Genomic DNA, 50913 nt, shown 5'->3' with positions numbered 1-50913 from the left:
GTACCTTTTGTGCACCAGTTTAGGGAAGATCAGAACAATGCTTCTGGCATTGCAGTCAGAGCTAATGTTAACCTTCAGGGGCCTGGAACACATGGTCCTGAGCAAGGTCATTTCAGGGCATGAGCAGGTGGAGGGCCAAAAACGTAGTCAGAGTTGTCAGCAGTCCTACACCACATTCTTTACATTGGATTAATACCCTTCAGAGTATTAAACAATGGCTGTGCACTGGACACTTGGGGGGCTCAGTGGTTGAGTGTCTGCCTTTGGCTCAGGGCGTGATCCCAGGGTCCCAGGATCGAGTCCCACATCGGGCTTCCTCCATGGAGCCCGCTTCTCCCTCTGCCTGTATCTCTGCCTCTCTCTCTCTCTCTCTCTCTCTCTCTGTGTATCTCATGAATAAATAAATAAAATCTTTTTTTAAAAATGGCTATGCAATTGGAATAGAGGAGCAAATGTCCCATTTTCCAAACTACATCCATACATTGAAATTTTATCATCCCCAAGCCTCCAAATAACCACTGAACATGTCTAAAATTTACAGTCACTGTGATCTTTCTTAAAATTGACATTGAGAGGCCAGCCTGGGTGGCTCAGCAGTTTAGCGGCACCTTGAGTCCAGGGCGTGATCCTGGAGACCCGGGATCAAGTCCCACGTCGGGCTCCCTGCATGGAGGCTGCTTCTCCCTCTGCCTGTGTCTCTGCCTCTCTCTCTATCTCTGTGTCTCATAAATGAATAAAATCTTAAAAAAAAAAAAAGATTGACATTGTGAGAATAATTTAACACATTTGTAATTGCAAAGTCACAGTGTCTTGCTATAGACATTTTGAAGAAAAGAGGAAAGAAACCAGTCTTCTCTAGCTCCTCAGTAATATGGCTATTATAATTTTGCTATATTCTTGTTCACTTTTTCAACTGTGAACAAGCGTTGTACATTTCATTTAACACTAACACTGTTATATGCATTTTCCTATGCTGTTATTTGGCTTTGTTTTTAGTGATTGCATAATATAATTACACTGTTTACCAAACCATTCCTCCAGCGTTGACATTTAAACTGCTTCCAGTTTTTCATTGTCTGGAAACCAGTGAACATCTTTAAGCATATGATTTTATGATAAATCATCAGATATGGCATTTTGGGGTCAAAAGGCTCTGACGTTTTTATGGCTCTCAGCACATATACTGCCCAAGCATTTCCTAAGAGGATTATATTAATTTACAGTGTCATCAGCTATGTAAAAATAATTCACCATCTACACACCTGAATTCATTGTTATAAATATGATTTTGGCATAATTTCCCTGCCATGGATAAGAAAATCACTAATTAACACATTCTTTCTTCTGCATAAGTATATTCATTTACCTAAAATACATAATGGAATTTTGATATATTTTTAAGTGACACCATGACCTCTTTTCCATAGCCTTTTTCCTGACAGTTTTTTTATTTTCAGTTTCTACAATTACAAAAACTGCTGATTCATTAATTTTTAATACTGAGATATCATTCTGACTTTATTTATTTATTTTTTCATTCTGACTTTAGGTCATCATTATTTGAGATAGAATGTATCATAAATGTTGCACAGTTAATGTTTATAGAAAGGACAATAATTTTGCAAACTTGTACTTATTAACTTAAAAATATTTCTTCTACTGGAAAGACAGTGTCCCTCTGATGGTAAAACTCTCAACTGAAAGAACTGTACTATCATTGCCAATTTCATTATGTAGTTTAACCTAAAAATGCTTAAATATAACACAGATAAATAAAATTTCATAGAAATCCAACAACTCCTTTTGTTCTAGATATTCTATTTCCTTTTATCCCTGTCTCATTTGTTGAAACTACTAGCATGATCTATGAATTTGTTAAAAGGTACAATTACCTCCAGACAATCACTCTTTAAAAACATGTCTCTGGGATGCCTGGGTAGCTCAGTCAGTTAAGCAATTGACTCTTGATTTTGGTTGAGGTCATGATCTCAGGGTCATATGATCAAGCCCCATGTTGGGCTCCATGCTCACCAGAGAGTCTGCTCGAGATTCTCTCTCTCTCCCTCTCCCTCTCTCACTCTCTCTCAAAATAAATAAATAAGTTTAAAAAAAAGAAAGAAAACATATATCTCCCAAAGATCCTATGTCAGAACATAATTAGTAATTTTGGGAAAATAGTGTAGATAGACTATGTTATTTATAAACATAATTCTCTTTCTTGCCTGCTTTTTTTCTTTTGCCAATTAAAAATACTTTCACAACAGCAAGTTTTATCTATCCAGAGCTTTACAGTTTTCAGAACATTTTCACATGTATTATTTCCATTTCATCTTTACCACAACTCTATCAAGTATGTATGTGGATAGACTTTATCACTCCCATGGTTTGTATATGGGAAAACAAAGTTTCAGAACCATGAAGGTTCAGGTATCATTTGCCCAAAGATAAACATCTCATATACCTTACCACGGGAAATTATGGGGCTTCCTCCAGGGGTGCCTACATTTGCTGATAATTTCAGGAGTAACATACCACTTTGATATTAAAAGAAATTCTATATAGACTTCACATTTTATGGGGAAAAAATGCATCAATGTGATTTTTTAAGGAAAACCATGAGAGTTTGACTAACTTTAGAAAGTGATAGACCACTCTGGAGATACCACCACCATTTCTTTACCTTAGAGCTGTGCAGGGGAAAACTCTTGAGAAATCCAGCTGAGACCATAGACATGAAACAGAGGTGAACTGTCCCACTGATATCTGCCCAAATTCCTGAACTGTTGAACTAAAAGCAAGTAAAATGGATATTGTTTTGTACTATAAACATTAGGATAATTTGTTACATGGCAAAAGATAACTGGTATAATCCCCTTTGTATATTTACAGTCATGATACTTGTGTCTCTTTTTTTTTTTTTTGGATCAATCTTATAAGCATTTTATCTATTTTAGTTTTTATAAAGAATTAAGTTTTAATGGTGTTGATTTTTTTTAAGAGTCTTGATTTTCTTATTATATCTTTGCTTTCTATTTTATTGCTTTCTTTTCTTCGTTCATTATTTCTATTTTCTTCTTAACTTTGTTTTTTTAGTGATCTCTACACCCAATGTAGGCCTTGAACTCACAACCCTGAGATCAAGAGTTGCATGCTCTTCAGACTGAGCTAGCTAGGTGCCCCTTTTTCTTTCTATTTTCTTTGGCTTTATTGTTTTCTTTCTAATATCTTAAGAGGAACACATAATAATTTTTGAGATTATTTTCTTTTCTAACTTAAGTATTTAAGGCTCAAAATTTCCCTCAAATAATCCATTTTGCTTTCTCCCATAAGTTTTTATTGCATTTTTTAAATTGCATTTTTTGAATTACCATTTAGTTTTAGGCATTTCAAAATTTCCCTCATAAGTTCTTCTTTCTTTATTTTATTTTTTTATAATAAATTTATTTTTTATTGGTGTTCAATTTACCAACATACAGAATAACACCCAGTGCTCATCCCGTCAAGTGCCCCCCTCAGTGCCCGTCACCCATTCACCCCCACCCCCCGCCCTCCTCCCCTTCCACCACCCCTAGTTCGTTTCCCAGAGTTAGGAGTCTTTATGTTCTGTCTCCCTTTCTGATATTTCCCACACATTTCTTCCTCATAAGTTCTTCTTAAACCAACAGTTTTTAACAGGAATTTCTTTTGTTTTAAATATTTTATTTATTTATTTATAGAGACACAGAGAGAAACAGAGGCAGAGACACAGGCGGAGGGAGAAGCAGGCCCTATGCAGGAAGCCCGATGTGGGACTTGATCCCAGGACTCCAGGATCACACCCTGGGCTGAAGGCAGGCGCTAAACCGCTGAGCCACCCAGGGACCCCTCTTAACAGGGGTTTCTTAATTTATCTTAATTTATCTTATTTCTTTTTTATTAATTTTTTTTTTAAACTTTTTTTTTTATTTATTTATGATAGTCACACAGGGAGAGAGAGAGAGAGGCAGAGACATAGGCAGAGGGAGAAGCAGGCTCCGTGCACCGGGAGCCTGACGTGGGATTCGATCCTGGGTCTCCAGGATCACGCCCTGGGCCAAAGGCAGGCGCCAAACCGCTGCGCCACCCAGGGATCCCTATCTTATTTCTTAATTTATCTTTTTTCTTAATTTATCTTTTTTCCTCTTAATGTCTAACTTTATTGGATATCTATTCATTGAAGTTTGTTCAAGTTTTTTTCATGGTCTACTATGTGATCATTTGTAGCTATTCCATGTGTGGTTGAGAAAGATGTATTCTCTCATTGTTCTTCATTTGGTTAAGTTTGTGAATTGTTTTGATCAGGACTTCTATATATCCTTGTTAATATTTTGTCTGTTTGGCCTATCATTAATGAGAGAGGTGTGTTGAATCACTCAATCATAAGGTGGATTTATCAGTTTTTTTTCTGTAGTTCTATAAATTTTTGCTTCATCCATTGTGAGTCTATTTTATCAGGTGCATACCTGTTTTAAATTACTCCATCTAGGGCAGCCCTGGTGGCCCAGTGGTTTAGTGCCGCCTTCAGCCTGGGGTGTGATCCTGGAGACCCAGGATTGAGATCCATGTAGAGTTCCCTGCACAGAGCCTGCTTCTCCCTTTGCTTCTGCCTGTGTCTGTGCCTCTCTGTGTGTCTCTCATGCATCAATAAATAAAAATCTTTTTTAAAAAAAATTACTCCATCTTGGTAAATAGAACCTTCATCATGGCACTGTGACCCTTTCCATCCCTAACAATGTATCAGCTTTATTTTTGGTTAGAATTTGTCTGACATAATATATACCATTCCTTTATTTTTAACTCTCTATCTGTGTGCTTTGGGCACATGTCTTATGAATGGTACATATCTGGACCTTTAAAATCCAATATATCTTCTGCCTAGTGAGTTTATTCCATTTATCCTTATTGTATTTATTGATGTATTTATAAATTTTTCTATCATCTTAATCTGTAATTTCAATTTATCTCGTATTTTATTTCCTACTTTAAAAAAAGTACTATAGGGCAGCCTGGGTGTTTCAGCAATTTAGTGCTGCCTTCGGCTCAGGGCGTGATCCTGGAGACCCAGAATCGAGTCCCACATCGGGCTCCCTGCATGGAGCCTGCTTCTCCCTTTGCCTGTGTCTCTGCCTCTCTCTCTCTCTCTCTCTCTCTCATGAATAAATAAATAAAAATAAAAATACTATAAAAGCCCTTTATTAGATGAGAATTTTATAGAGATTAGATGAGAACCTAGAAACTTTCATGCTAGGTTATTGTAAATATATGTTCTCTTTCTTTTGGTTTTAGCAGTTTTTAAACAGGAACAAATACTACTAATGTATTTGTTCATTTTCAAAAATCTATTTTTATATTTCTTTCTGTATCTCCTGGAGATCTTAGTTACTGCTATATAGGAGCAGGCACAGTTTGTCCCAAGAGAATGGTAGCAAAGAAATGAAAACCAAACTTCTAAAATTTCCTGTTTTAATCTCCACTGCCTCCTGCCTCAAGCTATATCCATTTTCCCATAAACACCAGTTCCGAACAGCCACATTGCCCCTTTTTCCTTGGTATTTGGTGTTCACTAGATAACTTGGCATTCTCCTCCCCACCCCCCTGACTCCCCAGTAGCTCCTTTGAAGTTGATCTTAGAAGAGGGAGCCAACAATTTTACATTGTCAGCATTTTGGTAGGAAACAGAATTGGAACTAATTTTTCTATTTAATCTTCCCAATATTCCTAAGAGGTAAATAAGGAAATGGAGAGACAGAGAAATTGCCCAATGTGAAACTGCAATAAAAAAAAAAAAAGATTTATTTACTTGAGAAACAGAGAGAATGTGTGCCTGCATGTGTGAACAAGTTGTGGGGGTGGGGGGGAGGGACATAGGGAGGAGAGAGAGTCTTAAGTAGACTCTGTGCTGAGCCTAGAGCTTGACACAGGGCTTGATCTCAAATCCCCAATATCACAACCTAAGCTGAAACCAAGTCAGATGCTTAACCAACTGCACCACCCAGGTGCCCCTAAAGCTGAAATTAAAAACCCTATCTGTTTGACTCCAAAGCCCATGTGCTTTTCCATTCTCAAATCAACATTGAAACAAGCTGTATTTTCAGCCAGGAAGATGAAAATACCTAGGTTTGAGTTCTGGCCTTGCTACTTAATTAGCTGTGGAATCTAATGCAAATCATTAATCTTCAAAGTCCTTTCCATTCACTAAAAATTTATTTCTTACATCCTCTACCTGTGTTTCAGTAATTCTCAGTGAAGATTTAATTCATTCCAGTATGATTTCTGCTACCACTGTTCAACTGAAATTATTCTCACCAAAGTTGCCAATTTCATCCTTGTTGCTAAATGGATTGAACATGCAATGTTGTGTCCTTCCCATATGCTATGCTTTGTTTTATATTTCTTAATGCATTAAAATACTATAGTTTTGGGCAGCCCTGGTGGCTTAGCGGTTTGGCGCCGTCTTTGGCTGGGGCCTGATCCTGGGGACCTGGGATCAGGTCCCATGTCGGGTTCCTTGCGTGGAGCCTGCTTCTCCTTCTGCCTGTGTCTCTGCCTCTCTCTCCTTCTGTGTCTCTCACGAATAAAGAAATAAAATCTTTAAAAAAAAATACTATAGTTTTAGTTAACTCAGAAAATCACCTGAAAGTTTGCAGAGAGAACTTTTCTCACAAACGGCCATACTTACAGATTTCATTTATATGTGGTGTTGGACCAGTGAGACAAGTGAGAAAAGATTGGAGAAATCACACACAAATTAATTTGAGACGGATCACATAAGATCCTAAACATAAGAGCTAATGTTGAATTAGCTTACATTTCTTGAAGAAAACATGGGAGAATAACTTCCTGACCCTGTGGTAGGCAAGAATTTCTTAAAGAAACAAAACACTAAAGATAGAAGAAAAAATTGATAAATTAGACTCCATCAAACTTATAACTTTCTACTCACCAATGATGCTATAAATGAAAGGAAAAGGCAACCACCAGAGCCAAGTTTTCTTAAAAAAAAAAAAAAAGATTTTTATTTACTTATTTGAGAAAGAAAAGAGAAAGAGCACAAGCAAAGGTAGGGACAGAGGGAGAAGCAGACTCCCCGACTGAGCAGGGAACCCAACACAGGGCTTGATCTGATTTCAGGACCCTGAGATCATGACCTAAGCTGAAGGCAGACAACCGACTGAGCCACCCAGGTGCCCCAGAGCCCAGTTTTCTGTTCTTGGTATGAGAGGTTACACATAAGCAAAGAGAGGAAGATAGGATGATCTCTGTGATAGTGAATTACAATTGGAGACATCAGCATGAACTCATGATTAATTTAATATAGGTATAGGTGGTTACGTATAGAAATATTTATAGATATGTATATGTATAACTTAGTACAGAAACAGATATATTTCTTCACTCTGTCAGCTGAAAGACTCTCCAGTAGCAAGGAACACACCTCGTATCCAGATCTTGGTTTCTAGCACCATTCTCCAAAAAAAAAGGAACCAGGGCTCCTTGGAGAAATGGCTGGTCCTAATAGTGGGGCAGTGAAAAAACAAGGTAAGCCCAGAGCATTTTGTAGTGACAGAAAGTAAGGAAGTACTAAAATAAATAAACAAAAACAAGCAAAAAAATAAATAAAAGATCCCTCAATCATGAAGGTATGTTAAAGTGACAGAGAAACAAACTGAAAAAGCTACCAATGGCCAAAGTTGAAACAATGTGACCAACAAAATAAAATAGTATTAGAGTATGACCCAAAGTATAAAATAAATACCCATGGGGTGCCTGGGTGGCAGAGTCAGTTAAGCATTTGACTCTTGGTTTCAGCTAAGGTCATGATCTCAGGGTCGTGAGATCCAGCCCTATGTTGGGCTCTGTGCTGGGCCTGGAGCCTGCTTTAAGATTCTCTCTCCCTCTCCCTTTGCCCCTCCCACTCGTGCTCTCTCTCTCTCAAATTAATAAGTATATATCTAAAGTAAATATCCATGAGTCCTCATATAAATGAAAAATAAATGATAGAGAAGAGACAAATCTCCCATGCACACGATTCCAAATAACTTATGTTCATAGTGTTTGTCTTTAAGAAGATAGAACACAACTTCCCACTTTTTTTAAACATTGATTTTATTTATTTTTTTATTTTTTTATTTTTTTAATATTTTTTATTTTTTTAAAGAATTTATTTATTAATGAGAGACACAGAGAGAGGCAGAGAGAGAAGCAGGCTCCACGCAGGAAGCCCAATGCGGGACTCGATCCCGGGTCTCCAGGATCACGCCCTGGGCTAAAGGCAGGCACTAAACCACTGAGCCACCCAGGCACCCAAACTTCCCACTTCTTAATTGTAGGCTGTCCATAATTATTTCCTTCCAAAGGGAATAGTCTGGAAAGGGGGAAAATTAGTAATTTTATAGCAGAGAATCCTGACAAACACTACCTCAACCAAATAGTCAAACTTAACATTAACAGTGAAAAGTCATGTTGGTATTATGTACCCTTGATGTGATATAATAGAATGACTCTTCACCTCTATGGTCTTCCTCCCCAAAACCCATAACCCCAGTATAATTATGGGGAAAATATCAGACAAATTCCAATTGAGGGACATTCTACAAAATATATCTGAGGAGTACTCCTCAAAATTGTCAAATTTACAAAAACAAGGAAAGATCTGAGAAACTGTACCGGGGCCATGTAATGGATGTGGGGCTTATGGGAACTCAACTATTTTCATAATTTTTCTGTTAATCTTAAATCACCCTAAAAGTTTATGATTTTTAAAAAGTCAACCAGCCTGGAAAAATATATTCAAAATACATATATATGACAAAGTACCTGTATCCAGAAGAGATAGAACTAATACAAATGAATTCTTTTTTTTTTACAAATGAATTCTTAAAAGACAACCAAATTTAAAAAGATAGCCTCCAATTTTAAAAACAGCAAAAGACTTGAGACATTTCACAAGATGTAAAAATAGTTGATAAGTACATGAAAAGATGCTCATCATCACTAGACATTGGGGAACTACAAATTTAAAATTCAGTACCATTTCACACCCACTAGAGGTGTTTCAAGATTTCTTTTCCTTTAGTGCTCATGGTTCTTTGTTACTTCCAAGAATGAAGCGATAGACCAAATGAAGAATGGTGGGTTGCAAAGCAAAGTTTACTGAATGATAATACAAAGCTCCCCAAGAGGGAGTTAGCCTGAGAGGGTTGCCGCTGGGAGTTTCTAAGTCTAGAGGTTTTTATGAGAATGTTGGTGGGCTGTTTTAATCCGATTAACTCTCCATGCACCTGTCACCCAATCAGGTTTCTGTCCATGTGCTCATCTACCTATTAGGTAATTGTTCACGTGGGAAAGGGTGGAGGGCTCCTTCCAGGGAGATGTAAAATCTTTTTAAGGGTAGTTTCCTCTTGGAGGGGGTGCTTTGTTCCTGCTTGCCTTTTTTCCACTATCCTCCATTAGAGGGGTTCAAATTACAGCGATGACTCCAAATGTTAGCAAGCATGTGGAACAACTGGGACTTTTTATACATTACTAGTGGGAGTGTAAAATGGTCCAACCATTTTGGAAAACTGCTTGTCAATTTCTTATAAAATTAAGCTTACTGGGGTGCCTGGGGGCTGTCATTAAGCAACTGCCTTCAGCTAAGGTCATGATCCAGAGTCCTGGGATCCAGCCCTGCAACCGCCTCCTTGCTGACTGGGGAGCCTGCCTCTCCCCCTCCACCGCTTGTGCTGTTTCTGTCTCTCTCAAAACAAATAAAATCTTAAAAAAAAAAAAAATTAAGCTTACCTACAACGACCCAAAAATTCCATACCTATATTTCCCCCAAGAGAAATAAAACATGCCCACATAAAGACTTGTACAAGAATGTTTATAGCAACTTTTTAAATAATAACTAAAAACTGGAACAATCTAAATGTCCATCAGGTGGTGAATGGATAAGCAAAGTACAGTTGATCCTTGAACTACCAGGGGGTTAGGGGTACCAACTCCCTAACAGCAGAAAATACAACTTTTGACTCTCAAATCTTTACTAATTGCCTATTGTTGATAGGAAGCCTTACCAATAACAAGAACAGCTGATTAACATATTTCGGTAGATATTGCATATTGCATTCTTACAAGAAAGTAAGCTTGAGAAAATGTTATTACAAAAATCATAAAGAGATAATACATTTAACTGTACTGTATTAAAAAAAAAAACCTACATATTATCAGACCCACACAGTTCAAACCCAGTTGTTAAAGGCTGTTATTTACAAGGGAATTCTTCTTGATAATAAAAACAACTAACCGTTGATTCACACAATAGGGATGAATCGTGAAAATAGGAGAGAAAGAAGGCCGATGTGAAAAGAATACCTACCATCTTTGTTTTCATGATGATAGAAATCAGAGTGGCTGTCTAAGCCGTGGAAGATTGGAAAGGGGCCTGAGGGAACTCTTGGGTCCTGGTTACACATCTGTTTACATTTAGCAAAACTCATCACATCCATACTAAAAAACAAAAAAAAAAAAAAAAAAAAGTTTTTCACTATATTTAAATTTTACTTCAACTAAAAAAAAAAAAAAAAAAAAAAAAAACGGAGGGGAAACAAAAACTGGGGGGAGCTGGAGTGCCTCAGTCGTTAAGCACCCAGTTCTTGATCTCACTGAGTTAAAGCCCCAAGGTGGGCAACCCCCTGGGCGTGGAGGCTACTTCAAAACAAAACTAAACAAAAACTGGCACCCTTGAAAAGTTGACACTAAACAATGTAAGAAATTTGATGTGTTTAGTCCTTCCTTTGAAACACTGAGGCAAACAGTCCAATAAACTCTCTGATTTTTGTGAGTAAACAGAGACATCAATAAGCTCTGCAAACTCCCAGCTCCCTCTCCTCCAAATCCAGGGTCCTGAGAGCAGCGGTAACGCATCAGGCACGGCGCGGACTCCTACGCAGTTACGCAGGCCCATCACGCACGCCCACTCCGAGGAACAGCCATTGCTCCGCCCCTCGTCAATTGCAGACCCGCCCATTCATTCCACTCACACCCGTCCTGGGAACCGTCCGCTCACCTTTCAATCAATTCAAATATCGCAAGGAACAAACCAATCGCAAGCCTCCTCTACGGGAAGAGGCGGGCATTTCCCCGGAAATGCTGGTTAAAGCCCCTCCAATCAGAGACTTTGTGCGGGATGTTTGAATTTTGCGGCGCTCTGGCTTGTAGGTGTGCCTGCTCCTGCGGCGGCAGCGGGCCTTCAGACCCAGAGGGTTTCTTTATTTTTAGTTCCGTTGAGGTTTGACTCCAAAAGCTGCCTCAGGTAGGTGGGTCCTGGGGAGCTGGCCCGCTTCTTTGTAGAAGGTCTGGAAGGGTCGGAGGAGGGGGCGGTGGGCTGGACGCAGCTCCGGGGAGTCTCCTCTAGGACCGGGCTACCTGTCCTTCCCGTGGTTGGTGACGCAGCCCTCCACAGGAGCAAATGTTTGTGGCCGCGACCTGTGTAGTGGTCAGCATTTCGCCACCGGGGCGTAATTAATCTTTGGGGCGGGACAGTATTTAGTAGGTACTGCGAAGTATTGTTGCTCCCGACATTAAATTCCAGCAGCTCTTCTCAGATCCCGTGACAACTGAAAAAAACACCCCAGTTGAGAACTCGGCAAGCAAGACTAAGGCATTTCTATAGATTTTCAAGCTGGGAGAAAGTCCAGTAAGCCAAAGAACAGTTTAGATGCATGCGAAAAGCCATGCTGCCTGGCTTGGGATGCCAGTTTCGCCACCTTTTAGCTGTGCTAACGGGAGCAGTTAACTTACCGCATCTGTATAGGGGTGGTAATACTATCTTTTAGGGTTTAGGTGATTATTAAATATTCCTTTATTGTTAGTTCTCTTTCTCCCTCTCCTTTTCTCTGCTGTATGTCATGTGTATGCTGTATTTTAAAAGAACTAATACGTTTTATTTTTCTTTAATATTTAGCAAATTAATAGATGGAGGGGCACCTGGGTGGCTCAGTGGCTCCGGTTGTGATCTCGGGGTTCTGGGATAGAGACCCGCATCCGGCTCCGTAAGGGGAGCCCGTTTCTCCCTCTGCCTATATCTGCGTCTCTCTGTGTGTCTCTCATAAATAAATAAAATCGTAAAAAACAACAACAACAACAAAAACAAACCTGGGCGGGAGGTGACAAATCAAGTAGTAGGGTAGTAGTAGTACTACAAATCAAGTAGTAGTACTACAAATCAAGTAGTATTTGTCAACTTGACAAATCAAGTTTTTTCTTGATGAAAAGCACAGTCCTTGGGTGTCTGCTGGCTCAATCCATAGAATTTGGGACCCTTAATTTCCTGGTGGCTAAGTGGAGGCACAGGTGTAGATTTTACTTAAAAACAAAACAAAACACAGTCCTTTGTCACTTCCCCTGGCCTCTTGAAGGAGAATCTTATAGACATCCAGAGCATATGGATTCTCATTTTTTAGACTGTTGATTGCTTTAAGTCATCTAATATTTTAATTCATTGCATTTCTTGTGCAGATTTTCCTTTTATCTGGAGTTGTCTAGCAGACTTTCTTAGTTATTCCTGTTGAAGAGTGTAGTGTATTTATAATTTTTTAAGCTTCCTAATGCCTCTTGTTTATATTCTGGACCATAGTTTCCTGGGCTTCACTTCATCTGTCAAGCAGGTTCCTATTTAGAACTCCAAAATGTGGGATCCCTGGGTGGCGCAGCGGTTTGGCGCCTGCCTTTGGCCCAGGGCAGGATCCTGGAGACCGGGGATCGAATCCCACATCGGGCTCCCGGTGCATGGAGCCTGCTTCTCCCTCTGCCTGTGTCTCTGCCTCTCTCCCTCTCTCTTGGTGACTATCATAAATAAATAAAAATTAAAAAAAAAAAAAACTCCAAAATGTGTTTTATCTTTTGATAATCTCCTTCTCTCTCTTCAGTGTCACATACTTATTCCTTTTTAAATTTTATTTTAATGTTTTTGTTTTCAAAGTCTCTAGGTTAGGACAGGAGTTGAATTGAAATCTTATTTATTTTTTTGAAATCTTAATTTTTTAAATAATAAAAATCCATGGAAGTTGGTCTCTCTTTTCTCTGACAGGATGTCTTCACATTTTGTCAGTCGGCACAGAAAGGACTTAAGTGTCAACATGATTAGAACTAAAATTGCTCATAGGAAATCTCTATCTCAAAAAGAAAGCAGATATAAGGAATATGAACGAAATAGACACTTTGGTTTGAAAGATGTCAACATTCCAACCTTGGAAAGTAAAATTCTTCTTGAATTAGATGAGACATCTCAAAATCTTGTTCCAGAAAAGGCCAAAGTCAAGCCAAGTAAGTAAAGATCTATTGTGACTTTAAATGCTTTGAAGAGTGAATAAAATTTGGTTTAGTACCTGAGGTTAAAAAAACCCTGAACAGAAGCATGGAGTTTTGAAACATCATTCCAGGTAATTTGGTATTTTCTACACAACTAAATACTGTTTGTTTAAGGTAAAGGCTGTGCAAGTTCCTGGCTAAGCTAAAGCCATTCATCTATGGAGTATTATAACACTGTATTACCTATATTGCCTAATAGGAATCCTAAAGTTCTTACTCTTGGAGCTTAGTAAGGTAACTCTTGACAAGAGAAATTGATAGGGGACATTAAAAATAGAACTCATTGAAAAATCCATGAAATAAGGATGTCTTATCAATGGGAATATTTCTCAGAAGAGCAAAGAATTTGCCCAAAAGAATTTGGAGTCATTAGGAAGGAAAAAAACAATTAAAGGACAAAGGAATGATCTCAGGAAAAGATAAAAATAATGAAAGTAGAGTGTCTTAGAAGGCAAGGGATGCTACAGACCAAGAGGAAGAGAACTGGGAAATGGCTTTCACATTTTGTCAGGAGTCATTGAACTCCTTTTTAGTTGCATTTATACAGCAGGCACTAGGAGCTGGATTGCAGTGAAATAAAGCAAGGATAGATGCTGAGTAAATGACAGATAGTCTTTTTAGAAGTTTTCTAGAGAATGAAATGGGATGCTAAGTTGTTTAACTGTTCACTGCTTCATTTTTATGATTTCCAGGACCACTGTAATATGTGGCACTTAGAAGACACTCTACATATTCAAGTTTAATAGATTCTGTAAAAGAGTGTTGGGCTAAAAGATTTCTTCTGGATTTATCATGTTTGATTCTAAAGGAAAGTGAGAGAAAAGAATTGGATACAAGTGTTGCAGGGTTTTGTTTTTGTTTTTGAGATGAAGTGATCCATCCATGTTTGAGGGTCAGAGGAAATGGACTGGTAGTCAAAAAGGGAGAAAGTAAAAAACAACATCTCTTAGTTGTTGGGAGGAAATGAAAACGGGGTCATAGACTGGTAGAGGATGGCTTCCCAGACATTTTTTTGTCTGGGAAGCAGTGATGTTCTGACTTCAAGTCCTCTCCTGCCTCTACTCTTGCCCATTCAAATGCTCCATTCCTTGACCAAAATCTCAAATCAAAGTCTAACCTCATCAGTACTATTAAATATCTGATTTATTTTCCATTTGCAAAGGACTAGGGGTGGGAGTGAGCCTGGCATGTTCCAGAGAAAGCAAGTAGGCAAGCATGGCTAGAGAAGAATGAATAAGGGGTATCTCCCATCCCTGTGGAGCCCTGAAGGTACATGATACTCTCAGGTATTCTGGCTTTTACTGAGTGAAATGAGAAGCCAATAAGGGATTAGTGGGTATTTATGTAAATCTGATTTTTGTTTTTAGAAGCATTACTTTGGCTGCTGTGTTAAGAATAGATTGCAGGGTGGCAAGCATGGCCTCAGGAAAACCAAATAGGAGACTATTGCAATAATTTAGTTGGTAGTTGATGGCTGATCAAAGTGGTAGCATTAAAGATAAGTGGTTACATTCTGGATATACTTAAATAATTGAACCAATAGGGTTTTCTAATGGATTGGATGTGGGGTTGATAAAGAAGAGTCAGGATGATTCCAAGGTTTTTGGCTTAAGCACCTGAAAGTAGGGAGTGGCCATTTACTAAAAAAAGACCCAGGGAGGAACAGTTTGGGGGGCATGATAAGATTAAGAGTTCAGTTTGGGACATGTTCGATTTGAGAAACCTATAAGACATGTAAGTAGAGATGATGATAAGGTAGTTGGATATAAAAGATGAGTTCAGGCTAGAAGTCTGAGCTGAGAGATAAATTTAGGAATTGTCAGCTAATAGATGGTGTTGGAAGATATTAGACTAGATGTGATTATCCAGAGTTTTGGTGTGGAACAAGGAGAGAAGAGGGGTAAGCACTCCAAGATTTAGAGGGTGAAGACCTGAGGAGAAACTAGCAAAGAACTAAGGAGCAGTACAAACTAAACCAGGAGGACAACAAGAAGATTGTGGTATTCTGGAAACCAAGTGAAGCAAGCATATCAAGGAGGAGAGACTAACTGTATCAATGCTGCTTGTTAAGTCAAGCAATAGTAGAAGTGAGAATTTGAACTTTACCACTGTGAAGGTCATTAATCTTGATGGGTAGTTTTGATGGAGTGAAAGCCAAATTGGAAATGGGTTCAGAGAATGGCAGCACCACTCAGGAGATAGTCTTGCCCCAAAAGTTGAACTTGAGTCTAATCAAAACCTTAGATATACTTTCCAGTTTATAGAAAACATGAAGGCTAGAAGAATGAGTTAAAAAACAACAAAACAAAAAAAACAAACAAGAAAGCAGACAAATACAGTGCAGAGCATTCTGTAGGACAACTAACTAGCTTTTTTTTTTTTTTTTTTTTTTTTTAATAGGACCATGGCACGAGAAGTAGGGTGCCAATTGTGTCACCAATGAATATAAGTGTGACAATGTTGATGTTTCTGGAAGGGCCTGGTTGGTCAGAGGTCTCTCTTTGGCTGGTTGTGTTTGGTCATGAGCAAATCTCTCTGTTTGCTCCAGTGTGGTGTGTAAATGTTATTTTTTATGTGTGTCATGACACAAGAAAGATTGAAATACTGGCATGGATGTGATCACCGGAGGATAAAAAGCCTAAGAAATGAGAAGCCAGAGCATTAGAGGGGTCATCAAGATTTGTACAATGATAGTGTTGGAGACAGTGACAGTGAGCTAGGAGCTAAAGCCTTAAAAGAACAAGAGGAAACCTGGAGGGCCTATAGATGACAAACTGGGGTACTGGATAATGTGACCCAATGACATGAAATGTAAAGGTGGGATCTTTTAGTGAAAGGAGGAAATCACTGGGAAGCAGCAATGAGGACATCTCCCCCTTTTGGATCCAGTGATAGCGCCAGTGTGGGAGAAAAAAACCAATCATGTGAGAGGACAGCTGGGGAAACTGTCTTCAGGGAGAGCCAGGTTTCAGTTAGATCAAGAGATGAAGGGAACATTTAGAGAAAAAAACAGAGGTTTTGTCGGTTAACCATTGCAGCATCTGTGCTTTTGCTTGTTCTGTTCTCTGGCTTATTTTTTAAAAAAAAAACAACTTTATTGAGGTGTAATTTACATGGCATAAAAAAATCTACCCATTTTAAGTGAATGCATACTTTTTTAGTAAATTTACTTAGTTGGGGCATCATCTTCCTAAATTATTTTTGACCCTTACCCAGTGGGCCAACATAGATTCATTCTTTGGAACCTTTTTCACGTATTCTCTTTTCTGAGAAGCCTTTCCTGATCTTCCCAGACAGAGGTTTATTCTGATTCTCTATTGTGTGCATTCTCCAATTTGTTTCATGCTAAACCAGACTGAAAGTGTTCTTTTCTCCAGGATGCTGTGAGCCCTTCAAGGGCAGAAATTCTCATACTTATTCATACTGCCTAAGCATGTCTTGCACATAGACCCTTATATTTCCCAAACCAGGTAAAACAAAGTATGTAGATGGAAACCTAAGTCGAACTAAAGAAACTGATAAGTAGCCCAAATATGGATGGGGATATTCGTTAACCTAAAACTTGGTGACTTAACACAATAAACATTTATTATTTCGCACAACTGTTGTGGGTCAGAAGTTTGGGTTCAGCTTAAGTGGGTGGTTCTGGAGTTTGCAGCCAGGATGTCTTCCAGGGACACATCTGCAGGCTTGAGTGAGACTGATGATCTGCTTCCAAGATGACTCACTGACATGACTGGCAAGCTGATGCTGGCTTTTGGCAGGAGGCCTTAGAATTTATCATGTAAACACCTCCATAGGGCCACTAGAGTCCCCTTGAGATTCTACAAGGCCACTGGCTTCCTCCAGAGCAAGTGATCCAAGAGGGACAAGGCAAACTCTTTCGTGTCTTTAATGACCAAGTCTCGGGAGTCACACTCCATCATTTCACAGTACTTTGTTGCTTATCCAGGTCAGCCCTATTCAGGGTAGGAAGAGATGACACACAGATATCATTACCAGGAGGTGAGAAGCCTTGGGGTCAGCTTGGAGGTTGGCTATCCTACAAGTTCATTAATTCAAAAGTAAGATAATACATGCCTAGTGTGTTGCAAGCAGTTAATAAATATTTGAAAAGACAAAGGCAAAAGAAATAAAAACTTTAAAAGAATAGGGGTTGAAATAGCTTGTGACTGGAGTGCTAAGGAATTAAAAGCATTTCTCAATAGCAGTTGAAGTTAGACTTTTGCCTAACTTTTTTCTGAAATGTTTTATACACTGTGGGTTTTTTCTGCCTAGGGTCAAAGAAAACCATTCTAGGTGATCAACGAAAGCAAATGCTCCAAAAATACAAAGAAGAAAAGCAACTTCAGAAATTGAAAGAGCAGAGAGAGAAAGCTAAGCGAGGAGTATTTAAAGTGGGTCTTTATAGACCTGATATGCCTTGTTTTCTGTTATCAAACCAGAGCACTGTGAAAGCTGAGCCAAAAAAGGTAATTTTACTATCCTAATTTGGTATCAAGGGGTAGTTCGTTTTAACTGGAATTTTCTTTAAGAGGTTAAATAACTAGAATGACCATTTCCCTGTAATCTCTATATTCATTTAACTACTTGGTAGGAGATGGGAATGAAATAATAGCAGCTCAGAAGATGAAAATCAGATCTCTTGATGTACTTTATAGGTTTTTGAGATAGGAAAAACAGTGGGCAGAAGTCAGGTTCCTGGTTGTCTGAGGAGGACTGGTCTGAGTGCCCAGAGCACTGAAACAGGATGAAAGGAGGAACGATCGAAAAATATTTTGGTCACTGAGTCAAAGAGAATGAAGTTTGAACGGGGGCAGTGGGATTTGTAAATTAGGTAGTCACTGGTGATTATTTTAAAGATATGTATAAAAGATCTTAGACTGTATACTCATTCCTGATTTAAATATGAATTGAGTAATACAAAGGCCTATTGAATACTGCATATTTTAGAGTAGGGAGAGATTATTTATGTTTGGAGGAATATCAAAGAAGACCTTTTGGAAGGGGTTAGATTTTCGAGATATACAGGTTACCAATCATTGGTCTAAACTATAGACAACTATTTAAAAATGTTAAAAACATATGTGGGTGATGGGCACTGGTTCTTACATGTTGGCAAATTGAATTTAAATAAAAAAAATACGTAGTGAGAAACAAATGAACAAAGGAAAAAAAGCGAGACAAACCGAGAAACAGACTATTATCTCTAGAGAACAAACTGATGGTTACCCAAGGGGAGGTCGGTAGGGGTAGGTGAAATAGGTGATGGGGATTAAGGAATACACTTGTGATGAGTACTGAGTGATGTATGTAATTGTTGAATCACTGTATTATACACCTGAAACTAATATAACACTATATGTTAACTATGCTGGAATTAAGAATAATATAAATATTATATGTATGTATAGGGGGAACAAGAGACCCATCATGGTGTTAAATAATAAAATTCACTAATTGTTTTTTTTATTTTATTTAGATAGCCATTGTTGAATTCTGCTCATCCTGCAGTCTAGAGAAAAGACTAATTTCTTTAGGATTAGATTTTCATGGAGATTTGGAGAAGAAAATGCCTTCTCCTTTAGGGGAGAAATCTGATTGTGCTTCTAAGAAATTTTACAGAATTGATAAATATCTTATCATTTTTTAATCAGTCTCATGCTAGATTTTTTCCACATTTTGTGATCAGGTCTCCATTTTCTTATTGACAGTGGAGAAATGCATAATCATGAGACTTGAAGGCAAACTGTCAAAGCTTGGAAAGTAAGCTATAGAGTATTTTTTCATTAAACTGAAAACAGAAGATCCTAATCTATACCCCCCCCCCTTTTTTTTTGAAATGAGATCTCTTACCAAGAGACCCTTTTTTAATTTATTCAGAGGCAGAGAGAGAGGCAGGCAGAGACACAGGCAGAGGGAGAAGCAGACTCCATGCAGGAAGCCCGATGTGGGACTTGATCCCGGGTCTCCAGGATCACACCCCAGGCTGCAGGCGGCGCTAAACCACTGCGCCACCGGGGCTGCCCTCTATACCTCCTTTTGAATATGTCCAGCTGTCATATTAATGATGATTCAAATACCTGGAAAATATGGTTTGAAATTTCTTCCTTCACCTCACTGAGAAATGTTTTGAAGCTACTAATGTAAATGTAATTTAAGTTAAGCCAGAACCAGAAAACAAGAATTCAAGTTGGCAAGTATCTTTTTGCCATAAATGATTAAGGATAAAATATAACTTTAAAATGAGAACTTTGGGCAGCCCGGGTGGTTCAGCGGTTTAGCACCGCCTTCAGTCCAGGGCTAGATCCTGGGGACCCGGGAACAAGTCCCACATTGGGCTCCCTGCATGGAGCCTGCTTCTTCCTCTGCCTGTGTCTCTGTGTCTCTGCCTCTCTCTCTCTCTCTCTCTGTCTCTCATGAATAAATAAATAAAATCTTTTAAAAAGGGGGGAGGGATTTATTTCAGCAAAAGACATGAAATTAAACTTTTGTCAATTCATTTTTTGTAACTTTATTTTCTTTGACTGTTTTAAGGCTGTTTCATCTTTTGTACGGATTACAAGGTCAAAGGCCAAAGACCAAATGGAGCATACTAAGGTATAGTTAATAGTAGATAATTGTTACTGAGATGACAAACTGTACTTTTTTCCTAGGGTAAATTCATTTTTAATCTAATACCAGCTTTAAGCATAGTGATTAATTTGCTAGAGTTAATAGTACCAGAATCAGTATTATTGGTATGCTGACATAAAACCATCTTGGCTAGATACTAAGGAAATATTCACCTAAAATATCTTTGCCCAACATCCCTTATGAGATGTATGCCAAACTTTGTGTCATACTCTTGTTTACTGGGCTTCTGCTATGCTTTCTGTGTCATCACAAAATGTAGATAAGGATATAAAGCACATAGGTGGGTGTTGTAAATTTATGGGTCTTCAAAATACCCCATATGATTAAAATTATTAGGAAGATTACTAAAATAAAGTGATGTGAGCTAGGAGGAAAATAGTATCCCTCTTCATCAGGTGAGGGAGCTGAATTTCATGTATTCAATAAAGTTTGTGTCCCTACCATGTTTCTCTCTAGGGTATAGTAGTGAACAAAATAAAATTCCTTGTTTTCATTGAGTTTATATATGAAATAGGCAATAAAAAATTAAATATATGTTAGATGGTCGTAAGTATTATAGGGGAGGGGAAAAAAGAGTGAAGGGAGAAGGGGAGTAGTGGAGTAGGTGTTAGGTGGAATTTTGATTGGGGTTGTCAAGCAGGGCCTTGCTGAGATGGTGGCATCTTGAGTAAAGTGAGTGAACTACTAAAAAGAGCTTTCTATCCAGGAAAAGAGGTCTCTAGACATAATTCAAAGGTCTGGAAGTAAAAACATGCTTGGTATGTGTAAGGATTCTCAAATTATAGTCACCTATTTTTTAAGAGCTTAGGTTTTCAGCATTTTCTAAAGTCTAGGGTTCTAAAGCAGCTTAAGGCAGTTTATATAATGGAAAACTTCTTTCTTCATCTCATTTTATTTGGGGAAGTAGATTTTTTGCCAGGTCATTTACAATAGTCAGATTTCAGATGAGGGGTCAATTTATAGATAAAAAATGTAGAATTTGAGTGCTTGCATATATATTAAAATTGGAATGATACAGAGAAGATTAGCATGGCCCCTACACAAGGATACCATGCAGAGTCATGAAGTATTCCACATCCTCCTTGCCCTCTATCCCTGCCTCAGCTTTGTGTTGTGTTTGTGGTTCTATTGCCCCTCTTTTATCCGTTGCTATTTTTGTGATGTCTCCCCACCTCCCATCTCCACCTTTTCTAAGTGGCTCCTGGGGGAAGGGATCTGCTCCTTCCTTCTCTCCCTCTCACTCTACCACAGCTTGGAAGAAAGTAGGGGTGGCAGAAATATGGTAGTGGGAGTCTTTGTACCTTGAATGAATAAAATGACTTGAAAACTGCTCCCCTGAGTGGCGATTTGATGCAGTATGCAATTAAATCACATACCACCTAATCTTTTATATAGATTAATAATGGAAGTGATGTTCGAGCAATCCAACCTGGTCAAAGACAAACTTCTGAAAGAAAAGTGTTGGACAAAGAGGAAAAAGGTAGGAATTTAGCCATTATTATAAAGTATATTCATTATAAGCTCTGGTGTTGCCACAACAGTAATTTAATAATTACAAAAAGCATTTGATTTGATTCTTTCTCCCACAGTTGTACAGCCTGTAATGACCACATCAGTGAGACTAACTCGATCGGCCACTCAAGCAGCAAAGCAGATTGCCAGAACAGTCTCCTCTACTACAGCAAGAAAGCCAATCATAAGAGCTACTAATGGTAAGAATTATTTCTTGACCAGTGACTGATCTAGAATGTTTTGGTCTTTGAGGTTTTTTGTGTTCAATATTAAAAATCATCACGTATGACTCTGAGCAAGAAACAAGGAAATGGGAGATTCCAGTTCCTAGGGGTAGATTCCATGCCTCAACATCCAGTTAGCACACAGTGGATGCTCAAAGGTGGAAGTACCTGAATTGGTGTGAGGAGCACTTCAAAGAGAAAAATTGATCACCCAAATAAATTACAGCCCATCCAGCCATCCAGTTGGTGGAATACAGTGTAAACATTTCAGGATAATGTTGTAAAAGCACATGATGTATTGAGCAAAGAATAACAGATCAAATTCTGAACAGTATGATCACAATCCTAAAATATGTATGTGAATATGTGAACATAGAATAAAACTGGAGGGGTGCCTGGGTGGCTCAGTGGTTGAGTGTCTGCCTTTAGCTCAGGTAGTGATCCCAGGGTCCTGGGATCGAGTTCCACCTCAGGCTCCCCACAGGGAGCTTGCTTCTCCCTCTGCCTATGTCTCTGCCTCTGTGTGTCTCATGAATAAATACATAAAATCTTTTAAAAAAAAATGAATAAACTGGAAAAACATACTCTAAAGTGTCAATAGTAATTATAACTGAGTAATGTGATCTTGGATTATTTTTAAAGATTTGGTCATTTTTGTGCTCTACTTTATTTTCCTAATTTTCTGTATCTGATAACCAGAGGCAAAAAGTAAAATACCTTAACATCGTGCTTTTGTTTTGAAAACAGATGGCTTATACTTGGCAGGAAATTTCATGTTTTTATAATATGACTTTTAATCAAAAAATGCTTTAAGATATACATTCCTATTTTTGCCTTTTTTCCTTTTCCAAATTACCTCATACCTGTAAAGCAGCATTTTCTATCTAGTCAAAATGATCATCTTATTTCACTTTTTAGATCATGAAATGGAAAGACAGAGACCAAATCAAAGAAGACCTACCAAAAAGACAGAAACAAAACCTGATAAGGTAGAGTATAAACATCTATTTCTGGACACTTTGAAAATCTCACTGCTACTTTCATAAAGTTGAAATTAAGCGTAATACAGAACTACTTCAAGAGGGGTTAAGCTACATATGTGTTAAAACCCCTTGAGCCATAAAGAAGCATCAAGAGGATTTATTGTTGTTGTTGTCTTTCAGGTATTATATCCTCAGAGCTTTATAGCTAGAGAAAGCATAATTTGGTTAATGAGAGATAGAGAAATACAATAACACAGCCAACAGGAGTCTTCACATGGGAATTTACTTAAGAGATAAGATGGAGTAGGGCAAAATGTATTGACTTTGGATTCATTTAGGCATGAATTATCTGCTTCCAATTAGCCAGATAACCTTGGGCAAGTTGTAAGTTTGTTTTCCCATCTCTAACATGCAATACTTAAAGCAGTTTTAAGAATGAAATAACCTAGGGGAGCCTGGGTGGTGCAGTCAGCTAAGCATTTGACTCTTGGTTTCAGCTCAGGTCATGCTCTCAGCGTCCTGGGATTGAGCCCCCACATCAGGCTTCACCTTCAGCATGGAGTCTGCTTGAGATTCTCTCTCACCCTCTGCCCCTCGTGCTCATGCTGTCTCTCTCTCAAATAAATAAATAAAATCTTTTTTAAAAAAAAGTATGAAATAACCTAACATTTCTAATGGCATTTAGCATAGGGCCTAGTAGAGTCTTTAAAAAAAAGTCACCAATTTGAGGGTCCAATTCCTTGGCTTATGATTCACATTATAATTCCTTAACGTTTTTCCAAAGTGTAAGAAACCTGGCTAGTTTTTACTAAAAATCAAACCTATCTCCTCCAAGGAAGGCAGTATAGGATAAATCGTCATAAGCAAGCAGCTGGCTCTCATAGTTCTTCCCTTAAGATTGATTTCCTCCTTGAGGATTAATGCTAGGTTTTTACTTTCCCTGCTATGTTGGCCTCAGGGACAGTGTCACCCTTAAATTCTTGTCCAGGTTGAAATACTCTGGTTTCTGTTTATATCTCATTGAAAATCCAAACAGAGACTTCTAAAAATTACGTGTAGGGATCCCTGGGTGGCGCAGCGGTTTGGCGCCTGCCTTTGGCCCAGGGCGCGATCCTGGAGACCTGGGATCGAATCCCACATCGGGCTCCCGGTGCATGGAGCCTGCTTCTCCCTCTGCCTGTGTCTCTGCCTCTCTCTCTCTCTGTAACTATCATAAATAAATAAAAATAAAAAAAAATTAAAAATTACGTGTAAATGAGTATGTGAGGGCAGCCCCGGTGGTTCAGCGGTTTAGCGCCCCCTTCAGTCCAGGGCTTGATCCTGAGACCCGGGATCAAGTCCCACGTGGGGCTCACTGCATGGAGCCTGCTTGTCCCTCTGTTTGTGTCTCTGCCTCTCTCTCTCTGTCTCTCTCATGAATAAATAAATAGAATCTTAAATAAATGAATGAATGAATGTGTGAAATGGCTGTGGGGGGCCAACAGGTACCAACTTCCAATTACAAAATAAATAAGTCCTGGGGCTGTAATATATCATGTAGTGACTATAATTAGCAATACTGTATTGCATATTTGAGAGTTGCTAAAAGAGTAAATCTTAAAAGTTCTCATCACAAGAAAAAAATTCTATTTATATGGTGATGGTTGTTAACTAGACTTATTGTGATCATTTCACAATATATACAAATACTGAATCATGTTATACACTTAAAACTAATGTTATATGTTAATTATATCGCAAGTGAAAAAAAACCAAGTAATTAAATTAACTTGAGAAAATATGCTTCACTTTTCACTAACATTGAAAAATAATTTTGTTCATATCGTGGTTATTTATAATAATCCAAGATTATGGGCAGCCCCGGTGGATCAGCGGTGTAGCGCTGCCTTTGGCTTGGGGTGTGATCCTGGAGACCCGGGATCGAGTCCCGCGTTGGGCTCCCTGCATGCATGGAGCCTGCTTCTCCCTCTGCCTGTATCTCTGCCTTTCTCTTTCTCTTTGTCTGTCATGAATAAATAAATAAAATCTTTAAAAAAAAAGAAATGTTTTAATAATCCAAGATTATTTACAAAAAGGATTTTGGACATGACAGTAGTGGTATCTAATAAACATTGGATTTCTGATTCTGAAACTATTGTAATTATCAGCATAATCTAAGTAAAAAGAGATCTGTATTAGGTGAGTAAATTTTTCCACCTTAGTTTTTTCTGCTTTTTTTTTTTTTTTAACATTTTATTTATTTATTCATGAGAGACACAGAGAGAGAGAGGGAGAGGCAGAGACACAGGCAGAGGGAGAAGCAGGGTCCACGCAGAGAACCTGACGTGGGACTCCATCCTGGGACTCCAGGATCACGCCCTAGGCCGAAGGCAGATGCTAAACCACTGAGATGCTAAACTAAGGTGAGGTGTCCCTCCACCTTAGTTTTCATGTATTTTAATTTGTTGTAACACCTAAAACATGTTACTTATTCCTGTGAGGATTGGTTCTCTCTCCTTCTGGATCATAGCAATGATTTAGTGTAGCTGGTCTTCTAGTTCCTTGTATACATTTCATTGTATTTGATTTTGTCTCTTTACGTACATGGGACATATATATCAACTTCCACATTTTCAGGCCTGTAAAATTGGTCGAATATATCCCCAGAAAAGGAATTCTCACTCTATTCTGTTTACTCATGACTAGGTCGTTTCTTTTAAAGTCGATAGTGAAGATAATACTTTGGATTTACAAATCGGTGCAACAAATGGAATGGATCCAGATGGAGTCTTACCAAAAATGGAGAATTTACCTAAGAATACTGCAAAAACAAAAGGGAAGAATTCCTTTGCACCTCAAGATTTTGTGTTTCAGCCACTGGATGGTCTGAAGACCTATCAAGTAAAACCTATGACTCCCAGAAGTGCCAATGCTTTCTTGACACCCAGTTATACGTGGACCCCTTTAAAAACAGAAGTGTAAGAATATAATGTTAATAATGAATTCCTTGCTAAGATGAGTAACAAATATCTTTCTTAGATTTGGCCTGTGTATTTAAAGTTCTTATTTATTTAATTTAACTACAAATCATGAAAATTTGGTTTTTAAAAAAAAATTCAGAAGGCTGCAATAATCCATCTGACAGTTTTAATAGTTCCTGTGCGTTATTAACATTATTTTCATAGTACAATTTGTGTTATATTGCTTTTAGTAAGTGACTTTATTGTAACACTTAGAAATAAATTTTTAGAAAGAAATTGCTATAATACTGTAGCTCAGATATGGGTGTTTGTGGTTTTTTTGCTGAGTATTTAGAAAAATTACTTCTAAAGGCAAAAATGATTAACTTGCAAAGTAGAGGGAGGAGTGTATGGGTAGGGATCATATGGAATCTTTAAAAGACAAGATTCTTTTGCAGACTGGCTGTGGCAAATTTACTAGAAACTGTTCAGCAACAGCAAGACTATTAAGTGTTTATTCCATTAAGAGATCGTCAAAATCTTTAGATCACATGAACGATTAGTAAAGATGGACATCCCCACTGCATAGGTGCTTACATTTTTCTGCTCCAGCATAGATATGTTGTTTTTAAAATGGACATATTTCTAGGGCACTGACTGGCTCAGTCAGAAGAGCATGCATCTCTTGATCTTGGGGTCATGAGTTCGAGCCCCACATTGGGTATAGAGATTAAACTTAAAAATAATAAAATTTCTGTTTTATCCCAGATTTTTAAAAAGCAATGTAATTTTGAAATCCTTCAGTTATATGTATAGGGTTCATACTTCATGAAGTATCTTTTTTGCTATTGTTTTTAGTGATAAGACTCAAGAAGTGACAAAAGAAATTTTGACCCAAGAATGTAAAACTTACTCTGCAAAGATGATACATCAAGATTCAGATAAACTAAAATGTCCTTTGGGTTCTTTAACAGTTTGGAATAAAGGTATGGTATTTTAATTAAATTTTTACTTGCCTTCTGGATTGTGATTTATCAGGGTTCTGTTCACAGCCCCACAGGGTCAGAAGAGATGGGAAACCTGGGGAAAGATATCTGGACAGAGTTGGAATGAGGAATGCAGACTGAAAAAAGGCAGGAAATAAATGTAAATTGGAAGAGATTAAATTATTGAAACACTTTAGAGGAGATGTGGTGAATGAAATCATTGAAGCAGAAATAAAATGTTAAATTCAACAATGAAAGAATGGAAGGATTTTTAAAATTTGTCTTTTGTAGGGGATGTCATTTTAAAAATTGCTGCTTTGAAAGTTATATGTGGTGTTTTCTTTGTAGAACATGTCTTAAATAAAGATGAGACTACTACTAAAAATTCAAATGGCCTTACAATAAAAGAAGTCCCATCACTTGAAATAATTGAAGATCAGATATCTCAGCCCCACCATGATGTGCTGTATTTCAGGTTTGTCCATTTGTTCCTAGTGTAAGATTCTGTATTAATGTGTAGATATTTAAAACCAAAGTTAAACTATTTTAACCTTAATATAATAGATGAATTAGACTCTGGGTGATTTTTTAAAAATTTAATTATTTTTCAGTAGCTAGTACTTTCATTTATGTGGTTTCTCATTTGAAAGATAGAAAAAGGTACAAGCAAGAAGCCCTTTCTCAATTGTCTCCCAGCCCCACAGTTCAAACCTTCCATGGAGGCAAGTGTTAATTCATGTTTTGTGAAAACTTTCAGAGAGATAGATAACATGTAGACAAACATATTTTTTTCTTTTTTTATACAAACAGTAGCTCACTATTCTGTTTTCATTTAATGTTCAATGTGGGAGACATTCCATTTTAATACTTAGAGCTTTTTCATGTTTTTTTTGTTTATGTGTGGGTATGTGGGTGTGTGTGTTTAGTGACCATATAGTATCCAATTATGTGGATGTGCCACAATTTATTTAGTAGTAAATTGCTGTTGCTGGCTATCTACATTGAGTTTGGTCTTTTACTAACTCACTCAAGACTGCAAAGAACAACCTTGTGTACTTTCCAGTTGTCTCATGTGAAAATATGTAATGGCCTCAATTTACATTCCCTTCAACAAGGTATAGGGAGTTTCTGTTTTCTCATACCTTTTTTTCCCCCCAGAAAGAAGCCAAATTAACCTTTATTTTACAAGGAAGTATAGTGGAAGATGGTAGGAGCTCTTTGGCCTACTTAATCATGAGATAGGATTACTTTTCTCTAATGGTGAAGAGTAAAAATTAACATCCTGTTTGGGGAACTTCAACCATGTCACCTAAGGCCTTGGAAACAAATCAGAGGACTGTATTTGGAGAAAGGTCCCAACATTCCATATCACATAGGAAATAATTACATGCTGCTATTCTTTTTTTTTTTTTTTTAAGCTTTTTATTGTGGAAAATTTAAAACATATATGAAAGTGCAGGGACTTATACACTGAACCCCCATATACCCATCATTCATGGTCAATCTCATTTCATATTTATTCGCATATACTTCTGACTCAGGATATTTTAAGAAAATCCCAGGTAATCATATCACTTTATCCATAAGTATTTCTGTAGGTATTTTTCAAAGTTAGACTCCTATTAACCATAATACTTATTGTTAACATAATCATAATAATTAATGTCATAAAATATCCAGTCAGTATTCACATTTTCCAAATTATAGTCCACGTGCAGGCATGCACACATACACGTTTATGTACATTTTGTTTATTTTTGAGAGAGAGAAAGAGTGTGTGTGAGCAGGAGGCAGAGGGAAAGAGAGAATCCACACTGGGTGCCTCAGTCAGGGCTCATGTCACAACCCTGAGATCATGACCTGAGCCAAAATCAAAAGTTGGACGCTTAACTGACTGAGCCACCCAGGTTCCCCCATGCTGTTATTTTTGAGTGAATGTATTAAGAATATTTTCATACCTTTTCCAATACAATTTTAACATTTTTTTTGAGCTTTGCCAATAAAGTAGATAAGAATACTATCTTGCCTATAGTCTTAATATTTATTGTATTATGAGCGAGTATCTTTATATGTTTGAAAGCCACTTCAATTATTTTTAAAGCATGAAATTTTAGAATTGTAAAAGATTTTAGAGATTAGCTAATCTGTTATGTTCTCAACTATGAGACATTGCGATAATAAGCAATTTACCCAAATAAATAATGTCAGATCTAAACCAGGTCTCATTTCTCATAACTTAAGTCATCCTCTGTCATGCCACTAGATATAAAAAGCTAAAATTTTCTTCTAAGAAACAATTATCCTGTTTCTCCTATGAGGATGCTTTCTCTAAAGAAACCGATTACATTTACTTTGGGCCAGCATTTCTTAACCTTGGCGCTATTGACCTCTTAGACAAAGTAATTGTGTGGACCATCCTTCTGCATTGTAGGTTGTTTGGTAACATCCCTGGCCAGTAGCACTCCTCTAGTTCATGACACAGAAATGTCTCTAGACATTGTCAAATGTGTCCTAGGGAACAAAATTAGACCTCTGTTGAGAACCATTGCCTTTGGAGTGACAAGCAAAGCATAATAATTATAGAAAATCTGTAAGGCTCTGTCACTGTAATTCCATAGTTAGAGTTTTTAGCTTCAAACTTACTCTTGAGAGTTGGGTTGATGTTAGTTCCATGGACAAGAGCAGAACTAATAACAAGAGAAGTAGGGAATATCTGATTCTGTAAAGTCTCTAAAAAATAAGAATGGAAGAAATTGGAAATATTAGCATGAAAAGTGGGCTCTTGGTATTAGTCATTTGTGTAAGTTTTAGATGTAAAAAGAGAAACATAGGGTATTGACTTGTATTTATGGCTTTTAATGTATCACCGTACATAAAATCAGCATCAACTCTAAAAAATTAACATTGTACCTAGCTTTTATACCTTCCTAATATTATGTGTGTCATAATGCTAATACTTAGATATTAGTATGAGAAGCATTTGTAAAACTGAAATGTATGTCATAATTTTAGAAATAGTCTTCGGTTAGAAACTGAGAAATTAACTTCGCACTGCCTTGAGTGGGACAGGAAGCTTGAATTGGACATTCCAGATGATGGTGAGGGAACATTTATATTTTTTGTTTTAGTTTTGGTTTTTAAAATATGGTTATAGTTATATTTATCTAAAACATAAAGATCTAGAATTGTCCAACTGAATGGTTACATTGTTATTTAAAGCAGCAAGAATTTTTCATATCTCAACATACGTTTGCTAGTATCTCTGTGCTAAGATGGCACATGACTTAAAAGTTTAAGTAATGAGAATATTGATTGTTTTTCCTGAAAATTAGACATTTGCCTATTATTAAATTGACATGAGTGACATCTGTAACTGGTATTATCTAATTAAACAAAAATATTTTTCTGAATGAATATTACCTGAATCAATATGGAACAGATTTTCAGAAAAGTTCCTTAATCTTTCTTATCTGAGAAGCTGTTTAGAAAAGAATCATTTGTGTATTGTCAATGTGAAGTCCTTTATAGATACTGATGTGTGATGAGTTGTTTGCAGTTGAAATCTTATTAAACACAAGGAGAGGTAGAGTGCTGCTGTTTGTGCAGCAATATGTATGAGAATGAATACTAATTTATAGCAGGAATTAAAGCAGATAGTGAAAGCTCAATGTTTGTAAAACAAAATTTTGTAATGGTATTTTTTTGTTTTGCATTAAGGTAAGAATTTGATTCTTTAAGCCCTAGGATATTTATGGTGAGGTCTTCTTATCAGCTGGGGGCTGGCAATAAAAGTCCAGTTTTGTCCTTTAACTTTTAAAAAACCTCATATTTCCTTTAGCTAAAGATCTTATTCGTACAGCTGTTGGGCAAACAAGACTCCTTATGAAAGAAAGGTTCAAGCAGTTTGAAGGGCTGGTGGACAATTGTGAATATAAGCGCGGTGAAAAGGAGACTACCTGTACAGATCTGGATGGATTTTGGGATATGGTTAGTTTTCAGGTATGTGGTCAAGCATTTTCAGTGTATTCACTCTGAGATAGTCTTTTTGAAAATGAAGTTAACAAAAATAAATTATGAATAATGAAAGCTGATTTTTAGGTACCTGTAATACTAAACGAGATATTAGATATTAAAACTGTAAAGCACTATCTAAATTTTAAATACTTTTTTATTTTTTTTTTAAGATTTTATTTATTTATTCATGAGAGACAGAGAGAAAGGCAGAGACAGGCAGAGGGAGAAGCAGGGTCCATGCAGGAAGCCAAATGCGGGACTCGATCCCGGGTCTCCAGGATCATGCCCCGAGCCGAAGGCAGACGTCTAACCTCTGAGACACCCAGGCGTCCCTGATTTATTTATTTTAGAGAGAGAGCATGGGGGGGTGGGGGAGCATGGGTAGAGGGAGAAGAATCTCAAGCAGACTCCTCACTGAGCATGGAACCTGTCATGGGGCTTGATCTCACAACCCTGAGATCATGACCTGAGCCGAAGAGTTGGACGCTTAACCGACTGAGTCACTCAGGTGCCCCCAGCACTGTCTAAATTTTATAACTGATATCCACTTCTTCTCCATGTTATCAGGATGATTTCTATATGGTTTGGAAATTGAGATTATATTCAACTGTTGCATAGACTATAATGACTCTACATTTGAGAAAAATGAACAAAGTTAGTCTTTACTAGTTCAGATCATCTAGCAGTTACTGAGTTCTTACTATGTGCCTGGCATTGTACCAGAAATTTAAAACCAAGGCACATTATCTCTCCCAGAGAAGTTCGTAGCTTATTAGTGAGTCAGACACAACATATAATTCTACTCTAATGTACAAAGTGCTATGATAGAGGGAATCACTAGGGAGATCAAAAAAGGTATGGGAGGAGATGATACTTTTACTTTTTTGATCTTATTTTAGAGATGAACATATAAAATACTTATAAAGGAACCAGTAGTCAATAGTCAATAATCATTAGATGTTTGAGGAAAGCCTTAAACCTGGGAGAGGTGGAGGGAGGCAAAAAGTCAAAGCAAACCTGGGAAGAAAGCTTTTTGGATGGAGGAAATGAGGATAATAAAGGAGAAAACAACTTTTATTTATTTATTTTTTTAAAGATTTTATTTATTCATGAAAGACGCAGAGACATGTGGGACTCAATCCCAGAACTCCCGAATCGCACCCTGAGCTGAAGGCAGATGCTCAACCGCTGAGCCACACAAGCGTCCCAAGAACTATTAATGCGAGTGTTAATATTCTCAAAGAGACTCGAGTGTTAATTTCTCATCTGCCAAATAAGAACAGCTATTAAGAAAAGAACTGTTTGAAACCAACAAAAAAATACTCTTTGAAGATAAAAACTATGAGATTAGAAATACAAGGTCCAATAGAAACGTAGATTGTAAAGTTAAGATCTTCCATAATATGGGGGAGAAGTAAAATAGGAGAGACTGAATAAGCTAAGAAACAGATAAGAAGATAAAGTGGACCAGCCTAGAAGGTATAACATCCAAATAATAGGAATTCTAGAAAAAGAGAATAGAAAAGATAATGAAGAGGAATTGATCAATGAAATAGTTTAAATTTTCCCCCGGAACTGGAGGACCAGATTGAAGGAGCCCATTGAGTGCCCAGCTTCATGGGTCAGAGTAGACCCACAGCAATGCACATGATTAAATATGATTGTACTACTTTGGGGATGAAGAGAAAAATCTAGGGACACCTGGGTGGCTCAGCGGTGTGATCCCGGGGTCCTGGGATTGAGTCCCACATTGGGCTCCCTGCATGGAGCCTTCTTCTGCCTCTGCCTGTGTCTGCCTCTCTCGTGTGTCTCTCATGAATAAATAAATAGAATCTTTAAAAAAAAAAAAAAGGAAAAGAAAAGAAAAATCTAGAAGCTTCCAGGGTGAAAAAACAAGTTTTACACAAAAGGTCAAGAATCAAAATAGCCTTGGATTTCTCAACAGAAACACTGAAAGCTGAGAGAAAAATGCCCTCAAATTTCTGAGGGAAAATAACTTCCAACTTGGAGGCTTGTACCCAGCCAATTACATGTGAGAGTGAAAAGGCACTCTTTAAAAGACACCGAAAGTCTCAAATTTTACCTCCCAAGTTTTCTTTCTTAGGAAACCAAGTAAGAATGTATCTCATAAAAGTAAAGGAATAAACCAAGAATCAGGTGGAGGTGGGACTGATCCTCAAGAGTGGGCTAAGGGAGTTGGGGCTGAGGAGACATGAGGTGATGTGAGGTGTGCAGTTAGGAAGCAGTAGTTGAGATTGGAGCAGGAGGATGCATTGCTCTGTGAGATTGGTCTCTGCAAAGCTTAGCTAAATACAGTACCTGCTTTGTTTGCTTTTTAAATTGTGTTTAATAGATGTATGCAGACTTTAGAGATGAATTGATGATAGATACATAAAAACTAAGCAAATGAAAAGCAAAAACAATGATTCAGTAAAGAAGTGAAGAAAACAATTTCCATTCCTATACAGCCCAGATGTGATTAGTGTTTAGGTAGTCATGATGATGTAAGTGTTGATTTATGACTGGTTTTCTTGTATATTTACCAGTTTTCATAATAATGAGTTGGCTCACTACCATCTTTCAGTAGTGACCAATTAATTTTGTGTTTTTTAGTAGTAGTAATTGATAGATTTGAAGGTTTTTGATGTGTTTATATTGTTTACATTTATCATCTATTGATATTCATTTCCCAACTTTGGCTGATAGGAGCCTCTTCAAGTTGGCTCCTGGAACCTCTTTTTTTCCTTCTTTTTTTTTTCTTTAAGAGCTGTTTGAGATTTAATCTAATACCTAATTAGAATATTTTCAGCATAAAAACATCTTGCCTATGTGCAAGTCAATCCCCATGCCCACTCCCAGCCCCAAGCAACTGACTGTGGATTTGTCTTTTCTGGACATTTCATATTAGATAGAATAATACAATATGTCATCTTTTGTATGTGGCTTCTTTCACTTAGCATGATGTTTTCCAGTTTCCTCCAGGTTGTAGCATGTATCTGTATTTTGTTGCTTTTCTTTGCTGAGCAGTATTTCATCATATAAATACATCACTCTAGTCACCAGTTGAGGGACACTTGAATTGTTTCCACTTTAGTGATTATGAATAGTCTTACATGAATATTCACATACAAATCTTAGTGTGGACATTTGTTTTCATTACTCTTAGGGTATATATCTCGATATTGCTGGGACATATAGTAAATTGATATTTAACTTTTTAAGAAACTGCCAAGCTATTTTCCAAAGTGATTGTAACGTTTTACTTTCCCATCAACAGTGTACTAGTTTTCCTATGACTCCACACCCTCACCAGTACTTGTTATTGTCTGTCTTAGGGAGCCATCCTAGTGGGTGCAAAAATGTTTGCTAAAGTAGTTTTGATTTGTGTTTCTCTAGTGAACAGTAATGTTAATGATCTTTTCATGTGTTATTAGCCATTTATATGTCTTCTTTGGTGAAATTTCTGTTTAAATCTTTTGGCCATTTTTAAATTGATTTTGTCTTTTTATTATTGAGTTGTAAGTGTTCTTTATTCTGGATACAGGTCTTTTATCAAAAACATTATTTGCAAATATTTTTTTCCCAGTTTGTGGCTTGTCTTAATTTTCTGAATGGTGTCTTCTGAAGTATAAACGTTTTTAATTTTGATGGTGTTCAGTTTATCAATTTTTTTCTTCTCTATTATGACTTAGCATCATGTCTAGGAATTCTTTTTGCCTGATGTTAGCTCACAAAGATTTTCCTATGTTTTCTTCTAAAAGTGTTGTAGTTGCACAGTTAGGTATCTGATTTATTTGGAGTTCATTTTTTTGTGTATGATATAGATAAGAGTCTAAGAGTTCATCTTTTCTCTTGTGGATATCCAATTTTCCCAGCACTGTTGTTGAAAAGACTCATTTCCTTGTTGTATTACATTGACACATTTGTTGAACATCAGTTGGTCGTAAGTGTAATCCTGAATCTTTTTGGAATTTAAATTTTTTTCAGGAGAGAGAAACTGAGAGTACATATATGTATAAATACATAATAGGGGGATGTGAAGCATGTTTGCTAAACTATTGACAGTGGTTACTTCTTTGGAGGAGATTTGGAAATACCAGAATGATGAGGATCATATGCTGACAACACTGACTCCATCTTTGGCCCTCTATCTTGTTTATGCCTGAACAATGACCTCTCTTGGGCTACGTGTTCTAGGTCCCGTGGAGATTAACATAAGCCCTTACTGGAATGTGGGAAGGCTTGTTCTGATCTTCCCTAAAGTGGCACACAGAAGGCTCCACTTCAGATAACTAGTAGAGATGAGGATCATACCAGGATAAGGATCATACATTCTCATCCTGCTAGTAGATATAGTACTTGAATCTTTTAAGATGACAGTGTGTCAAGAGAATGAGAAGTCAAGCCACAGACAGAGAAAGTATTTGCAAAAGACATTTTGTTTAAAAAAGGGGGGGGTGGGCATATTGTTCACATTGTTATAATTTAGGAAACAAAAGCATCTAGTGTATCTTTCCTACATTTTAATGGTCAAAAATAAATTAGGACAGTTCTATCCTCTCCATGTAGATTCTGGAGCCTGTAAAACCAAAAATAACAGCAATTTTACTATAAGAATGCTTGATTTGAACACTAAATTGAGAATGACTTAGTCTAATTTTATATGCCACGAGTCCAAGTCACCATTCTCAATTGTTTTTGAAGCTTCAGTTCATTAGTTTCTCATATTAATATGGTTAGCATTAATCTGATAAAGTTGTGCTTTATTTACTAACAGATAGAAGATGTAAACCAAAAATTCAACAATTTGACCAAACTCGAGGAATCTGGATGGCAGAACAATAATAATATAAGCAAAAAAGTCCCTCAGGTAAGTTTGTGGTTTTATATCCAAATTTCTAATATAGATTCTTCTACTTTAATGAGTTTTTACTTTTAAGCTTTAAAAACATTTAGCTTCAAATTTTTCATCTTTTTACAAATAAAGTGCCATATATCACTTAACAATGTCCCAATTGCCTTTGAAGAAAGAATAAGGAAATGGTCAACACTAAATTCAGTATTAATTCTGGACAGAAGGAGGTAGGTAGGGGCTATAATTGAATTGGGACACCCAGAGGGCTTCTAAGTTACTAAACAGTGGGTATATGCATGTTTGTTTTATACTTCAAACTGGGCATATCCATTTTGTTTTAATAATAATAGTAGTAGTACATAATTTATATAATACTTTATCTGTGCCAAATATTGTTCCATGTATTTTACACGTATAAACTCATTTAATCATCACAACAGTCCTGTGAAGTCGGTTCTGTTCTCCCCATTTTACAGTTGAGAAACCTGACATCCAGAAATCACTTGCCAAAAGTGGAGCTGGGTTTCAAGGCCAGACTTTCTCACTCCAAAATCTGTGTTCTTAATCAGGACACTATGCTTCTTCTGTGTTTTATATGCTCTTTTGAGTGATCTAGTTCAACGTGAAAGAATTCTTAAATAGCAAAGAGGAACAATGGCACTTTAGAGCATCTATCTTCTTCCCTGTGTGTTCTCTAAATTTTCTTATTTTCTCTGTAAAATTTGCTTTGTTAACATGATAGATTACATTCTTGTCTACTTGTTGCCAGTAATGTTTTGAACTCAAAGTTTGTGACCAGATGGATGCTTCTCAAACTACCTTACAGCGTTGCCAGTTCTTCTTCATATTTTAGAAGAATACCTTTGGTTGTAGAATCGGGTTTCTAAATTAGCGCTTTATTATTGTGTAATGTAATCCAAATAAAATCTCTGTTTTAAATCCTATCGTAGGAGTTTTAGGATGGTAGAGTATTAAAAGAACCTATTACAAAGTCATTTTACTAATGAAATCTCATGACAATTGACTAAATTAAATGAATGGATTTCAGATCTATTAACAGTAAAGAATACTGGAACATTTTGGAGCCCCTGTGGGTATCTCTTATTGAGTACCTGGTTCCGGGAACATTAATATCCTGAGCGCTGCAGATAAGGGCTGTGTCAGTATAGCGTTCTATGAGAGCCTTGTAATTCTGTCTTTGATCACCAGGTGTCTCTCTTCTCTTACTTTATTCTACAGGCTACTGTTAAGATTATGGAACTGTTACCTATACTTTGATACTTTTCCCTCTGACCTCTTATTCATTGATCTCTCATTCCATGAGTTAGCCTTGTTTTCTCCCTTCCTCTCTTTTACATCAGTTTTTAGACATGTTTAAGGGTCTTTGTTTCCATTAAAGAAAAAAACCACTCGTGATGTTCTCAACTCCCAAGCACAGGCAAGCATCTGGAATAAGTTGTCTATTCTGTTGCTACTATTTTGGTTCTTATCTCTCCAACTCCCTGCGTTTCAGCTTCACCCCTCTCTCTGCCTCTAGAACAGTTATCACTAAGGGTATTGATTCTCTAGTTGCAGAGTTATCAGATATGTACTTATAAAATCCAGTCCCTCTGCAGGATTAAATATGGTTGATTCCTTCCTTCTTGAAATTATGTTCTGATTTTCCTCCTGCCTCTGTGCCCGTTCTTCAATCATGTTTGCAAGTTTGTTTTTCCATTTATCCCTTACATGTTTCGTGAAATTCACATTCCTAACTCAACTCTGTTTTTCCCTTCCACATTCTTCCTGTGCAGCCTTACCCATCCTGTGATGAGTCCCAAATCTTTATTTCAAACTAGACTTACTGCTAAGCTCTAGCTCTATATATCTTGACTCCATGTACCTTAAAATCAGGATGTCCCAACTGAAGTCACCTGCACATGCATCCCTGTTTCTTGATCTAAGAGAATCATCCCACTAGGTGTCTAAGGTAGGAACCTGGCTGTCTTCTTTAGTCCTTTCTCTGTTTCACCATCTCCACCCCCCACACATCCAGCAGATTGCTAAGTCCTCTCAATTTGCCCCCTTAAATATCTCTTGAAGCCATTCACGTTTTTCCATTTTTCCTCCTTAACCTAACTACTGTCCTCTTTTCCAAGTATCAGTGCAGTGGTGTCGTTTCTAACTGGCTTGTAACCCTCTAATCCGTTCTCTGGGCTGTAGACAGAATGACCTTTCTGAAACACAAAGCCAGTAATGTTAATCTCCTGATTAAAAATCATCGGTAAGCTCTATTCCTTTGTCCTCTGTATAAATGTAGCTCCTTAAAAACAGTTATGTGCAAGGGATTTTTTAATCTAGCTGTTGCTTATCTCCTCCCAGCTCCTCTGTGCTTTCTTTTGCTTCCAGCTCTGCACCCACTCCTTTCCTCAGCTCATCTTGAGGTTAGCTTGACTGTGATTCCAGACCAGGGGCTACTTCCTGTCAGCCTTTCTCGATGACTCTGAAGATTGATTTGGGCGATAGTCTTGTGTTCTCTTACAGCTGTTGGATTTTGTCTGAATCATGACATTTATTATTCTTAGTGTCCATATCTAGCCCTTCCTTAAGCTGGGAACTCCTTGAGGGCAGGGGACTTTGTCCTTCACCTTTTGACCCCCAGCATTTTTAGCACATATGAGGAACCTGATTAGTATATGATGAGTGTGTTAAATATTTTATGCACGCTTTAATTATTTTTCTTATAAGATGATAATGAGTAGCTTTAAGAAGTGTCATAATTTTTCTTTGCAGAAGAAAGTTGTCTCAGGGGTAGCAAGTAAACCCAAACAGGATGATGATGGAAGAATTGCAGCTAGAAATCGCCTTGCAGCCATAAAACATGCAATGAGAGAGAAGATGAAGCAGAAAGAACCTGTGGAGGCAGCGGCCTCTGTAATGCCAAAGGAAGTTGATAAAATAGTGTTTGATGCTGGATTTTTCAGAATTGAAAGTCCTATTAAATCCTTCTCAGGTTAGTTTTTTCTCTAAGACTCCTTGAGAGAAATACTCGGGTTGGACAGGAGCTCGTATGAGAGGTCACAAATAGTGTTCACATGAAGGCCTACAAACTCTCTGAGTCTGGAAAATAGACTACATGCTCACTCACACAGGCAAGGTATGTTTTGATGCATATGATTAGATTGCTTTAAGTGTGATGCATCTTCTAAAATGACTTTTATATTTTCTAAGTGATTTCATATCTGTTATTATGGCTTAATGCCACAATCCTGTGAGGTAGGTCCCAGGATCCCAAGAGGTAAGAGACATGATGGAAGCATGAGAAGTTAGGTGATTTTCCTCAGGTTAGTTAGTTGGATTAGAATTTAAGATGCAAAGCATCTCAGGCTACCTTAAAATAAGGCTCTTAAAAATAAAATTAAGCCATCCCCCTTCTTTTGTTGGGCTTTAAAATGAAACTTACAGGGACGCCTGGGTGGCTCTGAGGTTGAGCACCTGCCTTCTGCTCAGGACGGGGTCCCCCGAGTCCTGGGATTGAGTCCTGCATCCCTCTGCCTGTGTCTCTGCCTCTCTCTCTTGGTGTCTCTTATGAATAAATAAAATCTTTTAAAAAGTCAATGAAATGAAACTTACAGAAAATGGAATTCGATTTAATTTTTTATTTAGAACTTATGCTCAGATTTCATAAAAAACAGTATATGTACTAATTTCCTTTTTTCTTTTTTTAAAAGATTTTATTTATTTATTCATGAGAGACACAGAGAGAGAGGCAGAGACACAGGCAGAGGGAGAAGGAGACTCCATGCAGGGAGCCCAGTGTGGGACTCGATCCCGGTACTCCAGGATCACGCCCCAGGCCGAAGGCGGTGCTAAACCGCTGAGCCACTCAGGCGTCCCAATGAACTAATTTCCTAATTTAAAAATATTCCAAAATTGAACACCAATAAAAAATAAATTTATAAAAATAAAAAAAATTAAATTAAAATTAAAAAAATGAAAATATTCCAGTGAAACTGACTTTTAATATTTCAGGAAACCTTTATTATGATTTTCTTTCTTATGATTTCTCAATAGCTATTTTTCACAGGCTGTCTTTATTAGATTGAATTTGTATATCTAGATTGAAATTACTTATTTATAAGCCACATAATGAGAGGTCATAGCTGAAGTCATCTCTTTGGTAAATCTTGGTAGGCGCTCTGTCAGTGCTTTAAGTGTTACATGCTTGTTTCCAAGGAGAAAGGGGCCAAATCCTCTTCAGGTACAAATCAGCTGAAGGGACTTTTTTCCCCTATTATTTAACTGTGTCCATGGGGATGTTTTCTGAGCCTAAACTTGGGCTGCTATGTAATATTTACATTACAATGTCAGTTTAGGGCAGTCCCAATGGTTCAGCAGTTTAGCACTGCCTTCAGCCTGGGGCATGATCCTGGAGTCCCAGGATCGAGTCCCACGCTGGGCTCCCTGCATGGAGCCTGCTTCTCCTGCCTGTGTCTCTGCCTCTCTCTCTCTCTCTCTCTCTCTCTCTCTTATGAATAAATAAATTAAATATTTTAAAAAATAAAATGTCAGTTTAGAGGCACTTGGGTGGCTCAGTGATTGAGCGTCTGCCTTTGGCTCAGGTCGTGATCCCGGGGTCCTGGGATCAAGTTCTTCATCAGGCTCCCCACAGGGAGCTTGCTTCTCCCTCTGTCTCTGAAAATAAATTTAAAAAATAAAGTGTCAATTTATCACCTGATCTAATGTCAATTTAGATATCACACCTAGTGTGGTCTGGTTTGTATCCTTTAAGCAGCTGCACTTCTTAGGACCCTAGGAATTGCCTCCTTGCTGCTAACTACCCGAGGAACTCATCACTGTGTATTCTTTCATGCACTCAACTTGGCATTTACGACTGGGAAGATTAAAGTTTATGACCCAAATCTATCTTGTTAAAATTGAGTTTTAGTTACAGAGCTCATGGTTTTGTATAAGGCTTATTACAGAAGTCCCCCAGAAAAGCCTCTCACTCCATTTGTCACTCCCTAGAGGCAACCACTTTTAGTTCCTGAAGGAGTCTTGAAGTCTTGAGTTATTTGACTATATATTTTTTTTTTCAAATTGTGTAAATTTTATTTTTGTGAATTGTTCCCGTGATTCACTCTCCTCAGTTCTCTCTGATCTTTCATTCAGAAATACCTATTTTGTTTTTTTCCGGGTAAATAGACTATTTTTATAATTTTTCCTGTATTTGTTTCTACTTCCTGGATTTCCTCAACTTTCATGTTAGCTCTCGTGGTTGTTTATTATTTTTTGGTTCTGCTCTCATGGTATAAATTCCCAAGTGCTCTTTCTCCTACTCAGAATGTTCCATGTTATAACGTTCTGTTCTTGTTTGCTAAGTGCACTGTCTTACCTTTCTGAGGATGGTAATGATAGCTTTTATGTTTTCTTTCCCTGTCCAGTCAGTATTTGTTCTAGGATACTTGCATTTGTTTGGTTTGGGTTTCCATCTTTTGTATTAGAGGCTTTTCTTGGACATCTGGTGATATTCACTACCTACTTGCGGTAAAGAGCAGGTTTCTGGGGATCCCTGGGTGGCGCAGCGGTTTAGCGCCTGCCTTTGGCCCAGGGCGCGATCCTAGAGACCCGGGATCGAATCCCACGTCGGGCTCCTGGTGCATGGAGCCTGCTTCTCCCTCTGCCTGTGTCTCTGCCTCTCTCTCTCTCTCTCTATCATAAATAAAAATTAAAAAAAAAAAAAAAAAAAAAAGAGCAGGTTTCTGCCCAGCAGCACATGGGTCACAGAGTCTTTACTCTGGAGTGATGTAGCTGTGCTATAGTGCTAGGCACCTACACATCACTATATTTCATTCTTTTCTCAGGGGCTAGTCAGATTCCCCAGAAAGATTCTTCCAGTCTGCTACCTAGGGAGTAAAATTCTGGCTTGTCAGCCTTTTAGGAGCCAGGTAGGAGGAAAAAACTGAGCATCTCAACAGTTTGTTTCTGATCCCCTTTTTTCCATATAGTACTAATCTTTCAACCTTACCTGGTATCCCCTAGACCAGAGACCTTCTTTTTCCCCTTTTTCAGGAAATAATCTTCTAGTTTTCTGGTTTGGGTGGTGGTGGAGGCAAGGGGCATGTTGACAGTTGCCTACCTGTGCAAAATGAGGAAAGGGCTCTATTTGTTCTTTAAACTGACTTTGAACGATCTTCCTGCTCTTAGCTACATTTTCATCTCTGCTTCCAGACATACTTGAGGCCACCAATTCTTTTGAGTGATGCTGTGGTATATATTGGGTTGATTCTCCTCTTCCCTGACTGGGACTAGTGGCTTAGAATTTATTTTCTTGGGTCTACTAAATAATATCCCACTCACTCATCTACATTACAATTTCCAAAGTTTTCTGGTTATTATTGTCTCTTTTTTTTGGTTCCCTTTGTCCTTGAAATTGTATTTCAAATTTAAAAAGCTGCTGAGTAGGGGCACCTGGGTGACTCAGTCAGTTATAAGTATCTGGCTTCTGCTCAGGTCAGGGTCCCTGGGTCGGGGATCAAGTCCCACATTGGGCTCCCTGCTCAGGAGTCTGCTTCTCCCTCTGTTCCTCCCCCACCCCCATCTCATTCTCTCTCTCTCTCTCTCTCTCTCTCTCTCAAATAAATAAAATCTTTAAAAAAAAAAAAAAAGCTAGTGAGTAGAAGGGTGGGGGGACGACTCTATCCTTAGAACATTCTGCCTTTTAACATGATCTCTGTTACTGCTTACAGTAGTGGGATGTTAAGAGGAAACAGAATCTAATGTGTGTGTTCAGTCCTATATTTAACTAAAAATCTCAGGCATTTGTCTTAAAAAAAACATTTTATGGGGGATGCCTGGGTGGCTTAGCGGTTTAGCGTCTGCCTTCGGCTCAGGGCAGGATCACAGGATCCGGGATCGAATCCCACATCGGGCTCCTCACAGGGGCCCTGCTTCTCCCTCTGCCTGTGTCTCTGCCTCTCTCTCTCTCTCTCTATGTCCCTCATGAATAAATAAATAAAATCTTTTTAAAAAATTTTAAAAGGGCAGCCCCAGTGGCTCAGTGGTTTAGCATCACCTTTGGCTGGGGGGTGGGATCCTGGGGACCCGGGATCAAGTCCCATGTCGGGCTCCCTGCATGGAGCCTGCTTCTCCCTCTGCCTGTGTCTCTGCCTCTCTCTCTCTCTCTCTCTCTCTCTCTCTCCCCCCCCCCCCTTTCTCCCTCTCTCTCTTTCTGTGTGTGTGTGTGTGTGTGTCTCATGCATAAATGAATGGAATCTTTAAAAAAAAAAGTTAAAATAAAAAAATTAAATAAAACATTATAAAATGGGAAAAAGAAACTGGTTGGTGGTAGGCTAATAGGACTTGGACTATCTTCCTGGATATAATGAAAAGTGAATGAAAGAGCTTTTTGATACTGAGATGATTTCTCTCCTTTTCTAGGACTTTCTATCTCTTCTGAATGTCTTTCTCAAAGACTTAGGACACCGAAGTCTGTCAGCAAAACTGTGTCTGAGAGCAGAGCTGAGATGGACCATCTAAGGCAGACTATGTCACCACAGAATCCTGATCCTCAAAGCACCAAAAGTGAGCATGTTGATAAGGAGACTTTGCTTTCAACTATTCCTAAAACCAGGTATTTCTTTCATGTGCTATTATTAAGAGTGTAACAGATGCTGGAGGGGTGCCTGGGTGGCTCACTTGGTCAAATGTCCAACTCTTGGTTTAGGCTCAGATCATGATCTTATTGGTGGTGGGATCGAGCCCTGCTTGAGGCTCTCTGCTCAGCAGGGAGCCTGCTTGAGGATTCTCTCCCTGAGCACCCTGCCACTCATACACATGCATGCTTTTGCACATTCTCTCTCTCTCTAAAAACAAGTATATCTTTAAAAAGGGAGCCTGACATGAGACTCGATCGTGGGTCTCCAGGACCAGGCCCTGGGCCGAAGGCGGTGCTAAATCGCCGAGCCACCCAGGCTGCCCTTCTGTTTTCTAAATGAGGGAACTAAAGCTTATAATTTCAGATCGAAAATTGGTTATATTTAGATATGCAAAGTAAATTCTGCAGATCTGAGAAGAAAAGTAATACAGTGTTGTTTGGTGCTAAACACACTGCAACTTTGCTGCTTAACAGATCTGAGCTCAAAACCAGTTCTGAAAAAAAAAAAAAAAAAAAAAACCAGTTCTGTGGCATAATAGCTGTGAAACTTTGGGACAAATTGACAAATTTAATTAACTCACTTAGCTTCAGTTTTATCATTTATGAAACAGCAGTGTGAATACTTTCCTGCAGGGTCCTTGAGAGGTAGGCACTTTTGTACCAACATCTCCTGAAAGTGCCTTACAGGGCGCCTGGGTGACTCCATTGGTTAAGCATGTGCCTTGGACTCAGGTCATGATCCCGGGGCCCTGGGATCAAGCCCTGCATTGGGCTCCCTACTCAGTGGGGAATTGGCTTCTCCCTTTTTTCCCTGCTCATGCTCTCTCACACAAATAAATCTTAAAAAAAAAAAAAAAAAAAAGTGCCTCGCAATTGCTTTTTTTTTTTTTTTTTTTTTATGATAGTCACAGAGAGAGAAGGAGAGAGAGGCAAAGACATAGGCAGAGGGAGAAGCAGGCTCCATGCACCGGGAGCCTGATGTGGGATTCGATCCGGGGTCTCCAGGATCACGCCCTGGGCCAAAGGCAGGCGCCAAACCGCTGCGCCACCCAGGGATCCCTCGCAATTGCTATCTTGACAGATAGCAGAGCATAAATAAAAGAGAGCTAATCTGTACTAATGAATTATGTGCTAGACATGGTTCTGGGTTATTAACATGTATTATCACATGTAATCTTCAAAACAGCCCTATGAGGTACTAGATCAACATTTTTCAAGTGAGATAACTTGAAAAATGAGTAACTTGCCCATATTCAGCTTATAATTGGTAAAACTGAATGCTGCCTCTATTCTTTCTGCTGCAGAGTACTGCTTCTGCACAAATGCATCAAAATTACCTATATAGTCCTTGTTCATGGAATATAAATGTACCAAAAATCTGATAGGAAAGAGATACTTGAGAGTAAATGGAAAATAAAATTATAGTCTGGAGCCAAGAGACGACTCTTCTATCACTAATTTGGAGATGGAACAGCATTAAATACTCAGCCATTACAGCAAAGAAGGTTGTCAAAAAAAAAAAAAAAAAAGCAAAAAACCCCTGTGAATTGAAATAGAGGAAACAAATCAAAGTTTTTGCTCTTAAATGTTTCATGGAACAAATTTTAAAATTTCAAATTGTATATACCAAGGTATAGTTAGCCTTTGTGGAGACTAAATATTTTAGATGTTCTAGAAATCTATGGATTATAAAATACCAGTTTGTCATTTCTTAAATGCAAGTTGCTTTACTTTATATATATTCTCTAGTTCATTATCTTGTGCTAAGAAGATCCATAGTTGTATTTAAGAGATATTACCAAAAAAAAAGATATTACAAGTATTCTTTTTTTATATATTACAAGTATTCTTTAAATTTTTTTTTTACTTAATTCCAAAAAATAGTCCTGAAAGAGCATCTTACACATAAACAACTTTGTGCAGTAAAGGCAAAGTGGAGCTGGAAACTAGAAATTTAGGATATGTTTTTTTTAAATGTCTTGCAAGAGTTTGAGACATATTTCTAACTAAATACAAGTTAAAACTTTGAGATTGGAATATATTAAGCTATAACAAGTAAATCTTGCCAACTCCAGCTATATAATAACCTAGTTGCTTTGACCCCCAGGAGTTGACTTTATTCTAACCTTTCTCTAGTATGTATGTAGCTCTAGATTTGGCTGAGGTTCAAAAGACTGTTGTTAAACTGAGCAATAATGGTAACAGGCTGTGGGCTATCTGGTGAAGAGTACATCCAGTCTGTGTGGCCAACCTGCTATAACTAGTCTCTAAAACTAACCTATTTGGACCAGGCTCCATCTTTGACCCATGAAGGATAATATCAAAATACAAGTAGAAGGGATCCCTGGGTGGCGCAGCGGTTTGGCGCCTGCCTTTGGCCCAGGGCGCGATCCTGGAGACCCGGGATCGAATCCCACGTCGGGCTCCCGGTGCATGGAGCCTGCTTCTCCCTCTGCCTGTGTCTCTGCCTCTCTCTCTCTCTCTGTGACTATAATAAATAAATAAAAATTTAAAAAAAAAAAAAAAAAAAAATACAAGTAGAAGACGTCGGGCTCCCGGCATGGAGCCTGCTTCTCCCTCTGCCTGTGTCTCTGCCCCTCTCTCTCTCTCTCTCTCTCTCTCTATCATAAATAAATAAAATCTTAAAAAAAAAAAAATACAAGTAGAAGGATAGCCATATGTTTAATTATCTGATTATCTCCTTTTTTTCTTCTATAGGAACAGCACAGAAGATGCTCAGTGTCCTGGGTTACAGGGTTTAATTGAAGTAAATGATGTAAGTCCTGGGACACCCGGGTGACTCAGTGGTTGAACATCTGCCTTCAGCTCAGGGTGTGATCCCAGGTCCAGGGATCAAGTCCCTCATCAGGCTCCCTGCTTCTCCCTCTGCCTGCAGGGAGCCTGCTTCTCGCTCTGCCTGTGTCTCTGCCTCTGTCTGCCTCCCTCTGCCTGTGTCTCTGCCTCTCTCTGTGTGTCTTCCATGAGTGAATGAATAAAATCTTTTTTAAAAAAAATAATGTAAGTCCTATTCCAGTAGAGTAGATAGCCATTTATGTTATTAGTAGTAACTCCATAAGCAACTCCCAGAATGTCCACTGGAACTCTCAACCAGTCATATAAAATGATAATTCTTGTTTTAAAGGCCTTTTGGCTTGTTTGAAACCATTGTTTCATTTTGTGTTCTTTAACTCACATCAAGATTATTTTTTTAAATAGTTTTATTATAACAGCCACACTTAAGTATTATATCTGGCTGCTTTTACAATACAGTAGTGGAATTGAGTAATTGTGGCAGAGATTCTGTGGTTCACGAGCCTAAAATATTTAGCATCTGGCCCTTCACAAAAGATGTTTGCCATTTGAGCTCAGGTCATGATCCCGGGGTCCTGAACTGGAATATCATAAGCACTTGCTGAAGAAGCTTTCCTTCAATCATATTATTGCTATAATATTCTTTGAATTAATGGTTTAAGATGCAAGGTAGTAGAATTTATACTGTTCAGAATGTCATTCTTCTGTTTTTAATAGCACTAAGACTTTTATTATTTGTTCTAATTTTTGGTAATTAAAAACATTTTTTGCTTACAGAATGCAAACAAGATAAACTTTGAGATGGCTTGTTTACCCAGTGAAAGAATGAATTTGCCCTTTCTTGCTGGTGAAGTGGCTGATGATATTAATACTAATAAAAAGAAAGAAATTCCAGATGTTATAGAAGGACTGGAACTACATTCTTCAGTTACAGCACAGGATATTTTGATGAGCAGCCCTGAAAAAAATATACCATCACAAAATAACATCTTACAGGAAGAGAAAACCCAAATTTCTCAGTCAGGTGAGGCCTTTTAAATATATTTGGTTGAGACTTTGTTCAATAAATGAACTTAGACTAATACATAGATTATCATGACTACTTCTGGGTACCAGTTTGTAAGAGTAAAGGTTGAAAAATGGGCATCACAATAAATACCTTAAAAGAATTAGTATGTGTTGTAGTATCCCACTGTACATCTCAAACCTTTTGAAGTATACCTATTAAAAACAATGGCTACTACTCCATGTTGGAGATAAGTAGTATTGTAACTTAGACTTATGGATTCTTCATTGTTGTAAAGACTCAGAGAAATTCCCCAAAGTTAATTTTTTTTAGTTTACCTCGTCAACACACATCCTCAAACCTTTCTTTAAAATGCCCTATTTTTCTTTCATAATGCCTTTTCCTATCTACTTTATTGTGATTGTTCTGCAATAGGAAATGGCTCTTGTACTTTTGTTATGGTACAATGTATGATAGTTTCACCTATTTTTATCTGCTACTCAGTGCTGCTGTTCTGGTTGGGGCCTACAGCAAAATAAACATAACCTTGGCCAGACACCTAAGGTACTCACTCCAGCTGTGTTCTTTACAGAGATGCACCAGGCAAGGTATGGGCAAAGGGTACAGAGCTTCCATGCCTTCCAAATGCACAGCTCTCCCCAAATCTCCACATATTCACCAACCTGGATGTCCAGTGGTACCTTTAATATTACAGGCATGCGATTTGTTTATAGACAACTCTTTATGCTGAATTTAAGGATGAGAATTTTACTAAAAAATTTAAGTACATCTAAAAAAATGCTGTAGCATAAGATGACCTCTTTTTGTCTTAGCATTTCATATATGGAGCTTTTCATCATTTTTGTCCATTTCTAACACTTGACTGTAAGGATATCCTTAAAAAGTTAAGTTGGGGTTTTCAGGTTTTTGTTTTGTTTTTTCAGTATTTGATACTAGAAGCCTCACGACTGAACGCCATCTTCTTGATTCGGTAAGTTTTCCAACTTAATTTGAAAAATTCCTTTATATTCTAGATGTGTTTTATAAAATGGTGTTACTTTTCAATTTGTGTACAAAGTTGGTTTAGAATTTGCATGTTATTGTCTCATTTACTGTGAAATCCATTTGATACTCATTTTTCTCAAAATGGGGAAAAAATGTCATGTTTTTAACTTTAAAATATAGCATGTTTTAATACTGAATTCTGAAGATTTATTTCCCTATATAATTTATATATCAAATTTGTTATGACATTGGTTGAATGCTTAAATATCTAATTGTAGCTGGGGTTATGCTAGGTATTTCTAAGTGATATAAGAAAAAATAAGGCAAGGTTTCTGCCTTTAGAAACGCGCAATTCAGAAGATAATGTCTTACCTTTAGTCATCATTATTTTCATTTTAATTATTTTATTTATTTATTTTTTTAGATTTTATTTTTATATATACCAGAGAGAGAGGAGAGAGCAGGGTTGGACAGGGGTTGGGCAGGCCAGAGGGAAAAAGAGAAGCAGACTCCCCACTAAGCAGAGAGCCCAATATGAGGCTCATCCCAGGACCCCTGGGATCATGACCTGAGTCAAAGGCAGATGCTTAACTGACTGAGCCACCCAGATGCCCCCACCTTAATTCTTTTAGATATATATATCCTGCTATTTTATTTGGAGGCTCCCCAGCCTATACTTTTGGTGACCTCTTGCTTCTGCATCTAGTTCAAACATTAGCTCTTCTATGAAGACTGCCTGGAAAATCTTTCATCTCTCTTATATTAATTTATATATAGGTATAGGCGCACAATGCACATGCTTTAATCTCTTATTAAGAGTATAATTTGGGGGAGCCTGCTTCTCCTCCTCGCTTGTGTTCTCTTCATGATCCCTGTCTCTCTCAAATAAATAAATCTTTAAAAAAAGTAAAATATGAATACTATATTCCCAAAATATATTATAATTTTAGGAATCCATTTCCCTTATAGGCTGGAAATTCCTCTTTAGGCAGAGCTGATTCATATGGCACTGTGGCATGAATGAAATAGTGCTCTCTCGCCTACTGAGTGTTTACAGCAGTGCTTTTCAGCCCTGCCCCCCAGATATTTTTATTTCAACAGTCTGGAGTAGTACCTTTATCAGGTGATTCTAATGTTAATGAGGTTGACAACCCTGATTCATAGCCTTACCTTGAAAATTTCCAGGGCCAGTTGCTAAAATGGGTCAGGAAATGGCCTCGGTTTGTTATTCTTTGATCTCAGAATATAAACAATTCATTAAGGCAAAAGTAGGATAAGGCTAAAAGAACTATAATCTGTGTTAACCTCATGAATCCTGGCAAATACTTGGCTTCCTTAAGCCACTGATTCCTTAAGGACCTCTGTATATGTTGGCTTTCATTATTTTCAAACATGCCTTGTTTATGTGCAGGCTTCTGGGCTACCCTGTGTCTCAGGAGCAGAATGAAATGTGTCACTGTGACCTGTACTGTGTACTTTCTTGATCTTGGAGTCAGGGATTTCAGCATAAGGTCAATTGATATAAATCTGATTTAAGCCTGTTCCCAGATCTGAACTCTGAATACTTGGTTCTGATAATGTAGGATAGTACAAATAAATTTGGAATTTAGTGTATCATAATATTTTGTTTTATACTAATACTATGATTAAAAAGTGCTTCATAGTTATCTCTTATGCATTATCTCGTTGCCAAATCTTAGTACTTTATAATCTCCCTATGAATTCTTTTCTACTTTCATAAATATTAGAACTTAGACTTATTAATTTTATTTTTCATAGGTCCACCTGTCTATTTTGGACCCAAATTAATACTTGCTTCTGTAGCATCACTTGAACCAGTTATAGGGCCCCAGAAGAACAAAGAAAAGGATCCTAGTAGGATCACATTAGTAAAAAGCCTATTAAATGCAGTTATATGGATTAGGATTTGTGGAATCTGTGTCAGTGGCTTAAGATACGGCCTTAATTTTATTCATCCTACATCTATCACTGAAGTCCATTTACATTTACTAGTCACCCTTAAGACATATGTACCTAATATACCTTTTTAATTAAAAAAAAAAAAGTATATATGTGAAATTAGATCCACTGGTAAGTAGCAAAATCATTGTGCTATTGATTTATTACTATATACAGAAAATGTTATTTATGTTATTAATTAAGCTACTATTAACTTGCAATGTCGAAGGCTCAATTGCTGAAACCCTTGATGTAATGACTTCTCTGAATTCACTCTCTAGCCGGACCTAAACTGCAGTACTACCTTCACTTGGGTGGAGAGGAAACATCAAGATCATATCAGACACATTTCCTTTGGTGGTAACTTGATTGCCTTTTCACCTCTAAGGCCCTTCAGTGATAAACAACCAGAAGAATTTTGAATTTAAAAATAAGTCCAAACATTTTTTTTCATATTATCAATGTGATATATTGTTAGCATATTGAAAATTAAAGAGCGTGCATTTGTATTCACTTCTAGTCAGTCAATTTACAGTGTCATAAAATGTTTTAATATTCAGTGTTCATTGAAGTGTGTTTTAGATATGATAGTGTTTCTCGAGGGAAGTGGGGAATATTTTGTACATTAACTATGCAGAATAAAAGATGTACTTTACCCTGCCTCTCTTGTTTAAAATGTATAAGCTTGGGATGCTTGAGTGGCTCAGTGGTTAAATGTCTGGCTTCTGCTCAGGGCGTGATCCTGGAGTACTGAGATCAAATCCCACATTGGACTCCCTGCATGCAGCCTACTTCTCTCTCTGCCTCTGCCTCTGCCTCTCTCTCTCTGTCTCTTATGAATAAATAAAATCTTTAAAAGAATAAAATGTATAAGCTTAAAGTTAAGTGTACTTACTCAGAGCTTATGAACATTCAACTATTATAGGGGCCCACTCAATCTTTGCCTTTTCTTTTCATTTTCCCCTTGATATAACTG

At 37.7% G+C, this 50913-nt stretch overlaps 1 protein-coding gene, 1 long non-coding RNA gene and 1 other non-coding gene across 3 annotated transcripts; 2 read left to right on the top strand and 1 right to left on the bottom strand.

The window, feature by feature from the left end:
* Positions 1–683: 683 nt before the first annotated feature.
* LOC111097041 lies at positions 684–11055 on the bottom strand. Its single transcript, XR_005363305.1, has 5 exons — positions 10949–11055; positions 10379–10509; positions 6962–7010; positions 2681–2788; positions 684–740 (listed from the first exon to the last, which is right to left on the bottom strand). It is a non-coding gene; the product is annotated as an uncharacterized LOC111097041 (long non-coding RNA).
* Positions 10985–50598, top strand: DLGAP5 (DLG associated protein 5). Its single transcript, XM_038544781.1, has 19 exons — positions 10985–11314; positions 13091–13326; positions 17650–17843; positions 19909–19971; positions 21403–21487; positions 21597–21719; positions 22662–22732; positions 25412–25683; positions 26524–26651; positions 27000–27126; positions 29664–29749; positions 30490–30650; positions 35443–35535; positions 38293–38512; positions 42940–43132; positions 45875–45932; positions 46745–46991; positions 47918–47964; positions 50219–50598. Exons 2-19 carry the CDS (start codon positions 13092–13094, stop codon positions 50357–50359), a joined length of 2544 nt encoding a protein of 847 aa, XP_038400709.1. The 5' UTR covers positions 10985–11314; position 13091; the 3' UTR covers positions 50360–50598.
* On the top strand, positions 20978–21088 carry LOC119873041. The gene has a single exon (XR_005363846.1). It is a non-coding gene; the product is annotated as a U6 spliceosomal RNA (small nuclear RNA).
* Positions 50599–50913: the final 315 nt, after the last annotated feature.

This window comes from Canis lupus, chromosome 8, assembly GCF_011100685.1.
Source record: "Canis lupus familiaris isolate Mischka breed German Shepherd chromosome 8, alternate assembly UU_Cfam_GSD_1.0, whole genome shotgun sequence".
In the NCBI taxonomy this organism is placed as follows: Eukaryota; Metazoa; Chordata; class Mammalia; order Carnivora; family Canidae; genus Canis; species Canis lupus.
Note: the sequence above shows the minus strand (reverse complement) of the source record. Positions and strands in the feature narration are given on the sequence as shown.

Coding starts and splice junctions, on each gene's coding strand:
- DLGAP5 (XM_038544781.1), top strand. CDS start 13,092: ATGTCTTCACATTTTGTCAGTCGGCACAGAAAGGACTTAAGTGTCAAC. Junction 26,652..26,999: donor TTTAACAGTTTGGAATAAAG/GTATGGTATTTT, acceptor TTTTCTTTGTAG/AACATGTCTTAAATAAAGAT. Junction 35,536..38,292: donor TAAGCAAAAAAGTCCCTCAG/GTAAGTTTGTGG, acceptor TTTTCTTTGCAG/AAGAAAGTTGTCTCAGGGGT.